Genomic DNA, 72,089 nt, shown 5'->3' with positions numbered 1-72,089 from the left:
ATACTTTCAGTTTTATACAGACAGTGGTGTAGATATTTCCATGTTTATAGAGATAGCGGTGTAGATATATCCACGTTTATACAGATAGCGGTGTAAATATTTCCATGTTTATACAGATAGTGGTGTAAATATATCCATGTTTGTACAGATAGCGGTGTAGATATTTCCATGTTTATAGAGATAGAGGTGGGGATATTTCCATGTTTATACAGAAAGCAGTGTAGATATTTCCATGTTCATGTAGATAGCGGTGTAGTTATTTCCATGTTTAAACAGATATCGGTGTAGATATTTCCATGTTTATACAGATAGCTCTGTAGATATTTCCTTGTTTATACAGATAACTGTGAAGGTATTTCCATGTTTACACAGACAGTGGTGTGGCTATTTCCATGTTTATACAGATAGCAGTGTAGATATTTCCATGTTTATAGAGATGGCTGTGTAGATATTTCCATGTTTATACAGATGGCTGTGTAGATATTTCCATGTTTATACAGATGACTGTGTAGATATTTCCATGTTTATACAGATGACTGTGTAGATATTTCCATGTTTATACTGATGTCTGTGTAGATATTTCCATGTTTATAGAGATAGCCATGAAGGTATTTCCATGTTTACACAGATAGGGGTGTAGACATTTCCATGTTTATAGAGGTAGTGGTGGAGATATTTCCATGTTTATGCAGATAGCGCTGTAGATATTTCCATGTTTATACAGATAGTGGTGTAGATATTTCCATGTTTATACAGATAGCAGTGTAGATGTTTCCATGTTTATTAAGATAGCGGTGTAGATATTTCCATGTTTATAGAGATAGCGATGTAGATATTTCCATGTTTATACTGATAGCGATGCAGATATTTCCATGTTTATACAGATAGCGATGTAGATATTTCCATGTTTATAGAGATCGTGGTGTCGATATTTCCATGTTTTTACAGACAGTGGTGTAGATTTTTCCATGTTTATACAGATAGCTGTGTAGATATTTCCATGGTTACAGCGATTGCTGTGTAGATATTTCCATGTTTATACAGATCGCTGTGTAGATATTTCCATGTTTACAACGATTGCTGTGTAGATATTTCCATATTTGCTCTGATTGCGGAGTAGATATTTTCATCCTTACACAGATAGCGGTGTAAATCTTTCATATTTACACAGATAGCTGTGTAGATATTTCCATGTTTTCACAGATAGTGTTATAGATATTTCCATGTTTATAGAGATACTGGTGGAGATATTTCCATGTTTATACAGATAGCGGTGGAGATATATCCATGTTTATACAGACTGCGCTGTATATATTTCCAGGTTTTACAGATAGCGATACAGATATTTCCGTTTTTATACAGATAGCGCTGGAGTTATTTCCATGTTTATAGAGATAGCGGTGTAGATATTTCCATATTTATACAGATAGCGGTGTAGATATTTCCATGTTTATTCAGATGTAGGTATAGATATTTCCCTGTTTATACAGATGGCGACGTACATATTTCCATGTTTATACAGACAGCGGTGTAGATATTTCCATGTTTATACAGATATCGGTGTAGATATTTCCATATTTATACAGATGGAGGTGTAGATATTTCCATGTTTATAGAGACGGCTGTGTAGATATTTCCATGATTATCCTGATGGCAGTGTGGATATTTCCATGTTTATACAGATAGTGGTGTAGATATATCCGTGTTTATACAGATGACTGTGAAGGTATTTCCGTGTTTATACAGATGGCGGTGTAGATAATTCCATGTTTATAGAGATAGGCAAGTAGATATTTCCAAGTTTATGCAGATAATGGTGTAGACATTTCCAAGTTTATAGAGATAGCGGTGTAGATATTTCCATATTTATGCAGATAGCGCTGTAGATATTTCCATGTTTACACAGAAAGCATTGTAGATATTTCCATGTTTATACAGATAGCGCTGTAGATATTTCCATGTTTATAGAGATAGCGGTGGGGATATTTCCATGTTTATACAGAAAGCAGTGTAGATATTTCCACGTTCATGTAGATAGCGGTGTAGATATTTCCATGTTTAAACAGACATCGGTGTAGATATTTCCATGTTTATACAGATATCGTTGGAGATATTTCAATGTTTATACAGATAGCTCTGTAGATATTTCCTTGTTTATACAGATAACGGTGAAGGTATTTCCATGTTTACACAGACATTGTTGTGGCTATTTCCATGTTTATACAGATAGCAGTGTAGATATTTCCATGTTTACAGAGATGGCTGTGTAGATATTTCCATGTTTATACAGATGGCTGTGTAGATACTTCCATGTTTATACAGATGACTGTGTAGATATTTCCATGTTTATACAGATGACTGTGTAGATATTTCCATGTTTATACTGATGTCTGTGTAGATATTTCCATGTTTATAGAGATAGCCATGAAGGTATTTCCATGTTTACACAGATAGTGGTGTAGACATTTCCATGTTTATAAAGATAGTGGTTTGTTATTTCCATGTTTATGTAGATAGCGGTGTAGATATTTCCATGTTTATACAGATAGCAGTGGAGATACTTCCACGTTTATACAGATAGCGTCATAAATATTTCCATGTTCATAGAGATAGCAGTGTAAATATCTCCATGTTTACACAGGTAACGATTTATATGTTTACACATTTACAGAGATAGCGGTGTAGATATTTCCATGTTTATACAGAAATTGGAGTAGATATTTCCACGTTTACAGAGATAGCAGTGTAGATATTTCCACGTTTATACAGATAGCGGTGTAGATATTCCCACGTTTATAGAGATAGCGGTGTAGATATTTCCAAGTTTATACATATAGCGGTGTAGATATTTCCATGTTTACAGAGACACCGGTGTAGATATTTCCACGTTTATAGAGATAGCGGTGTAGATATTTCCATGTTTATAGAGACAGCGGTGTAGATATTTCCACATTTATAGAGATAGCCGTGTGGAGATTTCCAAGTTTATGTAGACAACGGTGTAGATATTTGCATGTTTATAGATACAGCGGTGTAGATATTTCCATGTTTTAAGAGACAGCGGTGTAGATATTTCCATGTTTATACACATAGCATTGTAGATATTTCCATGTTTATAGAGACAGCGGTGTAGATATTTGCATGTTTATACAGATATTGCTGTAGATATTTCCATGTTTATACAGACAGCGGTGTAGATATTTCTATGTTTATAGAGATAGCAGTGTAGATATTTTCAGGTATATACAGACAGTGGGGTAGATATTTCCATGTTTATAGAGATAGCGGTGTAGATATACCCACGTTTATACAGATAGTGGTGTAAATATTTCCATGTTTATACAGATAGTGGTGCAAATATTTCCATGTTTATACAGATAGCGGTGTAGATATTTCCATGTTTATAGAGATAGCGGTGGGGATATTTCCATGTTTATACAGAAAGCGGTGTAGATATTTCCATGTTCATGTAGATAGCGGTGTAGATATTTCCATGTTTAAACAGTATATCGGTGTAGATATTTCCATGTTTATACAGATATCGTTGGAGATATTTCAATGTTTATACAGATAGCTCTGTAGATATTTCCTTGTTTATACAGATAACGGTGAAGGTATTTCCATGTTTACACAGACAGTGGTGTGGTTATTTCCATGTTTATACAGATAGCAATGTAGATATTTCCATGTTTATAGAGATGGCTGTGTAGATATTTCCATGTTTATACAGAAGGCTGTGTAGATATTTCCATGTTTATAGAGATAGCCATGAAGTTATTTCCATGTTTACACAGATAGGGGTGTAGACATTTCCATGTTTATAGAGATTGCGGTGGAGATATTTCCATGTTTATAGAGATAGCCATGAAGGTATTTCCATGTTTACACAGATAGGGGTGTAGACATTTCCATGTTTATAGAGATAGTGTTGGAGATATTTCCATGTTTATACAGATAGCGGTGGAGATATATCCATATTTATACAGACTGCGGTGTATATATTTCCAGGTTTTACAGATAGCGGTACAGATATTTCCATTTTTATACAGATAGCGGTGGAGATATTTCCATGTTTATAGAGATAGCGGTGTAGATATTTCCATATTTATACAGATAGCGGTGTAGATATTTCCATGTTTATTCAGATGTAGGTGTAGATATTTCCCTGTTTATACAGATGGCGGTGTAGGTATTTCCATGTTTATACAGATAGCAATGTAGATATTTCCATGTTTATACAGATAGCGGTGTAGATATTTCCTTGTTTACACAGAGAGCGGTGTAGCTATTTCCATCTTTGCACAGATTGCGGTGTAGATATTTCCAGGTTTACACAGATAGTCGTGTAGATATTTCCATCTTTGCACAGATTGCGGTGTAGATATTTCCATCTTTTCACAGATAGCGGTGTAGATATTTCCATGTTTATACAGATGGAGGTGTAGATATTTCCATGTTTATAGAGACGGCTGTGTAGATATTTCCATGATTATCCTAATGGCAGTGTAGATATTTCCATGTTTATACAGATAGTGGTGTAGATATTTCCGTGTTTATACAGATGACTGTGAAGGTATTTCCGTGTTTATACAGATGGCGGTATAGATAATTCCATGTTTATAGAGATAGCCAAGTAGATATTTCCAAGTTTATGCAGATAACGGTGTGGACATTTCCAAGTTTATAGAGATAGCGGTGTAGATATTTCCATATTTATGCAGATAGCACTGTAGATATTTCCATGTTTATACAGATAGCGGTGTAGATATTTCCATGTTTATACAGATATCGCTGTAGATATTTCCAAGTTTATAGAGATAACGGTGGGGATATTTCCATGTTTATACAGAAAGCAGTGTAGATATTTCCATGTTCATGTAGAGAGCGGTGTAGATATTTCCATGTTTAAACAGATAACGGTGTAGATATTTCCATATTTATACAGATATCGTTGGAGATATTTCAATGTTTATACAGATAGCTCTGTAGATATTTCCTTGTTTATACAGATAACGGTGAAGGTATTTCCATGTTTACACAGACAGTGGTGTGGCTATTTCCATGTTTATACAGATAGCAGTGTAGATATTTCCATGTTTATAGAGATGACTGTGTAGATATTTCCATGTTTATACAGACAGCGGTGTAGATATTTCTATGTTTATAGAGATAGCAGTGTAGATATTTTCAGGTATATACAGACAGTGGTGTAGATATTTCCATGTTTATAGAGATAGCGGTGTAGATATACCCACGTTTATACAGATAGTGGTGTAAATATTTCCATGTTTATACAGATAGTGGTGCAAATATTTCCATGTTTATACAGATAGCGCTGTAGATATTTCCATGTTTATAGTGATAGCGGTGGGGATATTTCCATGTTTATACAGAAAGCGGTGTAGATATTTCCATGTTCATGTAGATAGCGGTGTAGATATTTCCATGTTTAAACAGTATATCGGTGTAGATATTTCCATGTTTATACAGATATCGTTGGAGATATTTCAATGTTTATACAGATAGCTCTGTAGATATTTCCTTGTTTATACAGATAACGGTGAAGGTATTTCCATGTTTACACAGACAGTGGTGTGGTTATTTCCATGTTTATACAGATAGCAATGTAGATATTTCCATGTTTATAGAGATGGCTGTGTAGATATTTCCATGTTTATACAGATGGCTGTGTAGATATTTCCATGTTTATACAGATGACTGTGTAGATATTTCCATGTTTATACAGATGACTTTGTAGGTATTTCCATGTTTATACAGATGTCTGTGTAGATATTTCCATGTTTATAGAGATAGCCATGAAGTTATTTCCATGTTTACACAGATAGGGGTGTAGACATTTCCATGTTTATAGAGATTGCGGTGGAGATATTTCCATGTTTATAGAGATAGCCATGAAGGTATTTCCATGTTTACACAGATAGGGGTGTAGACATTTCCATGTTTATAGAGATAGTGTTGGAGATATTTCCATGTTTATACAGATAGCGGTGGAGATATATCCATATTTATACCGACTGCGGTGTATATATTTCCAGGTTTTACAGATAGCGGTACAGATATTTCCATGTTTATACAGATAGCGGTGGAGATATTTCCATGTTTATAGAGATAGCGGTGTAGATATTTCCATATTTATACAGATAGCGGTGTAGATATTTCCATGTTTATTCAGATGTAGGTGTAGATATTTCCCTGTTTATACAGATGGCGGCGTAGGTATTTCCATGTTTATACAGATAGCAATGTAGATATTTCCATGTTTATACAGATAGCGGTGTAGATATTTCCTTGTTTACACAGAGAGCGGTGTAGTTATTTCCATCTTTGCACAGATTGCGGTGTAGATATTTCCAGGTTTACACAGATAGTCGTGTAGATATTTCCATCTTTGCACAGATTGCGGTGTAGATATTTCCATCTTTTCACAGATAGCGGTGTAGATATTTCCATGTTTATACAGATGGAGGTGTAGATATTTCCATGTTTATAGAGACGGCTGTGTAGATATTTCCATGATTATCCTGATGGCAGTGTAGATATTTCCATGTTTATACAGATAGTGGTGTAGATATTTCCGTGTTTATACAGATGACTGTGAAGGTATTTCCGTGTTTATACAGATGGCGGTATAGATAATTCCATGTTTATAGAGATAGCCAAGTAGATATTTCCAAGTTTATGCAGATAACGGTGTGGACATTTCCAAGTTTATAGAGATAGCGGTGTAGATATTTCCATATTTATGCAGATAGCACTGTAGATATTTCCATGTTTATACAGATAGCGGTGTAGATATTTCCATGTTTATACAGATATCGCTGTAGATATTTCCAAGTTTATAGAGATAACGGTGGGGATATTTCCATGTTTATACAGAAAGCAGTGTAGATATTTCCATGTTCATGTAGAGAGCGGTGTAGATATTTCCATGTTTAAACAGATAACGGTGTAGATATTTCCATATTTATACAGATATCGTTGGAGATATTTCAATGTTTATACAGATAGCTCTGTAGATATTTCCTTGTTTATACAGATAACGGTGAAGGTATTTCCATGTTTACACAGACAGTGGTGTGGCTATTTCCATGTTTATACAGATAGCAGTGTAGATATTTCCATGTTTATAGAGATGACTGTGTAGATATTTCCATGTTTATACAGACAGCGGTGTAGATATTTCTATGTTTATAGAGATAGCAGTGTAGATATTTTCAGGTATATACAGACAGTGGTGTAGATATTTCCATGTTTATAGAGATAGCGGTGTAGATATACCCACGTTTATACAGATAGTGGTGTAAATATTTCCATGTTTATACAGATAGTGGTGCAAATATTTCCATGTTTATACAGATAGCACTGTAGATATTTCCATGTTTATAGTGATAGCGGTGGGGATATTTCCATGTTTATACAGAAAGCGGTGTAGATATTTCCATGTTCATGTAGATAGCGGTGTAGATATTTCCATCTTTAAACAGTATATCGGTGTAGATATTTCCATGTTTATACAGATATCGTTGGAGATATTTCAATGTTTATACAGATAGCTCTGTAGATATTTCCTTGTTTATACAGATAACGGTGAAGGTATTTCCATGTTTACACAGACAGTGGTGTGGTTATTTCCATGTTTATACAGATAGCAATGTAGATATTTCCATGTTTATAGAGATGGCTGTGTAGATATTTCCATGTTTATACAGATGGCTGTGTAGATATTTCCATGTTTATACAGATGACTGTGTAGATATTTCCATGTTTATACAGATGACTTTGTAGGTATTTCCATGTTTATACAGATGTCTGTGTAGATATTTCCATGTTTATAGAGATAGCCATGAAGTTATTTCCATGTTTACACAGATAGGGGTGTAGACATTTCCATGTTTATAGAGATTGCGGTGGAGATATTTCCATGTTTATAGAGATAGCCATGAAGGTATTTCCATGTTTACACAGATAGGGGTGTAGACATTTCCATGTTTATAGAGATAGTGTTGGAGATATTTCCATGTTTATACAGATAGCGGTGGAGATATATCCATATTTATACCGACTGCGGTGTATATATTTCCAGGTTTTACAGATAGCGGTACAGATATTTCCATGTTTATACAGATAGCGGTGGAGATATTTCCATGTTTATAGAGATAGCGGTGTAGATATTTCCATATTTATACAGATAGCGGTGTAGATATTTCCATGTTTATTCAGATGTAGGTGTAGATATTTCCCTGTTTATACAGATGGCGGCGTAGGTATTTCCATGTTTATACAGATAGCAATGTAGATATTTCCATGTTTATACAGATAGCGGTGTAGATATTTCCTTGTTTACACAGAGAGCGGTGTAGTTATTTCCATCTTTGCACAGATTGCGGTGTAGATATTTCCAGGTTTACACAGATAGTCGTGTAGATATTTCCATCTTTGCACAGATTGCGGTGTAGATATTTCCATCTTTTCACAGATAGCGGTGTAGATATTTCCATGTTTATACAGATGGAGGTGTAGATATTTCCATGTTTATAGAGACGGCTGTGTAGATATTTCCATGATTATCCTGATGGCAGTGTAGATATTTCCATGTTTATACAGATAGTGGTGTAGATATTTCCGTGTTTATACAGATGACTGTGAAGGTATTTCCGTGTTTATACAGATGGCGGTATAGATAATTCCATGTTTATAGAGATAGCCAAGTAGATATTTCCAAGTTTATGCAGATAACGGTGTGGACATTTCCAAGTTTATAGAGATAGCGGTGTAGATATTTCCATATTTATGCAGATAGCACTGTAGATATTTCCATGTTTATACAGATAGCGGTGTAGATATTTCCATGTTTATACAGATATCGCTGTAGATATTTCCAAGTTTATAGAGATAACGGTGGGGATATTTCCATGTTTATACAGAAAGCAGTGTAGATATTTCCATGTTCATGTAGAGAGCGGTGTAGATATTTCCATGTTTAAACAGATAACGGTGTAGATATTTCCATATTTATACAGATATCGTTGGAGATATTTCAATGTTTATACAGATAGCTCTGTAGATATTTCCTTGTTTATACAGATAACGGTGAAGGTATTTCCATGTTTACACAGACAGTGGTGTGGCTATTTCCATGTTTATACAGATAGCAGTGTAGATATTTCCATGTTTATAGAGATGACTGTGTAGATATTTCCATGTTTATACAGACAGCGGTGTAGATATTTCTATGTTTATAGAGATAGCAGTGTAGATATTTTCAGGTATATACAGACAGTGGTGTAGATATTTCCATGTTTATAGAGATAGCGGTGTAGATATACCCACGTTTATACAGATAGTGGTGTAAATATTTCCATGTTTATACAGATAGTGGTGCAAATATTTCCATGTTTATACAGATAGCGCTGTAGATATTTCCATGTTTATAGTGATAGCGGTGGGGATATTTCCATGTTTATACAGAAAGCGGTGTAGATATTTCCATGTTCATGTAGATAGCGGTGTAGATATTTCCATCTTTAAACAGTATATCGGTGTAGATATTTCCATGTTTATACAGATATCGTTGGAGATATTTCAATGTTTATACAGATAGCTCTGTAGATATTTCCTTGTTTATACAGATAACGGTGAAGGTATTTCCATGTTTACACAGACAGTGGTGTGGTTATTTCCATGTTTATACAGATAGCAATGTAGATATTTCCATGTTTATAGAGATGGCTGTGTAGATATTTCCATGTTTATACAGATGGCTGTGTAGATATTTCCATGTTTATACAGATGACTGTGTAGATATTTCCATGTTTATACAGATGACTTTGTAGGTATTTCCATGTTTATACAGATGTCTGTGTAGATATTTCCATGTTTATAGAGATAGCCATGAAGTTATTTCCATGTTTACACAGATAGGGGTGTAGACATTTCCATGTTTATAGAGATTGCGGTGGAGATATTTCCATGTTTATAGAGATAGCCATGAAGGTATTTCCATGTTTACACAGATAGGGGTGTAGACATTTCCATGTTTATAGAGATAGTGTTGGAGATATTTCCATGTTTATACAGATAGCGGTGGAGATATATCCATATTTATACCGACTGCGGTGTATATATTTCCAGGTTTTACAGATAGCGGTACAGATATTTCCATGTTTATACAGATAGCGGTGGAGATATTTCCATGTTTATAGAGATAGCGGTGTAGATATTTCCATATTTATACAGATAGCGTTGTAGATATTTCCATGTTTATTCAGATGTAGGTGTAGATATTTCCCTGTTTATACAGATGGCGGCGTAGGTATTTCCATGTTTATACAGATAGCAATGTAGATATTTCCATGTTTATACAGATAGCGGTGTAGATATTTCCTTGTTTACACAGAGAGCGGTGTAGCTATTTCCATCTTTGCACAGATTGCGGTGTAGATATTTCCAGGTTTACACAGATAGTCGTGTAGATATTTCCATCTTTGCACAGATTGCGGTGTAGATATTTCCATCTTTTCACAGATAGCGGTGTAGATATTTCCATGTTTATACAGATGGAGGTGTAGATATTTCCATGTTTATAGAGACGGCTGTGTAGATATTTCCATGATTATCCTGATGGCAGTGTAGATATTTCCATGTTTATACAGATAGTGGTGTAGATATTTCCGTGTTTATACAGATGACTGTGAAGGTATTTCCGTGTTTATACAGATGGCGGTATAGATAATTCCATGTTTATAGAGATAGCCAAGTAGATATTTCCAAGTTTATGCAGATAACGGTGTGGACATTTCCAAGTTTATAGAGATAGCGGTGTAGATATTTCCATATTTATGCAGATAGCACTGTAGATATTTCCATGTTTATACAGATAGCGGTGAAGATATTTCCATGTTTATACAGATATCGCTGTAGATATTTCCAAGTTTATAGAGATAACGGTGGGGATATTTCCATGTTTATACAGAAAGCAGTGTAGATATTTCCATGTTCATGTAGAGAGCGGTGTAGATATTTCCATGTTTAAACAGATAACGGTGTAGATATTTCCATATTTATACAGATATCGTTGGAGATATTTCAATGTTTATACAGATAGCTCTGTAGATATTTCCTTGTTTATACAGATAACGGTGAAGCTATTTCCATGTTTACACAGACAGTGGTGTGGCTATTTCCATGTTTATACAGATAGCAGTGTAGATATTTCCATGTTTATAGAGATGACTGTGTAGATATTTCCATGTTTATACAGATGGCTGTGTAGATATTTCCATGTTTATACAGATGACTGTGTAGATATTTCCATGTTTATACTGATGTCTGTGTAGATATTTCCATGTTTATAGAGATAGCCATGAAGGTATTTCTATGTTTACACAGATAGGGGTGTAGACATTTCCATGTTTACAGAGATAGTGGTGGAGATATTTCCATGTTTATACAGATAGCAGTGTAGATATTTCCATGTTTATAGAGATGACTGTGTAGATATTTCCATGTTTATACAGACAGCGGTGTAGATATTTCTATGTTTATAGAGATAGCAGTGTAGATATTTTCAGGTATATACAGACAGTGGTGTAGATATTTCCATGTTTATAGAGATAGCGGTGTAGATATACCCACGTTTATACAGATAGTGGTGTAAATATTTCCATGTTTATACAGATAGTGGTGCAAATATTTCCATGTTTATACAGATAGCGCTGTAGATATTTCCATGTTTATAGTGATAGCGGTGGGGATATTTCCATGTTTATACAGAAAGCGGTGTAGATATTTCCATGTTCATGTAGATAGCGGTGTAGATATTTCCATGTTTAAACAGTATATCGGTGTAGATATTTCCATGTTTATACAGATATCGTTGGAGATATTTCAATGTTTATACAGATAGCTCTGTAGATATTTCCTTGTTTATACAGATAACGGTGAAGGTATTTCCATGTTTACACAGACAGTGGTGTGGTTATTTCCATGTTTATACAGATAGCAATGTAGATATTTCCATGTTTATAGAGATGGCTGTGTAGATATTTCCATGTTTATACAGATGGCTGTGTAGATATTTCCATGTTTATACAGATGACTGTGTAGATATTTCCATGTTTATACAGATGACTTTGTAGGTATTTCCATGTTTATACAGATGTCTGTGTAGATATTTCCATGTTTATAGAGATAGCCATGAAGTTATTTCCATGTTTACACAGATAGGGGTGTAGACATTTCCATGTTTATAGAGATTGCGGTGGAGATATTTCCATGTTTATAGAGATAGCCATGAAGGTATTTCCATGTTTACACAGATAGGGGTGTAGACATTTCCATGTTTATAGAGATAGTGTTGGAGATATTTCCATGTTTATACAGATAGCGGTGGAGATATATCCATATTTATACCGACTGCGGTGTATATATTTCCAGGTTTTACAGATAGCGGTACAGATATTTCCATGTTTATACAGATAGCGGTGGAGATATTTCCATGTTTATAGAGATAGCGGTGTAGATATTTCCATATTTATACAGATAGCGTTGTAGATATTTCCATGTTTATTCAGATGTAGGTGTAGATATTTCCCTGTTTATACAGATGGCGGCGTAGGTATTTCCATGTTTATACAGATAGCAATGTAGATATTTCCATGTTTATACAGATAGCGGTGTAGATATTTCCTTGTTTACACAGAGAGCGGTGTAGCTATTTCCATCTTTGCACAGATTGCGGTGTAGATATTTCCAGGTTTACACAGATAGTCGTGTAGATATTTCCATCTTTGCACAGATTGCGGTGTAGATATTTCCATCTTTTCACAGATAGCGGTGTAGATATTTCCATGTTTATACAGATGGAGGTGTAGATATTTCCATGTTTATAGAGACGGCTGTGTAGATATTTCCATGATTATCCTGATGGCAGTGTAGATATTTCCATGTTTATACAGATAGTGGTGTAGATATTTCCGTGTTTATACAGATGACTGTGAAGGTATTTCCGTGTTTATACAGATGGCGGTATAGATAATTCCATGTTTATAGAGATAGCCAAGTAGATATTTCCAAGTTTATGCAGATAACGTTGTGGACATTTCCAAGTTTATAGAGATAGCGGTGTAGATATTTCCATATTTATGCAGATAGCACTGTAGATATTTCCATGTTTATACAGATAGCGGTGAAGATATTTCCATGTTTATACAGATATCGCTGTAGATATTTCCAAGTTTATAGAGATAACGGTGGGGATATTTCCATGTTTATACAGAAAGCAGTGTAGATATTTCCATGTTCATGTAGAGAGCGGTGTAGATATTTCCATGTTTAAACAGATAACGGTGTAGATATTTCCATATTTATACAGATATCGTTGGAGATATTTCAATGTTTATACAGATAGCTCTGTAGATATTTCCTTGTTTATACAGATAACGGTGAAGCTATTTCCATGTTTACACAGAGAGTGGTGTGGCTATTTCCATGTTTATACAGATAGCAGTGTAGATATTTCCATGTTTATAGAGATGACTGTGTAGATATTTCCATGTTTATACAGATGGCTGTGTAGATATTTCCATGTTTATACAGATGACTGTGTAGATATTTCCATGTTTATACTGATGTCTGTGTAGATATTTCCATGTTTATAGAGATAGCCATGAAGGTATTTCCATGTTTACACAGATAGGGGTGTAGACATTTCCATGTTTACAGAGATAGTGGTGGAGATATTTCCATGTTTATACAGATAGCGGTGGAGATATATCCATGTTTATACAGACTGCGTTGTAAATATTTCCAGGTTTTACAGATAGCAGTACAGATATTTCCATTTTTATACAGATAGCGGTGGAGATATTTCCATGTTTATAGAGATAGCAGTGTAGATATTTCCATATTTAAACAGATAGCGGTGTAGATATTTCCATGTTTATTCAGATGTAGGTGTAGATATTTCCCTGTTTATACAGATGTCGGCGTAGATTTTTCCATGTTTATACAGATAGCGGTGTAGATATTTCCATGTTTATACAGATAGCGGTGTAGGTATTTCCATGTTTACACAGAGTGCGGTGTAGCTATACCCATCTTTGCACAGATTGCGGTGTAGATATTTCCATGTTTATAAAGATAGCGGGTTGTTATTTCCATGTTTATACAGATAGCGGTGTAGATATTTCCATGTTTATACAGATAGCAGTGGAGATACTTCCACGTTTATACAGATAGCGTCATAAATATTTCCATGTTCATAGAGATAGCAGTGTAAATATCTCCATGTTTACACAGATAACGATTTATATGTTTACACATTTACAGAGATAGCGGTGTAGATATTTCCATGTTTATACAGAAATTGGAGTAGATATTTCCACGTTTACAGAGATAGCAGTGTAGATATTTCCACGTTTATACAGATAGCGGTGTAGATATTCCCACGTTTATAGAGATAGCGGTGTAGATATTTCCAAGTTTATACATATAGCGGTGTAGATATTTCCATGTTTACAGAGACACCGGTGTAGATATTTCCACGTTTATAGAGATAGCGGTGTAGATATTTCCATGTTTATAGAGACAGCGGTGTAGATATTTCCACATTTATAGAGATAGCCGTGTGGAGATTTCCAAGTTTATGTAGACAACGGTGTAGATATTTGCATGTTTATAGATACAGCGGTGTAGATATTTCCATGTTTTAAGAGACAGCGGTGTAGATATTTCCATGTTTATACACATAGCATTGTAGATATTTCCATGTTTATAGAGACAGCGGTGTAGATATTTGCATGTTTAAACAGATATTGCTGTAGATATTTCCATGTTTATACAGACAGCGGTGTAGATATTTCTATGTTTATAGAGATAGCAGTGTAGATATTTTCAGGTATATACAGACAGTGGTGTAGATATTTCCATGTTTATAGAGATAGCGGTGTAGATATACCCACGTTTATACAGATAGTGGTGTAAATATTTCCATGTTTATACAGATAGTGGTGCAAATATTTCCATGTTTATACAGATAGCGGTGTAGATATTTCCATGTTTATAGAGATAGCGGTGGGGATATTTCCATGTTTATACAGAAAGCGGTGTAGATATTTCCATGTTCATGTAGATAGCGGTGTAGATATTTCCATGTTTAAACAGTATATCGGTGTAGATATTTCCATGTTTATACAGATATCGTTGGAGATATTTCAATGTTTATGCAGATAGCTCTGTAAATATTTCCATGTTTATACAGATAACGGTGAAGGTATTTCCATGTTTACACAGACAGTGGTGTGGTTATTTCCATGTTTATACAGATAGCAATGTAGATATTTCCATGTTTATAGAGATGGCTGTGTAGATATTTCCATGTTTATACAGATGGCTGTGTAGATATTTCCATGCTTATACAGATGACTGTGTAGATATTTCCATGTTTATACAGATGACTCTGTAGTTATTTCCATGTTTATAGAGATGACTGTGTAGATATTTCCATGTTTATACAGATGGCTGTGTAGTTATTTCCATGTTTATACAGATGACTGTGTAGATATTTCCATGTTTATACTGATGTCTGTGTAGATATTTCCATGTTTATAGAGATAGCCATGAAGTTATTTCCATGTTTACACAGATAGGGGTGTAGACATTTCCATGTTTACAGAGATAGTGGTGGAGATATTTCCATGTTTATACAGATAGCGGTGGAGATATATCCATGTTTATACAGACTGCGTTGTAAATATTTCCAGGTTTTACAGATAGCGGTACAGATATTTCCATTTTTATACAGATAGCGGTGGAGATATTTCCATGTTTATAGAGATAGCAGTGTAGATATTTCCATATTTAAACAGATAGCGGTGTAGATATTTCCATGTTTATTCAGATGTAGGTGTAGATATTTCCCTGTTTATACAGATGTCGGCGTAGATATTTCCATGTTTATACAGATAGCGGTGTAGATATTTCCATGTTTATACAGATAGCGGTGTAGGTATTTCCATGTTTACACAGAGAGCGGTGTAGCTATTCCCATCTTTGCACAGATTGCGGTGTAGATATTTCCATGTTTATAAAGATAGCGGGTTGTTATTTCCATGTTTATACAGATAGCTTTGTAGGTATTTCCATGTTTATACAGATGTCTGTGTAGATATTTCCATGTTTATAGAGATAGCCATGAAGATATTTCCATGTTTACACAGATAGGGGTGTAGACATTTCCATGTTTATAGAGATAGTGGTGGAGATATTTCCATGTTTATACAGATAGCGGTGGAGATATATCGATGTTTATACAGACTGCGGTGTATATATTTCCAGGTTTTACAGATAGCGATACAGATATTTCCATTTTTATACAGATAGCGGTGGAGATATTTCCATGTTTATAGAGATAGCGGTGTAGATATTTCCATATTTATACAGATAGCGGTGTAGATATTTCCATATTTATTCAGATGTAGGTGTAGATATTTCCCTGTTTATACAGATGGCGGTGTAGATATTTCCATGTTTATACAGACAGCGGTGTAGATATTTCCATGTTTACACAGAGAGCCGTGTAGCTATTTCCATCTTTGCCCAGATTGCGGTGTAGATATTTCCAGGTTTACACAGATAGTCGTGTAGATATTTCCATCTTTGCACAGATTGCGGTGTAGATATTTCCATCTTTTCACAGATAGCGGTGTAGATATTTCGATGTTTATACAGATGCAGGTGTAGATATTTCCATGTTTACAGAGACGGCTGTGTAGATATTTCCATGATTATCCTGATGGCAGTGTAGATATTTCCATGTTTATACCGATAGTGCTGTAGATATTTCCGTGTTTATACAGATGAGTGTGAAGGTATTTCCATGTTTATACAGATGGCGGTGTAGATAATCCCATGTTTATAGAGATAGCCAAGTAGATATTTCCAAGTTTATGCAGATAACGGTGTAGACATTTCCAAATTTATAGAGATAGCGGTGTAGATATTTCCATATTTATGCAGATAGCGCTGTAGATATTTCCAAGTTTATACTGATAGCGGTGTAGATATTTCCATGTTTATACAGATAGCGGTGTAGATATTTCCATAATTGCACAGAGTGCGGTGTAGATATTTCCATCTTTACACGGATGGTGGTGTACAGATTTCCATGTTTACACAGATAGCTGTGTAGATATTTCCATGTTTTCACAGATAGTGTTGTAGATAATTCCATGTTTATACAGATAGCGGTGTTGGTATTTCCATGTTTATACAGATAGCGGTGTAGATATTTCCATGTTTATACAGATATCAGTGGAGATACTTCTGTGTTTATACAGATAGCTTTGTAAATATTTCCATGTTCATAGAGATAGCAGTGTAAATATTTCCATGTTTACACAGATAACGGTTTAAATGTTTACACATTTACAGAGATAGCGGTGTAGATATTTCCATGTTTATACGGAAATTGGAGTAGATATTTCCACGTTTACAGAGATAGCAGTGTAGATATTTCCACGTTTATACAGTTAGCGATGTAGATATTCCCGCATTTATACATATAGCGGTGTAAATATTTCCACGTTTATAGAGATAGCGGTGTAGATATTTCCATGTTTATACAGACAGCGGTGAAGATATTTCTACGTTTATACTCATAGCGGTGTATATATTTCCACGTTTATAGAGATAGCGGTGTAGATATTTCCAAGTTTATACATATAGCGGTGTAGATATTTCCATCTTTTCAGAGACACCGGTGTAGATATTTCCACGTTTATAGAGATAGCGGTGTAGATATTTCCATGTTTATAGAGACAGCGGTGTAGATATTTCCACATTTATAGAGAGAGCCGGGTAGAGATTTCCAAGTTTATGGAGACAATGGTGTAGATATTTGCATGTTTATAGATACAGCGGTGTAGATATTTCCATGATTTTAGAGACAGCGGTGTAGATATTTCCATGTTTATACACATAGCAGTGTAGATATTTCCATGTTTATAGAGACAGCGGTGTAGATATTTGCATGTTTATGCCGATATCGCTGTAGATATTTCCATGTTTATACAGACAGAGGTGTAGATATTTCTATGTTTATAGAGATAGCGGTGTAGATATTTTCAGGTTTATACAGACAGTGGTGAAGATATTTCCATGTTTATAGAGATAGCCGTGTAGATATATCCACGTTTATACAGATAGCGGTGTAAATATTTCCATGTTTATACAGATACTGGTGTAAATATTTCCATGTTTATACAGACAGCGGTGTAGATATTTCCATGTTTACTCAGAGAGCCGTGTAGCTATTTCCATCTTTGCGCAGATTGCGGTGTAGATATTTCCAGGTTTACACAGATAGTCGTGCAGATATTTCCATCTTTGCACAGATTGCGGTGTAGATATTTCCATCTTTTCACAGATAGCGGTGTAGATATTTCCATGTTTATACAGATGGAGGTGTAGATATTTCCATGTTTATAGAGACGGCTGTGTAGATATTTCCATGATTATCCTGATGGCAGTGTAGATATTTCCATGTTTATACAGATAGTGGTGTAGATATTTCCGTGTTTATACAGATGACTGTGCAGGTATTTCCGTGTTTATACAGATGGCGGTGTAGATAATTCCATGTTTATAGAGATAGCCAAGTAGATATTTCCAAGTTTATGCAGATAACGGTGTAGACATTTCCAAGTTTATAGAGATAGCGGTGTAGATATTTCCATATTTATGCAGATAGCGCTGTAGATATTTCCACGTTTATACAGATAGCGGTGTAGATATTTCCATGTTTATACAGATAGCGGTGTAGATATTTCCATAAGTGCACAGAGTGCGGTGTAGATATTTCCATCCTTACACGGATGGTGGTCTACAGATTTCCATGTTTACACAGATAGCTGTGTAGATATTTCCATGTTTTCACAGATAGTGTTGTAGATAATTCCATGTTCATACAGATAGAGGAGTAGATATTCCCATGTTTATAAAGATAGCGGTGCAGATATTTCCATGTTTATAGAGATAGCGGTGGAGATATTTCCAGGTTTATACAGATGGCGATGTAGATATTTCCATGTTTATACAGATAGCGGTGTAGATATTTCCATGTTTATACAGATAGCTGTGTAGATATTTCCTTGTTTACACAGATTGCGGTGTAGCTATTTCCATCTTTGCACAGATTGCGGTGTACATATTTGCAGGTTTACACAGATAGTCGTGTAGATATTTCCATCATTGCACAGATTGCGGTGTAGATATTTCCATCTTTTCACAGATAGTGGTGTAGATATTTCCATGTTTATACAGATGGAGGTGTAGATATTTCCATGTTTATAGAGACGGCTGTGTAGATATTTCCATGATTATCCTGATGGCAGTGTAGATATTTCCATGTTTATACAGATAGTGGTGTAGATATTTCCGTGTTTATACAGATGACTGTGAAGATATTTCCGTGTTTATACAGATGGCGGTGTAGATAATTCCATGTTTATAGAGATAGTAAAGTAGATACTTCCAAGTTTATGCAGATAACGGTGTAGACATTTCCAAGTTTATAGAGATAGCGGTGTAGATATTTCCATATTTATGCAGATAGCGCTGTAGATATTTCCATGTTTATACAGATAGCGGTGTAGATATTTCCATGTTTATACAGATAGCGGTGTAGATATTTCCATAATTGCACAGATTGTGGTGTAGATATTTCCATCATTACACGGATGGTGGTGTACAGATTTCCATGTTTATACAGATAGCTGTGTAGATATTTCCATGTTTACACAGATAGTGTTTTAGATAATTCCATGTTTATACAGATAGAGGTGTAGATATTCCCATGTTTATAAAGATAGCGGTGTAGATATTTCCATGTTTATAGAGATAGCGGTGGAGATATTTCCAGGTTTATAGAGATAGTGATGTAGATATTTCCATGTTTATACAGATAGCGGTGTAGATATTTCCATGTTTATACTGATGGTGGTGTAGATATTTCCATGTTTACACAGATAGCGGTGTAGATATTTCCATGTTTATACAGATAGAAGTGGAGTTACTTCCATGTTTATACAGATAGCGGTGTTGGTATTTCCATGTTTATACAGATAGCGGTGTAGATATTTCCATGTTTATACAGATTTCAGTGGAGATACTTCCGTGTTTATACAGATAGCGTTGTAAATATTTCCATGTTCATAGAGATAGCAGTGTAAATATTTCCATGTTTACACAGATAACGGTTTAAATGTTTACACATTTACAGAGATAGCGGTGTAGATATTTCCATGTTTATACGGAAATTGGAGTAGATATTTCCACGTTTACAGAGATAGCAGTGTAGATATTTCCACGTTTATACAGTTAGCGATGTAGATATTCCCGCGTTTATACATATAGCGGTGTAAATATTTCCATGTTTATAGAGATAGCGGTGTAGATATTTCCATGTTTATACAGACAGCGGTGAAGATATTTCTACGTTTATACTCATAGCGGTGTATATATTTCCACGTTTATAGAGATAGCGGTGTAGATATTTCCAAGTTTATACATATAGCGGTGTAGATATTTCCATCTTTTCAGAGACACCGGTGTAGATATTTCCACGTTTATAGAGATAGCGGTGTAGATATTTCCATGTTTATAGAGACAGCGGTGTAGATATTTCCACATTTATAGAGAGAGCCGGGTAGAGATTTCCAAGTTTATGGAGACAATGGTGTAGATATTTGCATGTTTATAGATACAGCGGTGTAGATATTTCCATGATTTTAGAGACAGCGGTGTAGATATTTCCATGTTTATACACATAGCAGTGTAGATATTTCCATGTTTATAGAGACAGCGGTGTAGATATTTGCATGTTTATGCAGATAGCGTTGTAGATATTTCCATAATTGCACAGAGAGCGGGGTAGATATTTCCATCTTTACACGGATGGTGGTGTACAGATTTCCATCTTTACACAGACAGCTGTGAAGATATTTCCATGTTTACACATATAGTGTTGTAGATAATTCCATGTTCATACAGATAGAGGTGTTGATATTCCCATGTTTATAAAGATAGCGCTGTAGATATTTCCATGATTATGGAGGTAGCGGTGGAGATATTTCCATGTTTATACATATAGTGATGTAGTTATTTCCATGTTTATACAGATAGCGGTGTAGATATTTCCATGTTTATACAGATAGCAGTGTAGATTTTTCCATGTTTATACAGATAGCGGTGTAGCTATTTCCATGTTTATACAGATAGCAGTGGAGATACTTCCATGTTTATACAGATAGCATTGTAGATATTTCCATGTTTATACAGATAGCGTTGTAGATATTTCCATGTTTATAGAGATAGCGGTGGGGATATTTCCATGTTTATACAGAAAGCAGTGTAGATATTTCCACGTTCATGTAGATAGCGGTGTAGATATTTCCATGTTTAAACAGATATCGGTGTAGATATTTCCATGTTTATACAGATATCGTTGGAGATATTTCAATGTTTATGCAGATAGCTCTGTAGATATTTCCTTGTTTATACAGATAACGGTGAAGTTATTTCCATGTTTACACAGACAGTTGTGTGGCTATTTCCATGTTTATACAGATAGCAGTGTAGATATTTCCATGTTTACAGAGATGGCTGTGTAGATATTTCCATGTTTATACAGATGGCTGTGTAGATACTTCCATGTTTATACAGATGACTGTGTAGATATTTCCATGTTTATACAGATGACTGTGTAGATATTTTCATGTTTATACTGATGTCTGTGTAGATATTTCCATGTTTATAGAGATAGCCATGAAGGTATTTCCATGTTTACACAGATAGGGATGTAGACATTTCCATGTTTATAGAGATAGTGGTGGAGATATTTCCATGTTCATACACATAGCGGTGGAGATATATCCATGTTTATACAGACTGCGGTGTATATATTTCCAGGTTTTACAGATAGCGGTACAGATATTTCCATTTTTATACAGATAGCGGTGGAGATATTTCCATGTTTATAGAGATAGCAGTGTAGACATTTCCATATTTATACAGATAGCGGTGGAGATATTTCCATGTTTATTCAGATGTAGGTGTAGGCATTTCCCTGTTTATACAGATGTCGGCGTAGGTATTTCCATGTTTATACAGATAGCGGTGTAGATATTTCCATGTTTATACAGATAGCGGTGTAGGTATTTCCATGTTTATACAGATAGCGGTGTAGGTATTTCCATGTTTACACAGAGAGCGGTGTAGCTATTTTCATCTTTGCACAGATTGCGGTGTAGATATTTCCAGATTTACACAGATAGTCGTGTAGATATTTCCATCTTTGCACAGATTGCGGTGTAGATATTTCCATCTTTTCACAGATAGCGGTGTAGATATTTCCATGTTTATACAGATGGAGGTGTAGATATTTCCATGTTTATAGAGACGGCTGTGTAGATATTTCCATGATTATCCTGATGGCAGTGTAGATATTTCCATGTTTATACAGATAGTGGTGTAGATATTTCCGTGTTTATACAGATGACTGTGAAGGTATTTCCGTGTTTATACAGATGGCGGTGTAGATAATTCCATGTTTATAGAGATAGCCAAGTAGGTATTTCCAAGTTTATGCAGATAACGGTGTAGACATTTCCAAGTTTACAGAGATAGCGGTGTAGATATTTCCATATTTATACAGATAGCGGTGTAGATATTTCCATGTTTATTCAGATGTAGGTGTAGATATTTCCCTGTTTATACAGATGGCTGCGTAGATATTTCCATGTTTATACAGATAGCGGTGTAGATATTTCCATGTTTATACAGATAGCGGTGTAGGTATTTCCATGTTTACACAGAGAGCGGTGTAGCTATTCCCATCTTTGCACAGATTGCGGTGTAGATATTTCCAGGTTTACACAGATAGTCGTGTAGATATTTCCATCTTTGCACAGATTGCGGTGTAGATATTTCCATCTTTTCACAGATAGCGGTGTAGATATTTCCATGTTTATACAGATGGAGGTGTAGATATTTCCATGTTTATAGAGACAGCGGTGTAGATATTTCCACATTTATAGAGATAGCCGTGTAGAGATTTCCAAGTTTATGTAGACAACGGTGTAGATATTTGCATGTTTATAGATACAGCGGTGTAGATATTTCCATGTTTTTAGAGACAGCGGTGTAGATATTTCCATGTTTATACACATAGCAGTGTAGATATTTCCATGTTTATAGAGACAGCGGTGTAGATATTTGCATGTTTATTCAGATATTACTGTAGATATTTCCATGTTTATAGAGACAGCGGTGTAGATATTTCTATGTTTAAAGAGATAGCGGTGTAGATACTTTCAGGTTTATACAGACAGTGGTGTAGATATTTCCATGTTTATAGAGATAGTGGTGTATATATATCTACGTTTATACAGATAGCGGTGTAAATATTTCCATGTTTATACAGATAGTGGTGTAAATATTTCCATGTTTATACAGATAGCGGTGTAGATATTTCCATGTTTATAGAGATAGCGGTGGGGATATTTCCATGTTTATACAGAAAGCAGTGTAGATATTTCCATGTTCATGTAGATAGCGGTGTAGATATTTCCATGTTTAAACAGATATCGGTGTAGATATTTCCGTGTTTATACAGATATCGTTGGAGATATTTCAATGTTTATACAGATAGCTCTGTATATATTTCCTTGTTTATACAGATAACGGTGAAGTTATTTCCATGTTTACACAGACAGTGGTGTGGCTATTTCCATGTTTATACAGATATCAGTGTAGATATTTCCATGTTTATAGAGATGGCTGTGTAGATATTTCCATGTTTATACAGATGGCTGTGTAGATATTTCCATGTTTATACAGATGACTGTGTAGATATTTCCATGTTTATACAGATGACTGTGTACATATTTCCATGTTTATACTGATGTCTGTGTAGATATTTCCATGTTTATAGAGATAGCCATGAAGGTATTTCCATGTTTACACAGATAGGGGTGTAGACATTTCCATGTTTATAGAGATAGTGGTGGAGATATTTCCATGTTTATACAGATAGCGGTGGAGATGTATCCATGTTTATACAGACTGCGGTGTATATATTTCCAGGTTTTACAGATAGCGGTACAGATATTTCCATTTTTATACAGATAGCGGTGGAGATATTTCCACGTTTATAGAGATAGCAGTGTAGATATTTCCATATTTATACAGATAGCAGTGTAGATATTTCCATGTTTATTCAGATGTAGCTGTAGATATTTCCCTGTTTATACAGATGGCGGCGTAGATATTTCCATGTTTATACAGATAGCAGTGTAGATATTTCCATGTTTATACAGATAGCGGTGTAGGTATTTCCATGTTTACACAGAGAGTGGTGTAGCTATTTCCATCTTTGCACAGATTGCGGTGTAGATATTTCCAGGTTTACTCAGATAGTCGTGTAGATATTTCCATCTTTGCACAGATTGCGGTGTAGTTATTTCCATCTTTTCACAGATAGCGGTGTAGATATGTCCATGTTTATTCAGATGGAGGTGTAGATATTTCCATGTTTATAGAGACGGCTGTGTAGTTATTTCCATGATTATCCTGATGGCAGTGTAGCTATTTCCATGTTTATAGAGACAGTGGTGTAGATATTTCCGTGTTTATACAGATGACTGTGAAGTTATTTCCGTGTTTATGCAGATGGCGATATAGATAATTCCATGTTTATAGAGATAGCCAAGTAGATATTTCCAAGTTTATGCAGATAATGGTGTAGACATTTCCAAGTTTATAGAGATAGCGGTGTAGATATTTCCATATTTATGCAGATAGCGCTGTAGATATTTCCATGTTTATACAGAAAGCATTGTAGATATTTCCATGTTTATACAGATAGCGCTGTAGATATTTCCATGTTTATAGAGATAGCGGTGGGGATATTTCCATGTTTATACAGAAAGCAGTGTAGATATTTCCACGTTCATGTAGATAGCGGTGTAGATATTTCCATGTTTAAACAGATATCGGTGTAGATATTTCCATGTTTATACAGATATTGTTGGAGATATTTCAATGTTTATACAGATAGCTCTGTAGATATTTCCTTGTTTATACAGATAACGGTGAAGTTATTTCCATGTTTACACAGACAGTGGTGTGGCTATTTCCATGTTTATACAGATAGCAGTGTAGATATTTCCATGTTTACAGAGATGGCTGTGTAGATATTTCCATGTTTATACAGATGGCTGTGTAGATACTTCCGTGTTTATACAGATGACTGTGTAGATATTTCCATGTTTATACAGATGACTGTGTAGATATTTTCATGTTTATACTGATGTCTGTGTAGATATTTCCATGTTTATAGAGATAGCCATGAAGGTATTTCCATGTTTACACAGATAGTGGTGTAGACATTTCCATGTTTATAGAGATAGTGGTGGAGATATTTCCATGTTCATACAGATAGCGGTGGAGATATACCCATGTTTATACAGACTGCGGTGTATATATTTCCAGGTTTTACAGATAGCGGTACAGATATTTCCATTTTTATACAGATAGCGGTGGAGATATTTCCATGTTTATAGAGATAGCAGTGTAGACATTTCCATATTTATACAGATAGCGGTGTAGATATTTCCATGTTTATTCAGATGTAGTTGTAGATATTTCCCTGTTTATACAGATGGAGGCGTAGATATTTCCAAGTTTATACAGATAGCGGTGTAGATATTTCCATGTTTATACAGATAGCGGTGTAGGTATTTCCATGTTTACACAGAGAGCGGTGTAGCTATTTTCATCTTTGCACAGATTGCGGTGTAGATATTTCCAGGTTTACACAGATAGTCGTGTAGATATTTCCATCTTTGCACAGATTGCGGTGTAGATGTTTCCATCTTTTCACAGATAGCGGTGTAGATATTTCCATGTTTATACAGATGGAGGTGTAGATATTTCCATGTTTATAGAGACGGCTGTGTAGATATTTCCATGATTATCCTGATGGCAGTGTAGATATTTCCATGTTATACAGATAGTGGTGTAGATATTTCCGTGTTTATACAGAGGACTGTGAAGGTATTTCCGTGTTTATACAGATGGCGGTATAGATAATTCCATGTTTATAGAGATAGCCAAGTAGATATTTCCAAGTTTATGCAGATAACGGTGTGGACATTTCCAAGTTTATAGAGATAGCGGTGTAGATATTTCCATATTTATGCAGATAGCACTGTAGATATTTCCATGTTTATACAGATAGCGGTGTAGATATTTCCATGTTTATACAGATATCGCTGTAGATATTTCCAAGTTTATAGAGATAACGGTGGGCATATTTCCATGTTTATACAGAAAGCAGTGTAGATATTTCCATGTTCATGCAGAGAGCGGTGTAGATATTTCCATGTTTAAACAGATAACGGTGTAGATATTTCCATGTTTATACAGATATCGTTGGAGATATTTCAATGTTTATACAGATAGCTCTGTAGATATTTCCTTGTTTATACAGATAATGGTGAAGGTATTTCCATGTTTACACAGACAGTGGTGTGGCTATTTCCATGTTTATACAGATAGCAGTGTAGATATTTCCATGTTTATAGAGATGACTGTGTAGATATTTCCATGTTTATACAGATGGCTGTGTAGATATTTCCATGTTTATACAGATGACTGTGTAGATATTTCCATGTTTATACTGATGTCTGTGTAGATATTTCCATGTTTATAGAGATAGCCATGAAGGTATTTCCATGTTTACACAGATAGGGGTGTAGACATTTCCATGTTTACAGAGATAGTGGTGGAGATATTTCCATGTTCATACAGATAGCGGTGGAGATATATCCATGTTTATACAGACTGCGTTGTAAATATTTCCAGGTTTTACAGATAGCGGTACAGATATTTCCATTTTTATACAGATAGCGGTGGAGATATTTCCATGTTTATAGAGATAGCAGTGTAGATATTTCCATATTTATACAGATAGCGGTGTAGATATTTCCATGTTTATTCAGATGTAGGTGTAGATATTTCCCTATTTATACAGATGTCGGCGTAGATATTTCCATGTTTATACAGATAGCGGTGTAGATATTTCCATGTTTATACAGATAGCGGTGTAGGTATTTCCATGTTTACACAGAGAGCGGTGTAGCTATTCCCATCTTTGCACAGATTGCGGTGTAGATATTTCCAGGTTTACACAGATAGTCGTGTAGATATTTCCATCTTTGCACAGATTGCAGTGTAGATATTTCCATCTTTTCACAGATAGCAGTGTAGATATTTCCATGTTTATACAGATGGAGGTGTAGATATTTCCATGTTTATAGAGACGGCTGTGTAGATATTTCCATGATTATCCTGATGGCAGTGTAGATATTTCCATGTTTATAGAGACAGCGGTGTAGATATTTCCACATTTATAGTGATAGCCTTGTAGAGATTTCCAAGTTTATGTAGACAACGGTGTAGATATTTGCATGTTTATAGATACAGCGGTGTAGCTATTTCCATGTTTTTAGAGACAGCGGTATAGATATTTCCATGTTTATACACATAGCAGTGTAGATATTTCCATGTCTATAGAGACAGCGGTGTAGATATTTGCATGTTTATACAGATATTTCTGTAGATATTTCCATGTTTACACAGACAGCGGTGTAGATATTTCTATGTTTATAGAGATAGCGGTGTAGATACTTTCAGGTTTATACAGACAGTGGTGTAGATATTTCCATGTTTATAGAGATAGCGGTGTAGATATATCCACGTTTATACAGATAGCGGTGTAAATATTTCCATGTTTATACAGATAGTGGTGTAAATATATCCATGTTTATACAGATAGCGGTGTAGATATTTCCATGTTTATAGAGATAGAGGTGGGGATATTTCCATGTTTATACAGAAAGCAGTGTAGATATTTCCATGTTCATGTAGATAGCGGTGTAGTTATTTCCATGTTTAAACAGATATCGGTGTAGATATTTCCATGTTTATACAGATAGCTCTGTAGATATTTCCTTGTTTATACAGATAACTGTGAAGGTATTTCCATGTTTACACAGACAGTGGTGTGGCTATTTCCATGTTTATACAGATAGCAGTGTAGATATTTCCATGTTTATAGAGATGGCTGTGTAGATATTTCCATGTTTATACAGATGGCTGTGTAGATATTTCCATGTTTATACAGATGACTGTGTAGATATTTCCATGTTTATACAGATGACTGTGTAGATATTTCCATGTTTATACTGATGTCTGTGTAGATATTTCCATGTTTATAGAGATAGCCATGAAGGTATTTCCATGTTTACACAGATAGGGGTGTAGACATTTCCATGTTTATAGAGGTAGTGGTGGAGATATTTCCATGTTTATGCAGATAGCGCTGTAGATATTTCCATGTTTATACAGATAGTGGTGTAGATATTTCCATGTTTATACAGATAGCAGTGTAGATGTTTCCATGTTTATTAAGATAGCGGTGTAGATATTTCCATGTTTATAGAGATAGCGATGTAGATATTTCCATGTTTATACTGATAGCGATGCAGATATTTCCATGTTTATACAGATAGCGATGTAGATATTTCCATGTTTATAGAGATCGTGGTGTCGATATTTCCATGTTTTTACAGACAGTGGTGTAGATTTTTCCATGTTTATACAGATAGCTGTGTAGATATTTCCATGGTTACAGCGATTGCTGTGTAGATATTTCCATGTTTATACAGATCGCTGTGTAGATTTTTCCATGTTTACAACGATTGCTGTGTAGATATTTCCATATTTGCTCTGATTGCGGAGTAGATATTTTCATCCTTACACAGATAGCGGTGTAAATCTTTCATATTTACACAGATAGCTGTGTAGATATTTCCATGTTTTCACAGATAGTGTTATAGATATTTCCATGTTTATAGAGATAGTGGTGGAGATATTTCCATGTTTATACAGATAGCGGTGGAGATATATCCATGTTTATACAGACTGCACTGTATATATTTCCAGGTTTTACAGATAGCGATACAGATATTTCCGTTTTTATACAGATAGCGCTGGAGTTATTTCCATGTTTATAGAGATAGCGGTGTAGATATTTCCATATTTATACAGATAGCGGTGTAGATATTTCCATGTTTATTCAGATGTAGGTATAGATATTTCCCTGTTTATACAGATGGCGACGTACATATTTCCATGTTTATACAGACAGCGGTGTAGATATTTCCATGTTTATACAGATATCGGTGTAGATATTTCCATATTTATACAGATGGAGGTGTAGATATTTCCATGTTTATAGAGACGGCTGTGTAGATATTTCCATGATTATCCTGATGGCAGTGTGGATATTTCCATGTTTATACAGATAGTGGTGTAGATATATCCGTGTTTATACAGATGACTGTGAAGGTATTTCCGTGTTTATACAGATGGCGGTGTAGATAATTCCATGTTTATAGAGATAGGCAAGTAGATATTTCCAAGTTTATGCAGATAATGGTGTAGACATTTCCAAGTTTATAGAGATAGCGGTGTAGATATTTCCATATTTATGCAGATAGCGCTGTAGATATTTCCATGTTTACACAGAAAGCATTGTAGATATTTCCATGTTTATACAGATAGCGCTGTAGATATTTCCATGTTTATAGAGATAGCGGTGGGGATATTTCCATGTTTATACAGAAAGCAGTGTAGATATTTCCACGTTCATGTAGATAGCGGTGTAGATATTTCCATGTTTAAACAGACATCGGTGTAGATATTTCCATGTTTATACAGATATCGTTGGAGATATTTCAATGTTTATACAGATAGCTCTGTAGATATTTCCTTGTTTATACAGATAACGGTGAAGGTATTTCCATGTTTACACAGACATTGTTGTGGCTATTTCCATGTTTATACAGATAGCAGTGTAGATATTTCCATGTTTACAGAGATGGCTGTGTAGATATTTCCATGTTTATACAGATGGCTGTGTAGATACTTCCATGTTTATACAGATGACTGTGTAGATATTTCCATGTTTATACAGATGGAGGTGTAGATATTTCCATGTTTATAGAGACGGCTGTGTAGATATTTCCATGATTATCCTGATGGCAGTGTGGATATTTCCATGTTTATACAGATAGTGGTGTAGATATATCCGTGTTTATACAGATGACTGTGAAGGTATTTCCGTGTTTATACAGATGGCGGTGTAGATAATTCCATGTTTATAGAGATAGCCAAGTAGGTATTTCCAAGTTTATGCAGATAACGGTGTAGACATTTCCAAGTTTACAGAGATAGCGGTGTAGATATTTCCATATTTATACAGATAGCGGTGTAGATATTTCCATGTTTGTTCAGATGTAGGTGTAGATATTTCCCTGTTTATACAGATGGCTGCGTAGATATTTCCATGTTTATACAGATAGCGGTGTAGATATTTCCATGTTTATACAGATAGCGGTGTAGGTATTTCCATGTTTACACAGAGAGCGGTGTAGCTATTCCCATCTTTGCACAGATTGCGGTGTAGATATTTCCAGGTTTACACAGATAGTCGTGTAGATATTTCCATCTTTGCACAGATTGCGGTGTAGATATTTCCATCTTTTCACAGATAGCGGTGTAGATATTTCCATGTTTATACAGATGGAGGTGTAGATATTTCCATGTTTATAGAGACAGCGGTGTAGATATTTCCACATTTATAGAGATAGCCGTGTAGAGATTTCCAAGTTTATGTAGACAACGGTGTAGATATTTGCATGTTTATAGATACAGCGGTGTAGATATTTCCATGTTTTTAGAGACAGCGGTGTAGATATTTCCATGTTTATACACATAGCAGTGTAGATATTTCCATGTTTATAGAGACAGCGGTGTAGATATTTGCATGTTTATTCAGATATTACTGTAGATATTTCCATGTTTATAGAGACAGCGGTGTAGATATTTCTATGTTTAAAGAGATAGCGGTGTAGATACTTTCAGGTTTATACAGACAGTGGTGTAGATATTTCCATGTTTATAGAGATAGTGGTGTATATATATCTACGTTTATACAGATAGCGGTGTAAATATTTCCATGTTTATACAGATAGTGGTGTAAATATTTCCATGTTTATACAGATAGCGGTGTAGATATTTCCATGTTTATAGAGATAGCGGTGGGGATATTTCCATGTTTATACAGAAAGCAGTGTAGATATTTCCATGTTCATGTAGATAGCGGTGTAGATATTTCCATGTTTAAACAGATATCGGTGTAGATATTTCCGTGTTTATACAGATATCGTTGGAGATATTTCAATGTTTATACAGATAGCTCTGTATATATTTCCTTGTTTATACAGATAACGGTGAAGTTATTTCCATGTTTACACAGACAGTGGTGTGGCTATTTCCATGTTTATACAGATATCAGTGTAGATATTTCCATGTTTATAGAGATGGCTGTGTAGATATTTCCATGTTTATACAGATGGCTGTGTAGATATTTCCATGTTTATACAGATGACTGTGTAGATATTTCCATGTTTATACAGATGACTGTGTACATATTTCCATGTTTATACTGATGTCTGTGTAGATATTTCCATGTTTATAGAGATAGCCATGAAGGTATTTCCATGTTTACACAGATAGGGGTGTAGACATTTCCATGTTTATAGAGATAGTGGTGGAGATATTTCCATGTTTATACAGATAGCGGTGGAGATGTATCCATGTTTATACAGACTGCGGTGTATATATTTCCAGGTTTTACAGATAGCGGTACAGATATTTCCATTTTTATACAGATAGCGGTGGAGATATTTCCACGTTTATAGAGATAGCAGTGTAGATATTTCCATATTTATACAGATAGCAGTGTAGATATTTCCATGTTTCTTCAGATGTAGCTGTAGATATTTCCCTGTTTATACAGATGGCGGCGTAGATATTTCCATGTTTATACAGATAGCAGTGTAGATATTTCCATGTTTATACAGATAGCGGTGTAGGTATTTCCATGTTTACACAGAGAGTGGTGTAGCTATTTCCATCTTTGCACAGATTGCGGTGTAGATATTTCCAGGTTTACTCAGATAGTCGTGTAGATATTTCCATCTTTGCACAGATTGCGGTGTAGTTATTTCCATCTTTTCACAGATAGCGGTGTAGATATGTCCATGTTTATTCAGATGGAGGTGTAGATATTTCCATGTTTATAGAGACGGCTGTGTAGTTATTTCCATGATTATCCTGATGGCAGTGTAGCTATTTCCATGTTTATAGAGACAGTGGTGTAGATATTTCCGTGTTTATACAGATGACTGTGAAGTTATTTCCGTGTTTATGCAGATGGCGATATAGATAATTCCATGTTTATAGAGATAGCCAAGTAGATATTTCCAAGTTTATGCAGATAATGGTGTAGACATTTCCAAGTTTATAGAGATAGCGGTGTAGATATTTCCATATTTATGCAGATAGCGCTGTAGATATTTCCATGTTTATACAGAAAGCATTGTAGATATTTCCATGTTTATACAGATAGCGCTGTAGATATTTCCATGTTTATAGAGATAGCGGTGGGGATATTTCCATGTTTATACAGAAAGCAGTGTAGATATTTCCACGTTCATGTAGATAGCGGTGTAGATATTTCCATGTTTATACAGATATCGTTGGAGATATTTCAATGTTTATACAGATAGCTCTGTAGATATTTCCTTGTTTATACAGATAACGGTGAAGTTATTTCCATGTTTACACAGACAGTGGTGTGGCTATTTCCATGTTTATACAGATAGCAGTGTAGATATTTCCATGTTTACAGAGATGGCTGTGTAGATATTTCCATGTTTATACAGATGGCTGTGTAGATACTTCCATGTTTATACAGATGACTGTGTAGATATTTCCATGTTTATACAGATGACTGTGTAGATATTTTCATGTTTATACTGATGTCTGTGTAGATATTTCCATGTTTATAGAGATAGCCATGAAGGTATTTCCATGTTTACACAGATAGTGGTGTAGACATTTCCATGTTTATAGAGATAGTGGTGGAGATATTTCCATGTTCATACAGATAGCGGTGGAGATATACCCATGTTTATACAGACTGCGGTGTATATATTTCCAGGTTTTACAGATAGCGGTACAGATATTTCCATTTTTATACAGATAGCGGTGGAGATATTTCCATGTTTATAGAGATAGCAGTGTAGACATTTCCATATTTATACAGATAGCGGTGTAGATATTTCCATGTTTATTCAGATGTAGTTGTAGATATTTCCCTGTTTATACAGATGGAGGCGTAGATATTTCCAAGTTTATACAGATAGCGGTGTAGATATTTCCATGTTTATACAGATAGCGGTGTAGGTATTTCCATGTTTACACAGAGAGCGGTGTAGCTATTTTCATCTTTGCACAGATTGCGGTGTAGATATTTCCAGGTTTACACAGATAGTCGTGTAGATATTTCCATCTTTGCACAGATTGCGGTGTAGATGTTTCCATCTTTTCACAGATAGCGGTGTAGATATTTCCATGTTTATACAGATGGAGGTGTAGATATTTCCATGTTTATAGAGACGGCTGTGTAGATATTTCCATGATTATCCTGATGGCAGTGTAGATATTTCCATGTTTATACAGATAGTGGTGTAGATATTTCCGTGTTTATACAGAGGACTGTGAAGGTATTTCCGTGTTTATACAGATGGCGGTATAGATAATTCCATGTTTATAGAGATAGCCAAGTAGATATTTCCAAGTTTATGCAGATAACGGTGTGGACATTTCCAAGTTTATAGAGATAGCGGTGTAGATATTTCCATATTTATGCAGATAGCACTGTAGATATTTCCATGTTTATACAGATAGCGGTGTAGATATTTGCATGTTTATACAGATATCGCTGTAGATATTTCCAAGTTTATAGAGATAACGGTGAGGATATTTCCATGTTTATACAGAAAGCAGTGTAGATATTTCCATGTTCATGTAGAGAGCGGTGTAGATATTTCCATGTTTAAACAGATAACGGTGTAGATATTTCCATGTTTATACAGATATCGTTGGAGATATTTCAATGTTTATACAGATAGCTCTGTAGATATTTCCTTGTTTATACAGATAACGGTGAAGGTATTTCCATGTTTACACAGACAGTGGTGTGGCTATTTCCATGTTTATACAGATAGCAGTGTAGATATTTCCATGTTTATTGAGATGACTGTGTAGATATTTCCATGTTTATACAGATGGCTGTGTAGATATTTCCATGTTTATACAGATGACTGTGTAGATATTTCCATGTTTATACTGATGTCTGTGTAGATATTTCCATGTTTATAGAGATAGCCATGAAGGTATTTCCATGTTTACACAGATAGGGGTGTAGACATTTCCATGTTTACAGAGATAGTGGTGGAGATATTTCCATGTTTATACAGATAGCGGTGGAGATATATCCATGTTTATACAGACTGCGTTGTAAATATTTCCAGGTTTTACAGATAGCGGTACAGATATTTCCATTTTTATACAGATAGCGGTGGAGATATTTCCATGTTTATAGAGATAGCAGTGTAGATATTTCCATATTTATACAGATAGCGGTGTAGATATTTCCATGTTTATTCAGATGTAGGTGTAGATATTTCCCTATTTATACAGATGTCGGCGTAGATATTTCCATGTTTATACAGATAGCGGTGTAGATATTTCCATGTTTATACAGATAGCGGTGTAGGTATTTCCATGTTTACACAGAGAGCGGTGTAGCTATTCCCATCTTTGCACAGATTGCGGTGTAGATATTTCCAGGTTTACACAGATAGTCGTGTAGATATTTCCATCTTTGCACAGATTGCAGTGTAGATATTTCCATCTTTTCACAGATAGCAGTGTAGATATTTCCATGTTTATACAGATGGAGGTGTAGATATTTCCATGTTTATAGAGACGGCTGTGTAGATATTTCCATGATTATCCTGATGGCAGTGTAGATATTTCCATGTTTATAGAGACAGCGGTGTAGATATTTCCACATTTATAGTGATAGCCTTGTAGAGATTTCCAAGTTTATGTAGACAACGGTGTAGATATTTGCATGTTTATAGATACAGCGGTGTAGCTATTTCCATGTTTTTAGAGACAGCGGTATAGATATTTCCATGTTTATACACATAGCAGTGTAGATATTTCCATGTCTATAGAGACAGCGGTGTAGATATTTGCATGTTTATACAGATATTTCTGTAGATATTTCCATGTTTACACAGACAGCGGTGTAGATATTTCTATGTTTATAGAGATAGCGGTGTAGATACTTTCAGGTTTATACAGACAGTGGTGTAGATATTTCCATGTTTATAGAGATAGCGGTGTAGATATATCCACGTTTATACAGATAGCGGTGTAAATATTTCCATGTTTATACAGATAGTGGTGTAAATATATCCATGTTTGTACAGATAGCGGTGTAGATATTTCCATGTTTATAGAGATAGAGGTGGGGATATTTCCATGTTTATACAGAAAGCAGTGTAGATATTTCCATGTTCATGTAGATAGCGGTGTAGTTATTTCCATGTTTAAACAGATATCGGTGTAGATATTTCCATGTTTATACAGATAGCTCTGTAGATATTTCCTTGTTTATACAGATAACTGTGAAGGTATTTCCATGTTTACACAGACAGTGGTGTGGCTATTTCCATGTTTATACAGATAGCAGTGTAGATATTTCCATGTTTATAGAGATGGCTGTGTAGATATTTCCATGTTTATACAGATGGCTGTGTAGATATTTCCATGTTTATACAGATGACTGTGTAGATATTTCCATGTTTATACAGATGACTGTGTAGATATTTCCATGTTTATACTGATGTCTGTGTAGATATTTCCATGTTTATAGAGATAGCCATGAAGGTATTTCCATGTTTACACAGATAGGGGTGTAGACATTTCCATGTTTATAGAGGTAGTGGTGGAGATATTTCCATGTTTATGCAGATAGCGCTGTAGATATTTCCATGTTTATACAGATAGTGGTGTAGATATTTCCATGTTTATACAGATAGCAGTGTAGATGTTTCCATGTTTATTAAGATAGCGGTGTAGATATTTCCATGTTTATAGAGATAGCGATGTAGATATTTCCATGTTTATACTGATAGCGATGCAGATATTTCCATGTTTATACAGATAGCGGTGTAGATATTCCCACGTTTATAGAGATAGCGGTGTAGATATTTCCAAGTTTATACATATAGCGGTGTAGATATTTCCATGTTTACAGAGACACCGGTGTAGATATTTCCACGTTTATAGAGATAGCGGTGTAGATATTTCCATGTTTATAGAGACAGCGGTGTAGATATTTCCACATTTATAGAGATAGCCGTGTGGAGATTTCCAAGTTTATGTAGACAACGGTGTAGATATTTGCATGTTTATAGATACAGCGGTGTAGATATTTCCATGTTTTAAGAGACAGCGGTGTAGATATTTCCATGTTTATACACATAGCATTGTAGATATTTCCATGTTTATAGAGACAGCGGTGTAGATATTTGCATGTTTATACAGATATTGCTGTAGATATTTCCATGTTTATACAGACAGCGGTGTAGATATTTCTATGTTTATAGAGATAGCAGTGTAGATATTTTCAGGTATATACAGACAGTGGGGTAGATATTTCCATGTTTTTAGAGATAGCGGTGTCGATATACCCACGTTTATACAGATAGTGGTGTAAATATTTCCATGTTTATACAGATAGTGGTGCAAATATTTCCATGTTTATACAGATAGCGGTGTAGATATTTCCATGTTTATAGAGATAGCGGTGGGGATATTTCCATGTTTATACAGAAAGCGGTGTAGATATTTCCATGTTCATGTAGATAGCGGTGTAGATATTTCCATGTTTAAACAGTATATCGGTGTAGATATTTCCATGTTTATACAGATATCGTTGGAGATATTTCAATGTTTATACAGATAGCTCTGTAGATATTTCCTTGTTTATACAGATAACGGTGAAGGTATTTCCATGTTTACACAGACAGTGGTGTGGTTATTTCCATGTTTATACAGATAGCAATGTAGATATTTCCATGTTTATAGAGATGGCTGTGTAGATATTTCCATGTTTATACAGAAGGCTGTGTAGATATTTCCATGTTTATAGAGATAGCCATGAAGTTATTTCCATGTTTACACAGATAGGGGTGTAGACATTTCCATGTTTATAGAGATTGCGGTGGAGATATTTCCATGTTTATAGAGATAGCCATGAAGGTATTTCCATGTTTACACAGATAGGGGTGTAGACATTTCCATGTTTATAGAGATAGTGTTGGAGATATTTCCATGTTTATACAGATGGCGGCCTAGAAATTCCCATGGACATGCAGATGGCGGTGTAGATATTTCCATGTTTATACAGATAGCGGTGTAGATATTTCCATGTTTACACAGATGGTGGTGTAGATATTTCCATGTTTATACAGTTGGCGGTGTAGATATTTCCATGTTTTTACAGATGGCAGTGTAGATATTTCAATGTTTATAGTGATGGCGCTGTCGATATTTCCATGTTTATACAGATAACGGTGGAGATATTTCCATGTTTATACAGAGAGCAGTGGAGATATTTCCATGTTTATACACATAGCGGTGTACATATTACCATGTTTATAGAGACAGCGGTGTAGGTATTTCCATGTTTATACAGATAGCGGTGCAGATATTTCCATGTTTACACAGATGCCTATGCAGATATTTCCATATTTATACAGAGGGCTTTGTAGATATTTCTATGTTTATACAGATGGCAGTGTAGATATTTAAATGTTCCTACACATGACTGTGTAGGTATTTCCATGTTCATACAGATGTCTTTGTAGATATTTCCATGTTTATAGAGATAGCGGTGCAGATATTTCCATGTTTATACAGATAGCGGTGTATATATTTCCATGTTTATACAGATCATGGTGTAGATATTTCCATGTTTATACAGATCGTGTTGCAGATATTTCCATGTTTATACAGATCGCTGTGTAGATATTTCCATGTTTATACAGATCGCGGTGTAGATATTTCCATGTTTATACAGATTGCGGTGTAGATATTTCCATGTTTATACAGATATCGGTGTATATATTTCCATGTTTACACAGATTGCGGTGTAGATATTTCCATCTTTCTACAGATGGCATTGTAGATATTTCCATGTTTATACAGATGGCGGTGTAGATATTTCCATGTTTATATAGATGGTGGTGTAGATATTTCCATGTTTATACAGATAGAGGTGTAGATATTTCCATGTTTACAGAGATAGCGGTGTAGGTATTTCCATGTTTATAGACATAGCGGTGTAGATATTTCCATGTTTATATAGATGGCGTTGTAGATATTTCCATGTTTATACCGATAGCGGTGTTGGTATTTCCATGTTTATACAGATAGCGATGTAGATATTTACATGTTTATACAGCTCGCGGTGCAGATATTTATATCTTTATCCTGATGGAATTGTAGATATTTCCTTGTTCACACAGATGGCGGTGTAGATGTTTCCATGTTTATACAGATGGCGGAGTAGTTAGTTCCATATTTATGGAGATGGCACTGTAGATATTTTCATGTTTATAGAGATGGCGGTGTAGATATTTCCATGTTTATAGAGATAGCAGTGAAGATATTTAAATGCTTATACAGATGGCTGTTTAGATATTTCCATGTGTATACAGATGGCATTGTAGATATTTCCATGTTTACACAGATGACTGTATAGGTATTTCCATGTTTTTACAGATGGCAGTGCAGATATTTCCATGTTTATAGAGATAGCGCTGTAGATATTTCCATGTTTGTACAGATGGCTGTGTTGATATTTCCATCTATACACAGATGGCCGTGTAGATATTTCCATGTTTATACAGATGGCGGCGTAGAAATTCCCATGGACATGCAGATGGCGGTGTAGATATTTCCATGTTTATACAGATAGCGGTGTAGATATTTCCATGTTTACACAGATGGTGGTGTAGATATTTCTGTGTTTATTCACATGGCGGAGTAGATACTTCCATCTTTATGGAGATGGCAGTGTAGATATTTTCATGTTTATAGAGATGGCGGTGTAGATATTTCCATATTTATAGAGATAGCGGTGTAGATATTTCCATTTTCTACAGATTGCAGTGTAGATATTTCCATGTTTATACAGATGGCAGTGTAGTTATTTCCATATTTATAGAGATGTTTGTGTAGATATTTCCATGTGTATACAGATGGTATTGTAGTTATTTCCATGTTTATACAGATGGTGGTGTAGATATTTCCATGTTTATACAGTTGGCGGTGTAGATATTTCCATGTTTTTACAGATGGCAGTGTAGATATTTCAATGTTTATAGTGATGGCGCTGTCGATATTTCCATGTTTATACAGATAACGGTGGAGATATTTCCATGTTTATACAGAGAGCAGTGGAGATATTTCCATGTTTATACACATAGCGGTGTACATATTACCATGTTTATAGAGACAGCGGTGTTGGTATTTCCATGTTTATACAGATAGCGGTGCAGATATTTCCATGTTTACACAGATGCCTATGCAGATATTTCCATATTTATTCAGAGGGCTTTGTAGATATTTCTATGTTTATACAGATGGCACTGTAGATATTTAAATGTTCCTACACATGACTGTGTAGGTATTTCCATGTTCATACAGATGTCTTTGTAGATATTTCCATGTTTATAGAGATAGCGGTGCAGATATTTCCATGTTTATACAGATAGCGGTGTATATATTTCCATGTTTATACAGATCATGGTGTAGATATTTCCATGTTTATACAGATCGTGTTGCAGATATTTCCATGTTTATACAGATCGCTGTGTAGATATTTCCATGTTTATACAGATCGCGGTGTAGATATTTCCATGTTTATATAGATTGCGGTGTAGATATTTCCATGTTTATACAGATATCGGTGTATATATTTCCATGTTTACACAGATTGCGGTGTAGATATTTCCATCTTTCTACAGATGGCATTGTACATATTTCCATGTTTATACAGATGGCGGTGTAGATATTTCCATGTTTATATAGATGGTGGTGTAGATATTTCCATGTTTATACAGATAGAGGTGTAGATATTTCCATGTTTACAGAGATAGCGGTGTAGGTATTTCCATGTTTATAGACATAGCGGTGTAGATATTTCCATGTTTATATAGATGGCGTTGTAGATATTTCCATGTTTATACCGATAGCGGTGTTGGTATTTCCATGTTTGTACAGATAGCGATGTAGGTATTTACATGTTTATACAGCTCGCGGTGCAGATATTTATATCTTTATCCTGATGGAATTGTAGATATTTCCTTGTTCACACAGATGGCGGTGTAGATGTTTCCATGTTTATACAGATGGCGGAGTAGTTAGTTCCATATTTATGGAGATGGCACTGTAGATATTTTCATGTTTATAGAGATGGCGGTGTAGATATTTCCATGTTTATAGAGATAGCAGTGAAGATATTTACATGCTTATACAGATGGCTGTTTAGATATATCCATGTGTATACAGATGGCATTGTAGATATTTCCATGTTTATACAGATGACTGTATAGGTATTTCCATGTTTTTACAGATGGCAGTGCAGATACTTCCATGTTTATAGAGATAGCGGTGTAGATATTTCCATGTTTGTACAGATGGCTGTGTTGATATTTCCATCTATACACAGATGGCCGTGTAGATATTTCCATGTTTATACAGATGGCGGCCTAGAAATTCCCATGGACATGCAGATGGCGGTGTAGATATTTCCATGTTTATACAGATAGCGGTGTAGATATTTCCATGTTTACACAGATGGTGGTGTAGATATTTCCATGTTTATACAGTTGGCGGTGTAGATATTTCCATGTTTTTACAGATGGCAGTGTAGATATTTCAATGTTTATAGTGATGGCGCTGTCGATATTTCCATGTTTATACAGATAACGGTGGAGATATTTCCATGTTTATACAGAGAGCAGTGGAGATATTTCCATGTTTATACACATAGCGGTGTACATATTACCATGTTTATAGAGACAGCGGTGTAGGTATTTCCATGTTTATACAGATAGCGGTGCAGATATTTCCATGTTTACACAGATGCCTATGCAGATATTTCCATATTTATACAGAGGGCTTTGTAGATATTTCTATGTTTATACAGATGGCAGTGTAGATATTTAAATGTTCCTACACATGACTGTGTAGGTATTTCCATGTTCATACAGATGTCTTTGTAGATATTTCCATGTTTATAGAGATAGCGGTGCAGATATTTCCATGTTTATACAGATAGCGGTGTATATATTTCCATGTTTATACAGATCATGGTGTAGATATTTCCATGTTTATACAGATCGTGTTGCAGATATTTCCATGTTTATACAGATCGCTGTGTAGATATTTCCATGTTTATACAGATCGCGGTGTAGATATTTCCATGTTTATACAGATTGCGGTGTAGATATTTCCATGTTTATACAGATATCGGTGTATATATTTCCATGTTTACACAGATTGCGGTGTAGATATTTCCATCTTTCTACAGATGGCATTGTAGATATTTCCATGTTTATACAGATGGCGGTGTAGATATTTCCATGTTTATATAGATGGTGGTGTAGATATTTCCATGTTTATACAGATAGAGGTGTAGATATTTCCATGTTTACAGAGATAGCGGTGTAGGTATTTCCATGTTTATAGACATAGCGGTGTAGATATTTCCATGTTTATATAGATGGCGTTGTAGATTTTTCCATGTTTATACCGATAGCGGTGTTGGTATTTCCATGTTTATACAGATAGCGATGTAGATATTTACATGTTTATACAGCTCGCGGTGCAGATATTTATATCTTTATCCTGATGGAATTGTAGATATTTCCTTGTTCACACAGATGGCGGTGTAGATGTTTCCATGTTTATACAGATGGCGGAGTAGTTAGTTCCATATTTATGGAGATGGCACTGTAGATATTTTCATGTTTATAGAGATGGCGGTGTAGATATTTCCATGTTTATAGAGATAGCAGTGAAGATATTTAAATGCTTATACAGATGGCTGTTTAGATATTTCCATGTGTATACAGATGGCATTGTAGATATTTCCATGTTTACACAGATGACTGTATAGGTATTTCCATGTTTTTACAGATGGCAGTGCAGATATTTCCATGTTTATAGAGATAGCGCTGTAGATATTTCCATGTTTGTACAGATGGCTGTGTTGATATTTCCATCTATACACAGATGGCCGTGTAGATATTTCCATGTTTATACAGATGGCGGCGTAGAAATTCCCATGGACATGCAGATGGCGGTGTAGATATTTCCATGTTTATACAGATAGCGGTGTAGATATTTCCATGTTTACACAGATGGTGGTGTAGATATTTCCGTGTTTATTCACATGGCGGAGTAGATACTTCCATCTTTATGGAGATGGCAGTGTAGATATTTTCATGTTTATAGAGATGGCGGTGTAGATATTTCCATATTTATAGAGATAGCGGTGTAGATATTTCCATTTTCTACAGATTGCAGTGTAGATATTTCCATGTTTATACAGATGGCAGTGTAGTTATTTCCATATTTATAGAGATGTTTGTGTAGATATTTCCATGTGTATACAGATGGTATTGTAGTTATTTCCATGTTTATACAGATGGTGGTGTAGATATTTCCATGTTTATACAGTTGGCGGTGTAGATATTTCCATGTTTTTACAGATGGCAGTGTAGATATTTCAATGTTTATAGTCATGGCGCTGTCGATATTTCCATGTTTATACAGATAACGGTGGAGATATTTCCATGTTTATACAGAGAGCAGTGGAGATATTTCCATGTTTATACACATAGCGGTGTACATATTACCATGTTTATAGAGACAGCGGTGTAGGTATTTCCATGTTTATACAGATAGCGGTGCAGATATTTCCATGTTTACACAGATGCCTATGCAGATATTTCCATATTTATACAGAGGGCTTTGTAGATATTTCTATGTTTATACAGATGGCAGTGTAGATATTTAAATGTTCCTACACATGACTGTGTAGGTATTTCCATGTTCATACAGATGTCTTTGTAGATATTTCCATGTTTATAGAGATAGCGGTGCAGATATTTCCATGTTTATACAGATAGCGGTGTATATATTTCCATGTTTATACAGATCATGGTGTAGATATTTCCATGTTTATACAGATCGTGTTGCAGATATTTCCATGTTTATACAGATCGCTGTGTAGATATTTCCATGTTTATACAGATCGCGGTGTAGATATTTCCATGTTTATACAGATTGCGGTGTAGATATTTCCATGTTTATACAGATATCGGTGTATATATTTCCATGTTTACACAGATTGCGGTGTAGATATTTCCATCTTTCTACAGATGGCATTGTAGATATTTCCATGTTTATACAGATGGCGGTGTAGATATTTCCATGTTTATATAGATGGTGGTGTAGATATTTCCATGTTTATACAGATAGAGGTGTAGATATTTCCATGTTTACAGAGATAGCGGTGTAGGTATTTCCATGTTTATAGACATAGCGGTGTAGATATTTCCATGTTTATATAGATGGCGTTGTAGATTTTTCCATGTTTATACCGATAGCGGTGTTGGTATTTCCATGTTTATACAGATAGCGATGTAGATATTTACATGTTTATACAGCTCGCGGTGCAGATATTTATATCTTTATCCTGATGGAATTGTAGATATTTCCTTGTTCACACAGATGGCGGTGTAGATGTTTCCATGTTTATACAGATGGCGGAGTAGTTAGTTCCATATTTATGGAGATGGCACTGTAGATATTTTCATGTTTATAGAGATGGCGGTGTAGATATTTCCATGTTTATAGAGATAGCAGTGAAGATATTTAAATGCTTATACAGATGGCTGTTTAGATATTTCCATGTGTATACAGATGGCATTGTAGATATTTCCATGTTTACACAGATGACTGTATAGGTATTTCCATGTTTTTACAGATGGCAGTGCAGATATTTCCATGTTTATAGAGATAGCGCTGTAGATATTTCCATGTTTGTACAGATGGCTGTGTTGATATTTCCATCTATACACAGATGGCCGTGTAGATATTTCCATGTTTATACAGATGGCGGCGTAGAAATTCCCATGGACATGCAGATGGCGGTGTAGATATTTCCATGTTTATACAGATAGCGGTGTAGATATTTCCATGTTTACACAGATGGTGGTGTAGATATTTCCGTGTTTATTCACATGGCGGAGTAGATACTTCCATCTTTATGGAGATGGCAGTGTAGATATTTTCATGTTTATAGAGATGGCGGTGTAGATATTTCCATATTTATAGAGATAGCAGTGTAGATATTTCCATTTTCTACAGATTGCAGTGTAGATATTTCCATGTTTATACAGATGGCAGTGTAGTTATTTCCATATTTATAGAGATGTTTGTGTAGATATTTCCATGTGTATACAGATGGTATTGTAGTTATTTCCATGTTTATACAGATGGTGGTGTAGATATTTCCATGTTTATACAGTTGGCGGTGTAGATATTTCCATGTTTTTACAGATGGCAGTGTAGATATTTCAATGTTTATAGTCATGGCGCTGTCGATATTTCCATGTTTATACAGATAACGGTGGAGATATTTCCATGTTTATACAGAGAGCAGTGGAGATATTTCCATGTTTATACACATAGCGGTGTACATATTACCATGTTTATAGAGACAGCGGTGTAGGTATTTCCATGTTTATACAGATAGCGGTGCAGATATTTCCATGTTTACACAGATGCCTATGCAGATATTTCCATATTTATACAGAGGGCTTTGTAGATATTTCTATGTTTATACAGATGGCAGTGTAGATATTTAAATGTTCCTACACATGACTGTGTAGGTATTTCCATGTTCATACAGATGTCTTTGTAGATATTTCCATGTTTATAGAGATAGCGGTGCAGATATTTCCATGTTTATACAGATAGCGGTGTATATATTTCCATGTTTATACAGATCATGGTGTAGATATTTCCATGTTTATACAGATCGTGTTGCAGATATTTCCATGTTTATACAGATCGCTGTGTAGATATTTCCATGTTTATACAGATCGCGGTGTAGATATTTCCATGTTTATACAGATTGCGGTGTAGATATTTCCATGTTTATACAGATATCGGTGTATATATTTCCATGTTTACACAGATTGCGGTGTAGATATTTCCATCTTTCTACAGATGGCATTGTAGATATTTCCATGTTTATACAGATGGCGGTGTAGATATTTCCATGTTTATATAGATGGTGGTGTAGATATTTCCATGTTTATACAGATAGAGGTGTAGATATTTCCATGTTTACAGAGATAGCGGTGTAGGTATTTCCATGTTTATAGACATAGCGGTGTAGATATTTCCATGTTTATATAGATGGCGTTGTAGATATTTCCACGTTTATACCGATAGCGGTTTTGGTATTTCCATGTTTATACAGATAGCGATGTAGATATTTACATGTTTATACAGCTCGCGGTGCAGATATTTATATCTTTATCCTGATGGAATTGTAGATATTTCCTTGTTCACACAGATGGCGGTGTAGATGTTTCCATGTTTATACAGATGGCGGAGTAGTTAGTTCCATATTTATGGAGATGGCACTGTAGATATTTTCATGTTTATAGAGATGGCGGGGTAGATATTTCCATGTTTATAGAGATAGCAGTGAAGATATTTACATGCTTATACAGATGGCTGTTTAGATATATCCATGTGTATACAGATGGCATTGTAGATATTTCCATGTTTATACAGATGACTGTATAGGTATTTCCATGTTTTTACAGATGCCAGTGCAGATACTTCCATGTTTATAGAGATAGCGGTGTAGATATTTCCATGTTTGTACAGATGGCTGTGTTGATATTTCCATCTATACACAGATGGCCGTGTAGATATTTCCATGTTTACACAGATGGCGGCCTAGAAATTCCCATGGACATGCAGATGGCGGTGTAGATATTTCCATGTTTATACAGATAGCGGTGTAGATATTTCCATGTTTACACAGATGGTGGTGTAGATATTTCCGTGTTTATACACATGGCGGAGTAGATACTTCCATCTTTATGGAGATGGCAGTGTAGATATTTTCATGTTTATAGAGATGGCGGTGTAGATATTTCCATATTTATAGAGATAGCGGTGTAGATATTTCCATCTTTCTACAGATGGCAGTGTAAATATTTCCATGTTGATACAGATGGCAGTGTAGTTATTTCCATATTTATACAGATGTCTGTGTAGTTATTTCCATGTGTATACAGAAGGTATTGTAGTTATTTCCATGTTTATACAGATGGTGGTGTAGGTATTTCCATGTTTATACAGTTGGCGGTGTAGATATTTCCATGTTTTTACAGATGGCAGTGTAGATATTTCAATGTTTATAGTGATGGCGCTGTCGATATTTCCATGTTTATACAGATAACGGTGGAGATATTTCCATGTTTATACAGAGAGCAGTGGAGATATTTCCATGTTTATACACATAGCGGTGTACATATTACCATGTTTATAGAGACAGCGGTGTAGGTATTTCCATGTTTATACAGATAGCGGTGCAGATATTTCCATGTTTACACAGATGCCTATGCAGATATTTCCATATTTATACAGAGGGCTTTGTAGATATTTCTATGTTTATACAGATGGCAGTTTAGATATTTAAATGTTCCTACACATGAATGTGTAGGTATTTCCATGTTCATACAGATGTCTTTGTAGATATTTCCATGTTTATAGAGATAGCGGTGCAGATATTTCCATGTTTATACAGATAGCGGTGTATATATTTCCATGTTTATATAGATAATGGTGTAGATATTTCCATGTTTATACAGATCGTGTTGCAGATATTTCCATGTTTATACAGATCGCTGTGTAGATATTTCCATGTTTATACAGATCGCGGTGTAGATATTTCCATGTTTATACAGATTGCGGTGTAGATATTTCCATGTTTATACAGATATCGGTGTATTTATTTCCATGTTTACACAGATTGCGGTGTAGATATTTCCATCTTTCTACAGATGGCATTGTAGATATTTCCATGTTTATACAGATGGCGGTGTAGATATTTCCATGTTTATATAGATGGTGGTGTAGATATTTCCATGTTTATACAGATAGAGGTGTAGATATTTCCATGTTTACAGAGATAGCGGTGTAGGTATTTCCATGTTTATAGACATAGCGGTGTAGATATTTCCATGTTTATATAGATGGCGTTGTAGTTATTTCCATGTTTATACCGATAGCGGTGTTGGTATTTCCATGTTTATACAGATAGCGATGTAGATATTTACATGTTTATACAGCTCGCGGTGCAGATATTTATATCTTTATCCTGATGGAATTGTAGATATTTCCTTGTTCACACAGATGGCGGTGTAGATGTTTCCATGTTTATACAGATGGCGGAGTAGTTAGTTCCATATTTATGGAGATGGCACTGTAGATATTTTCATGTTTATAGAGATGGCGGTGTAGATATTTCCATGTTTATAGAGATAGCAGTGAAGATATTTACATGCTTATACAGATGGCTGTTTAGATATTTCCATGTGTATACAGATGGCATTGTAGATATTTCCATGTTTACACAGATGACTGTATAGGTATTTCCATGTTTTTACAGATGGCAGTGCAGATATTTCCATGTTTATAGAGATAGCGCTGTAGATATTTCCATGTTTGTACAGATGGCTGTGTTGATATTTCCATCTATACACAGATGGCCGTGTAGATATTTCCATGTTTATACAGATGGCGGCGTAGAAATTCCCATGGACATGCAGATGGCGGTGTAGATATTTCCATGTTTATACAGATAGCGGTGTAGATATTTCCATGTTTACACAGATGGTGGTGTAGATATTTCCGTGTTTATTCACATGGCGGAGTAGATACTTCCATCTTTATGGAGATGGCAGTGTAGATATTTTCATGTTTATAGAGATGGCGGTGTAGATATTTCCATATTTATAGAGATAGCGGTGTAGATATTTCCATTTTCTACAGATGGCAGTGTAGATATTTCCATGTTTATACAGATGGCAGTGTAGTTATTCCATATTTATACAGATGTCTGTGTAGATATTTCCATGTGTATACAGATGGTATTGTAGTTATTTCCATGTTTATACAGATGGTGGTGTAGATATTTCCATGTTTATACAGTTGGCGGTGTAGATATTTCCATGTTTTTACAGATGGCAGTGTAGATATTTCAATGTTTATAGTGATGGCGCTGTCGATATTTCCATGTTTATACAGATAACGGTGGAGATATTTCCATGTTTATACAGAGAGCAGTGGAGATATTTCCATGTTTATACACATAGCGGTGTACATATTACCATGTTTATAGAGACAGCGGTGTAGGTATTTCCATGTTTATACAGATAGCGGTGCAGATATTTCCATGTTTACACAGATGCCTATGGAGATATTTCCATATTTATACAGAGGGCTTTGTAGATATTTCTATGTTTATACAGATGGCAGTGTAGATATTTAAATGTTCCTACACATGACTGTGTAGGTATTTCCATGTTCATACTGATGTCTTTGTAGATATTTCCATGTTTATAGAGATAGCGGTGCAGATATTTCCATGTTTATACAGATAGCGGTGTATATATTTCCATGTTTATACAGATCATGGTGTAGATATTTCCATGTTTATACAGACCGCAGTGTAGATATTTCCATGTTTGTACAGATGGCCGTGTTGATGTTTCCATCTATACACATATTGCCGTGTAGGTATTTCCATGTGTATTCAGATGGCACTGAAGATATTTCCATGTTTATACTGATGGTGGTGTAGATATTTCCATGTTTACACAGATGACTGTATAGGTATTTCCATGTTAGTACAGATGGCGGTGTAGATATTTCCATGTTTATAGAGATAGCTGTGTAGATATTTCCATGTTTATACAGATAGCGGTGTAGATATTTCCTTGTCTATACAGATCGCGATGTAGATATTTCCATGTTTATACAGATCGCGGTGTAGATATTTCCATGTTTATACACATCGCGGTGTAGATATTTCCATGTCTTTACAGATAGCGGTGTAGATATTTCCATGTGTTTACAGATAGCAGTGTTGATAGTTCCATGTTTACACAGATTGCGGTGTAGATATTTCCATCTTTCTACAGATGGCATTGTAGATATTTCCATGTTTATACAGATGGCGGTGTAGATATTTACATGTTTATATAGATGGTGGTGTAGATATTACCATGTTTATACAGGTAGCGGTTTAGATATTTCCATGTTTATACAGATTTTGGTGAAGTTATTTCCATGTTTATACAGATCGTGGTGTAGATATTTCCATGTTTATACAGATCGCGGTGTAGATATTTCCATGTTTATACAGATAGCGGTGTAGATATTTCCATGTTTATACAGATAGCGGTGTAGATGTTTCCATATTTATACAGATAATGGTGTAGAAATTTCCATGTTTATACAGATAGCGGTGTAAATATTTCCATGTTTATACAGATCATGGTGTAGATATTTCCTTGTTTATAGAGATAGTGGTGTAGATATCTGCATGTTTATACAGATAGCGGTGTAGATACTTCCATGTTTATACAGACTGCGTTGTAGACATTTCCATGGTTATATAGATAGCGGTGCAGATATTTCCATGTTTGTACAGATGGCGGTGTTGATATTTCCATCTATACACAGATGACCGTGTAGATATTTCCATGTTTATACAGATGGCGGCGTAGAAATTCCCATGGACATGCAGATGGCGGTGTAGATATTTCCATGTTTATACAGATGGTAGTGTAGTTATTTCCATATTTATACAGATGTCTGTGTAGGTATTTCCATGTGTATACAGATGGTAATGTAGTTATTTCCATGTTTATACAGTTGGCGGTGTAGATATTTCCATGTTTTTACAGATGGCAGTGTAGATATTTCAATGTTTATAGTGATGGCGCTGTCGATATTTCCATGTTTATAGAGATAACGGTGGAGGTATTTCCATGTTTATACAGAGAGCAGTGGAGATATTTCCATGTTTATACACATAGCGGTGTACATATTACCATGTTTATAGAGACAGCGGTGTAGGTATTTCCATGTTTATACAGATAGCGGTGCAGATATTTCCATGTTTACACAGATGCCTATGCAGATATTTCCATATTTATACAGAGGGCTTTGTAGATATTTCTATGTTTATACAGATGGCAGTGTAGATATTTAAATGTTCCTACACATGACTGTGTAGGTATTTCCATGTTCATACAGTTGTCTTTGTAGATATTTCCATGTTTATAGAGATAGCGGTGCAGATATTTCCATGTTTATACAGATAGCGGTGTATATATTTCCATGTTTATACAGATCATGGTGTAGATATTTCCATGTTTATACAGATCGCTTTGCAGATATTTCCATCTTTCTACAGATCGCTGTGTAGATATTTCCATGTTTATTCAGATCGCGGTGTAGATATTTCCATGTTTATACAGATTGCGGTGTAGATATTTCCATGTTTATACAGATATCGGTGTAGATATTTCCATGTTTACACAGATTGCGGTGTAGATATTTCCATCTTTCTACAGATGGCATTGTAGATATTTCCATGTTTATACAGATGGCGGTGTAGATATTTCCATGTTTATATAGATTATGGTGTAGATATTTCCATGTTTATACAGATAGAGGTGTAGATATTTCCATGTTTACAGAGATAGCGGTGTGGGTATTTCCATGTTTATAGACATAGCGGTGTAGATATTTCCATGTTTATATAGATGGCGTTGTAGATATTTCCATGTTTATACCGATAGCGGTGTTGGTATTTCCATGTTTATACAGATAGCGATGTAGATATTTACATGTTTATACAGCTCGCGGTGCAGATATTTATATCTTTATCCTGATCGAATTGTAGATATTTCCTTGTTCACACAGATGGCGGTGAGGATGTTTCCATGTTTATACAGATGGCGGAGTAGTTAGTTCCATATTTATGGAGATGGCAGTGTAGATATTTTCATGTTCATAGAGATGGCGGTTTAGATATTTCCATGTTTATAGAGATAGCAGTGAAGATATTTACATGCTTATACAGATGGCTGTTTAGATATTTCCATGTGTATACAGATGGCATTGTAGATATTTCCATGTTTATACAGATGACTGTATAGGTATTTCCATGTTTTTACAGATGGCAGTGCAGATATTTCCATGTTTATAGAGATAGCGGTGTAGATATTTCCATGTTTGTACAGATGGCTGTGTTGATATTTCCATCTATACACAGATGGCCGTGTAGATATTTCCATGTTTATACAGACGACGGCGTAGAAATTCCCATGGACATGCAGATGGCGGTGTAGATATTTCCATGTTTATACAGATAGCGGTGTAGATATTTCCATGTTTACACAGATGGTGGTGTAGATATTTCCGTGTTTATACACATGGCGGAGTAGATACTTCCATCTTTATGGAGATGGCAGTGTAGATATTTTCATGTTTATAGAGATGGCGGTGTAGATATTTCCATATTTATAGAGATAGCGGTGTAGATATTTCCATCTTTCTACAGATGGCAGTGTAGATATTTCCATGTTTATACAGATGGCAGTGTAGTTATTTCCATATTTATACAGATGTCTGTGTAGATATTTCCATGTGTATACAGATGGTATTGTAGTTATTTCCATGTTTATACAGTTGGCGGTGTAGATATTTCCATGTTTTTACAGATGGCAGTGTAGATATTTCAATGTTTATAGTGATGGCGCTGTCGATATTTCCATGTTTATAGAGATAACGGTGGAGGTATTTCCATGTTTATACAGAGAGCAGTGGAGATATTTCCATGTTTATACACATAGCGGTGTACATATTACCATGTTTATAGAGACAGCGGTGTAGGTATTTCCATGTTTATACAGATAGCGGTGCAGATATTTCCATGTTTACACAGATGCCTATGCAGATATTTCCATATTTATACAGAGGGCTTTGTAGATATTTCTATGTTTATACAGATGGCAGTGTAGATATTTAAATGTTCCTACACATGACTGTGTAGGTATTTCCATGTTCATACAGTTGTCTTTGTAGATATTTCCATGTTTATAGAGATAGCGGTGCAGATATTTCCATGTTTATACAGATAGCGGTGTATATATTTCCATGTTTATACAGATCATGGTGTAGATATTTCCATGTTTATACAGATCGCTTTGCAGATATTTCCATCTTTCTACAGATCGCTGTGTAGATATTTCCATGTTTATTCAGATCGCGGTGTAGATATTTCCATGTTTATACAGATTGCGGTGTAGATATTTCCATGTTTATACAGATATCGGTGTAGATATTTCCATGTTTACACAGATTGCGGTGTAGATATTTCCATCTTTCTACAGATGGCATTGTAGATATTTCCATGTTTATACAGATGGCGGTGTAGATATTTCCATGTTTATATAGATTATGGTGTAGATATTTCCATGTTTATACAGATAGAGGTGTAGATATTTCCATGTTTACAGAGATAGCGGTGTAGGTATTTCCATGTTTATAGACATAGCGGTGTAGATATTTCCATGTTTATATAGATGGCGTTGTAGATATTTCCATGTTTATACCGATAGCGGTGTTGGTATTTCCATGTTTATACAGATAGCGATGTAGATATTTACATGTTTATACAGCTCGCGGTGCAGATATTTATATCTTTATCCTGATCGAATTGTAGATATTTCCTTGTTCACACAGATGGCGGTGAGGATGTTTCCATGTTTATACAGATGGCGGAGTAGTTAGTTCCATATTTATGGAGATGGCAGTGTAGATATTTTCATGTTCATAGAGATGGCGGTTTAGATATTTCCATGTTTATAGAGATAGCAGTGAAGATATTTACATGCTTATACAGATGGCTGTTTAGATATTTCCATGTGTATACAGATGGCATTGTAGATATTTCCATGTTTATACAGATGACTGTATAGGTATTTCCATGTTTTTACAGATGGCAGTGCAGATATTTCCATGTTTATAGAGATAGCGGTGTAGATATTTCCATGTTTGTACAGATGGCTGTGTTGATATTTCCATCTATACACAGATGGCCGTGTAGATATTTCCATGTTTATACAGATGGCGGCGTAGAAATTCCCATGGACATGCAGATGGCGGTGTAGATATTTCCATGTTTATACAGATAGCGGTGTAGATATTTCCATGTTTACACAGATGGTGGTGTAGATATTTCCGTGTTTATACACATGGCGGAGTAGATACTTCCATCTTTATGGAGATGGCAGTGTAGATATTTTCATGTTTATAGAGATGGCGGTGTAGATATTTCCATATTTATAGAGATAGCGGTGTAGATATTTCCATCTTTCTACAGATGGCAGTGTAGATATTTCCATGTTTATACAGATGGCAGTGTAGTTATTTCCATATTTATACAGATGTCTGTGTAGATATTTCCATGTGTATACAGATGGTATTGTAGTTATTTCCATTTTTATACAGATGGTGGTGTAGATATTTCCATGTTTATACAGTTGGCGGTGTAGATATTTCCATGTTTTTACAGATGGCAGTGTAGATATTTCAATGTTTATAGTGATGGCGCTGTCGATATTTCCATGTTTATACAGATAACGGTGGAGATATTTCCATGTTTATACAGAGAGCAGTGGAGATATTTCCATGTTTATACACATAGCGGTGTACATATTACCATGTTTATAGAGACAGCGGTGTTGGTATTTCCATGTTTATACAGATAGCGGTGCAGATATTTCCATGTTTACACAGATGCCTATGCAGATATTTCCATATTTATACAGAGGGATTTGTAGATATTTCTATGTTTATACTGATGGCAGTGTAGATATTTAAATGTTCCTACACATGACTGTGTAGGTATTTCCATGTTCATACAGATGTCTTTGTAGATATTTCCATGTTTATAGAGATAGCGGTGCAGATATTTCCATGTTTATACAGATAGCGGTGTATATATTTCCATCTTTATACAGATCATGGTGTAGATATTTCCATGTTTATACAGATCGCGTTGCAGATATTTCCATGTTTATACAGATCGCTGTGTAGATATTTCCATGTTTATACAGATCGCGGTGTAGATATTTCCATGTTTATACAGATTGCGGTGTAGATATTTCCATGTTTATACAGATATCGGTGTATATAATTCCATGTTTACACAGATTGCGGTGTAGATATTTCCATCTTTCTACAGATGGCATTGTAGATATTTCCATGTTTATACAGATAGAGGTGTAGATATTTCCATGTTTACAGAGATAGCGGTGTAGGTATTTCCATGTTTATAGACATAGCGGTGTAGATATTTCCATGTTTATATAGATGGCGTTGTAGATATTTCCATGTTTATACCGATAGCGGTGTTGGTATTTCCATGTTTATACAGATAGCGATGTAGATATTTACATGTTTATACAGCTCGCGGTGCAGATATTTATATCTTTATCCTGATGGAATTGTAGATATTTCCTTGTTCACACAGATGGCGGTGTAGATGTTTCCATGTTTATACAGATGGCGGAGAAGTTAGTTCCATATTTATGGAGATGGCACTGTAGATATTTTCATGTTTATAGAGATGGCGGTGTAGATATTTCCATGTTTATAGAGATAGCAGTGAAGATATTTACATGCTTATACAGATGGCTGTTTAGATATATCCATGTGTATACAGATGGCATTGTAGATATTTCCATGTTTATACAGATGACTGTATAGGTATTTCCATGTTTTTACAGATGGCAGTGCAGATACTTCCATGTTTATAGAGATAGCGGTGTAGATATTTCCATGTTTGTACAGATGGCTGTGTTGATATTTCCATCTATACACAGATGGCCGTGTAGATATTTCCATGTTTATACAGATGGCGGCATAGAAATTCCCATGGACATGCAGATGGCGGTGTAGATATTTCCATGTTTATACAGATAGCGGTGTAGATATTTCCATGTTTACACAGATGGTGGTGTAGATATTTCCGTGTTTATACACATGGCGGAGTAGATACTTCCATCTTTATGGAGATGGCAGTGTAGATATTTTCATGTTTATAGAGATGGCGGTGTAGATATTTCCATATTTATAGAGATAGCGGTGTAGATATTTCCATCTTTCTACAGATGGCAGTGTAGATATTTCCATGTTGATACAGATGGCAGTGTAGTTATTTCCATATTTATACAGATGTCTGTGTAGATATTTCCATGTGTATACAGAAGGTATTGTAGTTATTTCCATGTTTATACAGATGGTGGTGTAGATATTTCCATGTTTATACAGATAGCGGTGTAGATATTTCCATGTTTACACAGATGGTGGTGTAGATATTACCGTGTTTATTCTCATGGCGGAGTAGATACTTCCATCTTTATGGAGATGGCAGTGTAGATATTTTCATGTTTATAGAGATGGCGGTGTAGATATTTCCATATTTATAGAGATAGCGGTGTAGATATTTCCATTTTCTACAGATGGCAGTGTAGATATTTCCATGTTTATACAGATGGTATTGTAGTTATTTCTATGTTTATACAGATGGTGGTGTAGATATTTCCATGTTTATACAGTTGGCAGTGTAGATATTTCCATGTTTTTACAGATGGCAGTGTAGATATTTCAATGTTTATAGTGATGGCGCTGTCGATATTTCCATGTTTATACAGATAACGGTGGAGATATTTCCATGTTTATACAGAGAGCAGTGGAGATATTTCCATGTTTATACACATAGCGGTGTACATATTACCATGTTTATAGAGACAGCGGTGTAGGTATTTCCATGTTTATACAGATAGCGTTGCAGATATTTCCATGTTTACACAGATGCCTATGCAGATATTTCCATATTTATTCAGAGGGCTTTGTAGATATTTCTATGTTTATACAGATGGCAGTGTAGATATTTAAATGTTCCTACACATGACTGTGTAGGTATTTCCATGTTCATACAGATGTCTTTGTAGATATTTCCATGTTTATAGAGATAGCGGTGCAGATATTTCCATGTTTATACAGATAGCGGTGTATATATTTCCATGTTTATACAGATCATGGTGTAGATATTTCCATGTTTATACAGATCGTGTTGCAGATATTTCCATGTTTATACAGATCGCTGTGTAGATATTTCCATGTTTATACAGATCGCGGTGTAGATATTTCCATGTTTATACAGATTGCGGTGTAGATATTTCCATGTTTATACAGATATCGGTGTATATATTTCCATGTTTACACAGATTGCGGTGTAGATATTTCCATCTTTCTACAGATGGCATTGTAGATATTTCCATGTTTATACAGATGGCGGTGTAGATATTTCCATGTTTATATAGATGGTGGTGTAGATATTTCCATGTTTATACAGATAGAGGTGTAGATATTTCCATGTTTACAGAGATAGCGGTGTAGGTATTTCCATGTTTATAGACATAGCGGTGTAGATATTTCCATGTTTATATAGATGGCGTTGTAGATATTTCCATGTTTATACCGATAGCGGTGTTGGTATTTCCATGTTTATACAGATAGCGATATAGATATTTACATGTTTATACAGCTCGCGGTGCAGATATTTATATCTTTATCCTGATGGAATTGTAGATATTTCCTTGTTCACACAGATGGCGGTGTAGATGTTTCCATGTTTATACAGATGGCGGAGTAGTTAGTTCCATATTTATGGAGATGGCACTGTAGATATTTTCAAGTTTATAGAGATGGCGGTGTAGATATTTCCATGTTTATAGAGATAGCAGTGAAGATATTTACATGCTTATACAGATGGCTGTTTAGATATTTCCATGTGTATACAGATGGCATTGTAGATATTTCCATGTTTACACAGATGACTGTATAGGTATTTCCATGTTTTTACAGATGGCAGTGCAGATATTTCCATGTTTATAGAGATAGCGCTGTAGATATTTCCATGTTTGTACAGATGGCTGTGTTGATATTTCCATCTATACACAGATGGCCGTGTAGATATTTCCATGTTTATACAGATGGCGGCGTAGAAATTCCCATGGACATGCAGATGGCGGTGTAGATATTTCCATGTTTATACAGATAGCGGTGTAGATATTTCCATGTTTACACAGATGGTGGTGTAGATATTTCCGTGTTTATTCACATGGCGGAGTAGATACTTCCATCTTTATGGAGATGGCAGTGTAGATATTTTCATGTTTATAGAGATGGCGGTGTAGATATTTCCATATTTATAGAGATAGCGGTGTAGATATTTCCATTTTCTACAGATGGCAGTGTAGATATTTCCATGTTTATACAGATGGCAGTGTAGTTATTTCCATATTTATACAGATGTCTGTGTAGATATTTCCATGTGTATACAGATGGTATTGTAGTTATTTCCATGTTTATACAGATTGTGGTGTAGATATTTCCATGTTTATACAGTTGGCGGTGTAGATATTTCCATGTTTTTACAGATGGCAGTGTAGATATTTCAATGTTTATAGTGATGGCGCTGTCGATATTTCCATGTTTATACAGATAACGGTGGAGATATTTCCATGTTTCTACAGAGAGCAGTGGAGATATTTCCATGTTTATACACATAGCGGTGTACATATTACCATGTTTATAGAGACAGCGGTGTAGGTATTTCCATGTTTATACAGATAGCGGTGCAGATATTTCCATGTTTACACAGATGCCTATACAGATATTTCCATATTTATACAGAGGGCTTTGTAGATATTTCTATGTTTATACAGATGGCAGTGTAGATATTTAAATGTTCCTACACATGACTGTGTAGGTATTTCCATGTTCATACAGATGTCTTTGTAGATATTTCCATGTTTATAGAGATAGCGGTGCAGATATTTCCATGTTTATACAGATAGCGGTGTATATATTTCCAAGTTTATACAGATCAAGGTGTTGATATTTCCATGTTTATACAGATACCGGTGTAGATATTTCCATGTTTATACAGACCGCAGTGTAGATATTTCCACGTTTATAGAGATAGCAGTGTAGATATTTCCATGTTTGTACAGATGGCAGTGTTGATGTTTCCGTCTATACACAGATTGCCGTGTAGGTATTTCCATGTGTATACAGATGGCATTGAAGACATTTCCATGTTTATACAGATGGTGGTGTAGATATTTCCATGTTTACACAGATGACTGTATAGGTATTTCCATGTTTATACAAATGGCGGTGTAGATATTTCCATGTTTATAGAGATAGCGGTGTAGATATTTCCATATTTATACAGATAACGGTGTAGAAATTTCCATGTTTATACAGATAGCGGTGGAAATTTTTCTATGTTTATACAGATCACGGTGTAGATATTTCCATGTTTATAGAGATAGCGGTGAAGATATTTCCATGTTTATACAGATAGCGGTGCAGATATTTCTATGTTTATACAGACCGCGGTGTAGAAATTTCCATGTTTATACAGATAGCGGTGCAGATATTTCCATGTTTGTACAGATGGCAGTGTTAATATTTCCATCTATACACAGATGACGGTGTAGATATTTCCATGTTTATACAGATGGCGGCACAGATATTTCCATGGATATGTAGATGGCGGTGTAGATATTTCCATGTTTCTACAGATGGCGGCGTAGATATTTCCATGGACATGCAGATGGCAGTGTAGATATTTCCATGTTTAAACAGATAGCGGTGTAGATATTTCCATGTTTACACAGATAGTGGTGTAGATATTTCCGTGTTTATACACATGGCAGAGTAGATACTTCCATCTTTATGGAGATGGCAGTGTAGATATTTTCATGTTTATAGAGATGGCGTTGTAGATATTTCCATATTTATAGAGATAGCGGTGTAGATATTTCCATCTTTCTACAGATGGCAGTGTAGACATTTCCATGTTTATACAGATGGCGGTGTAGATATTTCCATATTTATACAGATGTCTGTGTAGATATTTCCATGTGTATACAGATGGTATTGTAGTTATTTCCATGTTTATACTGATGGTGGTGAAGATATTTCCATGTTTATTCAGATGACTGTGTAGATATTTCCATGTTTTTACAGATGGCAGTGTAGATATTTCAATGTTTATAGAGATGGCGCTGTAGATATTTCCATGTTTATACAGATAACGGTGGAGATATTTCCATGTTTATACAGAGATCATTGGAGATATTTCCATGTTTATACACATAGCGGTGTACATATTTCCATGTTAATAGAGACAGCGGTGTAGGTATTTCCATGTTTATACAGATAGCGGTGCAGATATTTCCATGTATACACAGATGCCTATGCAGATATTTCCATATTTATACAGAGGGCTGTGTAGATATTTCTATGTTTATACAGAAGGCAGTGTAGATATTTAAATGTTCCTACACATGACTGTGTAGGTATTTCCATGTTTATACAGATGTCTTTGTAGATATTTCCATGTTTATAGAGATAGCGGTGCAGATATTTCCATGTTTATACAGATAGCGGTGTATATATTTCCATGTTTATACAGATCAAGGTGTAGATATTTCTATGTTTATACAGAAGGCAGTGTAGATATTTAAATGTTTCTACACATGACTGTGTAGGTATTTCCATGTTTATACAGATGTCTTTGTAGATATTTCCATGTTTATAGAGATAGCGGTGCAAATATTTCAATGTTTATACAGATAGCGGTGTATATATTTCCATGTTTATACAGATCAAGGTGTAGATATTTCCATGTTGATACAGATACCGTTGTAGATATTTCCATGTTTATACAGACCGCAGTGTAGATATTTCCATCTTTATAGAGATAGCAGTGTAGATATTTCCATGTTTGTACAGATGGCGGTGTTGATGTTTCCATCTATACACAGATTGCCGTGTAGGTATTTCCAAGTGTATACAGATGGCGTTGAAGACATTTCCATGTTTATACAGATGGTGGTGTAGATATTTCCATGTTTACACAGATGACTGTATAGCTATTTCCATGTTATTCAGATGGCGGTGTAGATATTTCCATGTTTATAGAGATAGCGGTGTAGATATTTCCATATTTATACAGATAACGATGTAGAAATTTCCATGTTTATACAGATAGCGGTGTACATATTTCCATGTTTATACAGATCACGGTGTAGGTATTTCCATGTTTATAGAGATAGCGGTGTAGATATTTCCATGTTTATACAGATAGCGGTGTAGATATTTCTATGTTTATACAGACCGCGGTGCAGATATTTCCATGTTTATACAGATAGCGGTGCAGATATTTCCAAGTTTGTACAGACGGCGGTGTTGATAATTCCATGTATACACAGATGACCGTGTAGATATTTCCATGTTTATACAGATGGCGGCACAGATATTTCCATGGATATGTAGATGGCGGTGTAGATATTTCCATGTTTATACAGATAGCGGTGTAGTTATTTCCATGTTTATATAGATATCGGTGTAGATATTTCCATGTATATACACATGGCTGTGTAGATATTTCCATGTTTATACAGATGGCGGTGTAGATATTTCCATGTTTATACAGATAACTTTGTAAGTATTTCCATGTTTATACAGATGGCGGTGTAGATATTTCGATGTTTATAGAGATAGCAGTGGAGATATTTCCATGTTTATACAGATAGCGGTGTAGATATTTCCATGTTTATGCTGATCGTGGTGTAGATATTTCAATGTTTATAGAGATGGCGCTGTAGATATTTCCATATTCATAGAGATAGCGATGTTGATTTTTCCATGTTTATAGAGATGGCAGTGTAGATATTTCCATGTTTATACAGATCACGGTGTAGATATTTCCTTGTTTATACAAATAGCGCTGTAGTTATTTCCATGTTTATACAGATAGCGGTGTAGATGTTTCCATGTATACACAGATGGCTGTGTAGATATTTCCATGTTTATACAGATGGATGTGTAGCTATTTCCATGTTTATACAGATGACTTTGTAGGTATTTCCATGTTTATACAGATGGTGGTGTAGATATTTCCATGTTAATAGAGGTAGCTGTGTAGATATTTCCATGTTTATACAGATAGCGGTGTAGATATTTCCATGTTTTTACAGATCGCGGTGTAGATATTTCCATGTTTATACAGATAGCGGTGTAGATATTTCCATGTTTTTACAGATAGCGGTGTAGATATTTCCATGTTTACACAGATTGCGGTGAAGATATTAGCATCTTTCTACAGATCGCATTGTAGATATTTCCATGTTTATACAGATGGCGGTGTAGATATTTCCATGATTATATAGATGGCGGTGTAGATATTACCATGTTTATACAGGTAGCAATTTAGATATTTCCATGTTTATACAGATTGTGGTGAAGATATTTCCATGTTTATTCAGATCGCGGTCTAGATATTTCCATGTTTATACAGATCGCAGTGTAGATATTTCCATGTTTATACAGATAGCGGTGTAGATATTTCCATGTTTATACAGATAGCGGTGTACATATTTCCATCTTTATACAGATAACGGTGTAGAAATTTCCATGTTTTTACAGATCGCAGTGTAGTTATTTCCATATTTATACAGATCGCGGTGTAGATATTTCCATGTTTATACAGATAGCGGTGTAGATATTTCCATGTTTTTACAGATCGCGGTGTAGTTATTTCCATATTTATACAGATCGCGGTGTAGATATTTCCATGTTTATACAGATGGCGGTGTAGATATTTCGATGTTTATAGAGATAGCAGTGAAGATATTTCCGTGTTTATACAGATAGCGGTGTAGATGTTTCCATGTTTATACTGATCGTGGTGTAGATATTTCCATGTTTATAGAGATGGCGGTGTAGATATTTCCATGTTCATAGAGATAGCGGTGTTGATTTTTCCATGTTTATAGAGATAGCGGTGTGGATATTTCCATGTTTATACAGATAGGGGTGTACATATTTCCATGTTTATAGAGATGGCGGTGTAGATATTTCCATGTTTATACAGATCACGGTGTAGATATTTGCTTGTTTATACAAATAGCGGTTTAATTATTTCCATGTTTATACAGATAGTGGTGTAGATACTTCCATGTATATACAGATGGCTGTGTAGATATTTCCATGTTTATACCGATGGCTGTGTAGATATTTTCATGTTTATACAGATGACTTTGTAGCTATTTCCATGTTTATACTGATGGCGGTGTAGATATTTCCTTATTAATAAAGATGACGGTGTAGATATTTCCATCTTTCTGCAGATGGCAGTGTAGGTATTTCCATGTTTATACAGATGGCCGTGTAGTTATTTCCATATTTATACAGATGACTGTGTAGATATTTCCATGTGTATACAGATGGTGTTGTAGTTATTTCCATGTATATACAGACGGTGGTGTAGATATTTCCATGTTTATACAGTTGGCGGTGTAGATATTTCTATGTTTTTACAGATGGCAGTGTAGATATTTCAATGTTTATAGAGATGGCGCTGTAGACATTTCCATGTTTACAGATAAAGGTGGAAATATTTCCATGTTTATACAGAGAGCAGTGGAGATATTTCCATGTTTATACACATAGCGGTGTACATATTTCCATGTTTATAGAGACAGCGGAGTAGGTATTTCCATGTTTATACAGATGGCAGTGTAGTTATTTCAATGTTTATAGAGATGGCGCTGTAGACATTTCCATCTTTACAGATAAAGGTGGAGATATTTCCATGTTTATACAGAGAGCAGTGGAGATATTTCCATGTTTATACACATAGTGGTGTACATATTTCCATGTTTATAGAGACAGCGGAGTAGGTATTTCCATGTTTATACAGATAGCGGTGCAGATATTTCCATGTTTACACAGATTCCTATGCAGATATTTCCATATTTATACGGAGGGCTTTGTAGATATTTCCATGTGTATACAGATGGCGGTGTAGATATTTCCATGTTTATACAGGTAGCGGTGTAGAAATTCCCATGTTTATACAGATAGCTTTGTAGATATTTCCATCTTTCTACACATGTCAGTGTAGATATTTCCAAATTTATACAGATGTCTGTGTAGATATTTCATTGTTTATGCAAATGGCGGTGTAGATATTTCCATATTTATAGAGATGGCAGTGTAATTATTTCTATGTTTAAAGAGATAGCGGTGTAAATATTTCCATGTTTATAGAAATGGTGGTTGTAAGTATTTTCATGTTTATAGAGATAGCGGTGTAGATATTTCCATGTTTCTACAGATGACTGTGTAGATATTTCCATGTTTGTACAGATGGCAGTGTAGATATTTTCATGTTTATAGAGATAGCCGTGTAGATATTTTCATGTTTACACAGATTGCGGTGGAGGTATGTCCATGTTTATACAGATAGAAATGGAGATATTTCCACGTTAATACACATAGCGGTGTTGATATTTCCTTGTTTATACAGATAGCGGTGTAGATATTTCCATGTTTATACAGATGGCTGTGCCGATATTTCCATGTTTATACAGAGTTCTCTCTAGGTATTTCCATATTTATATAGATGACAGTGTAGATATTTCCCGGTTTATACAGATGACTGTGTAGGTATTTCCATGTTAATACAGATGGCGGTGTAGATATTTCCATGTTTATAGAGATATCGGTGTAGATATTTCCATGTTTGTAGAGATAGCGGTTTAAATATTTCCATCTTTATACAGATAGTGGTGTAGATATTTCCATGTTTATACAGATGGCGGTGTAGATACAGCCATGTTTCTGAAGATGGCAGTGTAGATACTTTCATGTTGACATAGATGGCGGTGTAAATATTTCCATGTATACAGAGATAGCGGTATAGATATTTCCATATTTATAGTGCAAGTGGTGTAGGTATTTCCATGTTTATAGAGATAGCGGTGTAGACATTTCCATATTTATACACGTAGCGGTGTAGGTATTTCCATGTTTATGCAGATGGCAGTGTAGATATTTCCATATTTCTAAAGATGGCGGTGTAGATATTTCCTTGTTTATACAGATAGCGGTGTAGATATTTCCATGTTTACACGGATAGCGGTGGAGTTATTTCCCTGTTTATACTGATAGCGATGTAGATATTTCCATGTTTATACAGATAGCGGTGTAGATATTTCCATGTTCATAGAGATAGCGGTGTAGACATTTCCATGTTTATACAGATGGCTGTGTAGATATTTCCATGTGTATACTGATGGCGGTGTAGATATTTCCATGTTTATACATATAGCGGTGTAGATATTTGCATGTTTACAGATATAGCGGTAAAGATATTTCCATCTTTGCACAGATTGCGGTGTAGACATTGCAAACTTTACACAGATAGCGGTGTAGATATTTCCAAGTTTACACAGATAACTGTGTCGATATTTCCATGTTTACAGAGATATCATTGTAGATATTTCCATGTTTATACAGATAGCGGTGTAGTTATTTACATGTTGAAACAGATAGCGGTGTAGATATTTTCAGGGTTATACAGATAGTGGTGTAGATATTTCCACGTTTTACAGATAGCTGTGTAGATATTTCCCTGTTTACACAGATAGCGTTGTAAATATTTTCATGTTTACACAGATAGCGTTGTAGATATTTCCATGCTTACACAGATTGCGGTGTAGATATTTCCAAGTTTACACAGATAGCTGTATAGATATTTCCATGTTTACACAGATAGCGTTATAGATATTTCATTGTTTACAGAGATAGCGGTGTAGGTATTTCCATGTTTTTAAAGACACCGGTGTAGGTATTTCCGTGTTTATAAAGATAGCGGTGGAAATATTTCCATGTTTATACAGATAGCGGTGTAAAAATTTCCATGTTTATACAGATAGCGGTGTATTTATTTCCATGTTTATACAGACAGCGGTGTAGATATTTCCATGTTTGCAGACACTGCGGTGTAGATATTTCCATGTTTGCACAGATTGCTGTGAAGATATTTCCATGTTTATACAGATAGCAGTGTAGTTATTTCCATTTTGATACAGATAGCGGTGTAGATATTTCCATGTTTATACAGGTAGCGGTGTAGAAATTCCCAAGTTTATACAGATTGCTTTGTAGATATTTCCATCTTTCTACACATGTCTGTGTAGATATTTCCAAGTTTATACAGATGTCTGTGTAGATATTTCCATGTTTATGCAGATGGCGGTGTAGATATTTCCATGTTTATAGAGATAGCGGTGTAGTTATTTCTATGTTTATAGAGATAGCGGTGTAAATATTTCCATGTTTATAGAGATGGTGGTGTAAGTATTTTCATGTTTATAGAGATAGCGGTGTAGATATTTCCATGTTTATACAGATAGCGGTGTTGCTACTTCCATGTTTATACAGATAGCGGTGTAGGTATTTCCATGTTTATACAGCTCGTGGTGTAGATATTTCCATGCTTATACAGAGAGTGGTGTAGATATTACCATGTTTACACAGATAGCGGTGTAGATATTTCTACGTTTTCACAGATGGCGGTGTAGATATTTCCATGTTTATACAGATAGCGGTGTAGATATTTCCATCCTTCCACAGATGGCAGTGTAGATATTTCTATGTTTATACAGACGGCGGCATAGATATTTCCATGTTTACACAGATGGCGGTGTAGATATTTCCATGTTTATAGAGATAGTGGTGTACATATTTCCATGTTTTTAGAGATGGCGGTGCAGGTATTTCTATGTTTATAGATATAGTGGTGTAGATAATTCCATGTTTTTAGAGATGGCAGTGCAGATATTTCCATGTTTATAGAGATAGTGGTGTCGATATTTCCATGTTTATACAGATAGTGGTTTAGATATTTCCATGTTTACACAGACGGTGGTGTAGATAGTTCCATGTTTATGGAGATGGCGGTGTAGATATTTTCATGTTTTTAAATATGTCAGTGTAGATATTTCCAGGTTTATACAGATGGCGGTGTAGGTATTTCCATGTTTATAGAGATAGCTGTGTAATTATTTCCATCTGTATAGAGATAGCGGTGTAGTTATTTCCATGTTTATGCAGATGGCTGTGTACATATTTCCATGTTTATACAGATGGCAATCTAGATATTTCCATGTTTATAGAGATGGTGGTGCAGATATTTCATGTTTATACAGATTACTGTGTAGGTATTTCCATGTTTATACAGATGGCAGCATAGATATTTCATGTTTATAGAGAAAGCGGTGTATATATTTCCATATTGATAGAGATAGCAGTGTAGATATTTCCATGTTTATTCAGAGGGCGGTGTATATATTTCCATGTTTAAACACATAGCGGTGTATTTATTTCCATGTTTATACAGAGAGACTTGTAGATATTTCCATGTTTATACAGATCATGGTGTAGATATTTCCACGTTTATACAGATAGTGGTGTTGTTATTTCCCTGTTTATACAGATAGCAGTGCAGACATTTCCATGTTTATACCTCACGGGATGCAGATATTTCCATCTTTATTCAGACGGCAGTGTAGATATTTCCATGTTTACACAGATGGCGGTGTAGATATTTCCATCTTTATAGAAATGGCAGTGTAGATATTTCCATGTTTATAGAGTTATTGGTGTATATATTTCCATGTTAATACAGATTACAGTGTAGGTGTTTCCATGTGTATAGAGATAGCGGTGAAGATGTTTCCATGTTTATACTGATGGCTCTGTAGACATTTCCGTGTGTATACAGACGGCAGTGTAGATATTTCCATGTTTATAGAGAAGGTGGAGTACATATTTCCGTGTATATACAGATGATTGTGTAGATATTTCCATGTTTATACAGATGGCAGTGTAGTTTTTTCCATGTTTATAGAGATGGTGGTGTAGATATTTCCATGTATATACAGTTGAGTGTGTAGATATTTCCATTTTTATACAGATAGCGGTGTAGTTATTTCCATATTTAAACAGATAGCGGTGGTGATATTTCCATGTTTACACAGAGAGCGATTTAGATATTTCCATGTTTATAAAGATTGCATTGTAGGTATTTCCATGTTTTTAGAAGTAGCGGTGTAGATATTTCCATGTTTATACAGATGGCTGTGTAGTTATTTCCATGTGTATACATCGCAGTGTAGATATTTCCATGTTTATGGAGATGGAGGTGTAGATATTTCGATGTTTATACATATAGCGATGTAGATATTTCCATGTTTACAGATACAGCGGATAAAGATATTTCCATCTTTGCACAGATTGCGGTGTAGACATTGCAAACTTTACACAGATAGCGGTGTAGATATTTCCAAGTTTACACAGATAACTTTGTCCATATTTCCATGTTTACAGAGATATCATTGTAGATATTTCCATGTTTATACAGATAGCGGTGTAGTTATTTACATGTTGAAAGAGATAGCTGTGTAGATATTTTCAGGGTTATACAGATAGTGGTGTAGATATTTCCACGTTTTACAGATAGCTGTGTAGATATTTCCCTGTTTACACAGATAGCGTTGTAAATATTTCCATGTTTACACAGATAGCATTGTAGATATTTCCATGCTTACACAGATTGCGGTGTAGATATTTCCAAGTTTACACATATAGCTGTATAGATATTTCCATGTTTACACAGATAGCGTTATAGATATTTCATTGTTTACAGAGATAGCGGTGTAGGTATTTCCATGTTTTTAAAGACACCGGTGTAGGTATTTCCGTGTTTATAAAGATAGCGGTGGAAATATTTCCATGTTTATACAGATAGCGGTGTAGAAATTTCCATGTTTATACAGATAGCGGTGTATTTATTTACATGTTTATACAGACAGCGGTGTAGATATTTCCATGTTTGTAGACACTGCGGTGTAGATATTTCCATCTTTGCACAGATTGCTGTGAAGATATTTCCATGTTTATACAGATAGCGGTGTAGTTATTTCCATGTTGATACAGATAGCGGTGTAGATATTTCCATGTTTATACAGGTAGCGGTGTAGAAATTCCCTTGTTTATACAGATTGCTTTGTAGATATTTCCATCTTTCTACACATGTCAGTGTAGATATTTCCAAGTTTATACAGATGTCTGTGTAGATATTTCCATGTTTATGCAGATGGCGGTGTAGAAATTTCCATGTTTATAGAGATGGCGGTGTAGTTATTTCTATGTTTATAGAGATAGCGGTGTAAATATTTCCATGTTTATAGAGATGGTGGTGTAAGTATTTTCATGTTTATAGAGATAGCGGTGTAGATATTTCCATGTTTCTACAGATGACTGTGTAGATATTTCCATGTTTGTACAGATGGCAGTGTAGATATTTTCATGTTTATAGAGATAGCCGTGTAGATATTTTCATGTTTACACAGATTGCGGTGGAGGTATGTCCATGTTTATACAGATAGAAATGGAGATATTTCCACGTTAATACACATAGCGGTGTTGATATTTCCTTGTTTATACAGATAGCGGTGTAGATATTTCCATGTTTATACAGATGGCTGTGCCGATATTTCCATGTTTATACAGAGTTCTCTCTAGGTATTTCCATATTTATATAGATGACAGTGTAGATATTTCCCGGTTTATACAGATGACTGTGTAGGTATTTCCATGTTAATACAGATGGCGGTGTAGATATTTCCATGTTTATAGAGATATCGGTGTAGATATTTCCATGTTTGTAGAGATAGTGGTTTAAATATTTCCATCTTTATACAGATAGTGGTGTAGATATTTCCATGTTTATACAGATGGCGGTGTAGATACAGCCATGTTTCTGAAGATGGCAGTGTAGATATTTTCATGTTGACATAGATGGCGGTGTAAATATTTCCATGTATACAGAGATAGCGGTATAGATATTTCCATATTTATAGTGCAAGTGGTGTAGGTATTTCCATGTTTATAGAGATAGCGGTGTAGACATTTCCATATTTATACACGTAGCGGTGTAGGTATTTCCATGTTTATGCAGATGGCAGTGTAGATATTTCCATATTTCTAAAGATGGCGGTGTAGATATTTCCTTGTTTATACAGATAGCGGTGTAGATATTTCCATGTTTACACAGATAGCGGTGGAGTTATTTCCCTGTTTATACTGATAGCGATGTAGATATTTCCATGTTTATACAGATAGCGGTGTAGATATTTCCATGTTCATAGAGATAGCGGTGTAGACATTTCCATGTTTATACAGATGGCTGTGTAGATATTTCCATGTGTATACAGATGGCGGTGTAGATATTTCCATGTTTATACATATAGCGGTGTAGATATTTGCATGTTTACAGATATAGCGGTAAAGATATTTCCATCTTTGCACAGATTGCGGTGTAGACATTGCAAACTTTACACAGATAGCGGTGTAGATATTTCCAAGTTTACACAGATAACTGTGTCGATATTTCCATGTTTACAGAGATATCATTGTAGATATTTCCATGTTTATACAGATAGCGGTGTAGTTATTTACATGTTGAAACAGATAGCGGTGTAGATATTTTCAGGGTTATACAGATAGTGGTGTAGATATTTCCACGTTTTACAGATAGCTGTGTAGATATTTCCCTGTTTACACAGATAGCGTTGTAAATATTTTCATGTTTACACAGATAGCGTTGTAGATATTTCCATGCTTACACAGATTGCGGTGTAGATATTTCCAAGTTTACACAGATAGCTGTATAGATATTTCCATGTTTACACAGATAGCGTTATAGATATTTCATTGTTTACAGAGATAGCGGTGTAGGTATTTCCATGTTTTTAAAGACACCGGTGTAGGTATTTCCGTGTTTATAAAGATAGCGGTGGAAATATTTCCATGTTTATACAGATAGCGGTGTAAAAATTTCCATGTTTATACAGATAGCGGTGTATTTATTTCCATGTTTATACAGACAGCGGTGTAGATATTTCCATGTTTGCAGACACTGCGGTGTAGATATTTCCATGTTTGCACAGATTGCTGTGAAGATATTTCCATGTTTATACAGATAGCAGTGTAGTTATTTCCATTTTGATACAGATAGCGGTGTAGATATTTCCATGTTTATACAGGTAGCGGTGTAGAAATTCCCAAGTTTATACAGATTGCTTTGTAGATATTTCCATCTTTCTACACATGTCTGTGTAGATATTTCCAAGTTTATACAGATGTCTGTGTAGATATTTCCATGTTTATGCAGATGGCGGTGTAGATATTTCCATGTTTATAGAGATAGCGGTGTAGTTATTTCTATGTTTATAGAGATAGCGGTGTAAATATTTCCATGTTTATAGAGATGGTGGTGTAAGTATTTTCATGTTTATAGAGATAGCGGTGTAGATATTTCCATGTTTATACAGATAGCGGTGTTGCTACTTCCATGTTTATACAGATAGCGGTGTAGGTATTTCCATGTTTATACAGCTCGTGGTGTAGATATTTCCATGCTTATACAGAGAGTGGTGTAGATATTACCATGTTTACACAGATAGCGGTGTAGATATTTCTACGTTTTCACAGATGGCGGTGTAGATATTTCCATGTTTATACAGATAGCGGTGTAGATATTTCCATCCTTCCACAGATGGCAGTGTAGATATTTCTATGTTTATACAGACGGCGGCATAGATATTTCCATGTTTACACAGATGGCGGTGTAGATATTTCCATGTTTATAGAGATAGTGGTGTACATATTTCCATGTTTTTAGAGATGGCGGTGCAGGTATTTCTATGTTTATAGATATAGTGGTGTAGATAATTCCATGTTTTTAGAGATGGCAGTGCAGATATTTCCATGTTTATAGAGATAGTGGTGTCGATATTTCCATGTTTATACAGATAGTGGTTTAGATATTTCCATGTTTACACAGACGGTGGTGTAGATAGTTCCATGTTTATGGAGATGGCGGTGTAGATATTTTCATGTTTTTAAATATGTCAGTGTAGATATTTCCAGGTTTATACAGATGGCGGTGTAGGTATTTCCATGTTTATAGAGATAGCTGTGTAATTATTTCCATCTGTATAGAGATAGCGGTGTAGTTATTTCCATGTTTATGCAGATGGCTGTGTACATATTTCCATGTTTATACAGATGGCAATCTAGATATTTCCATGTTTATAGAGATGGTGGTGCAGATATTTCATGTTTATACAGATTACTGTGTAGGTATTTCCATGTTTATACAGATGGCAGCATAGATATTTCATGTTTATAGAGAAAGCGGTGTATATATTTCCATATTGATAGAGATAGCAGTGTAGATATTTCCATGTTTATTCAGAGGGCGGTGTATATATTTCCATGTTTAAACACATAGCGGTGTATTTATTTCCATGTTTATACAGAGAGACTTGTAGATATTTCCATGTTTATACAGATCATGGTGTAGATATTTCCACGTTTATACAGATAGTGGTGTTGTTATTTCCCTGTTTATACAGATAGCAGTGCAGACATTTCCATGTTTATACCTCACGGGATGCAGATATTTCCATCTTTATTCAGACGGCAGTGTAGATATTTCCATGTTTACACAGATGGCGGTGTAGATATTTCCATCTTTATAGAAATGGCAGTGTAGATATTTCCATGTTTATAGAGTTATTGGTGTATATATTTCCATGTTAATACAGATTACAGTGTAGGTGTTTCCATGTGTATAGAGATAGCGGTGAAGATGTTTCCATGTTTATACTGATGGCTCTGTAGACATTTCCGTGTGTATACAGACGGCAGTGTAGATATTTCCATGTTTATAGAGAAGGTGGAGTACATATTTCCGTGTATATACAGATGATTGT

This window comes from Pan paniscus, chromosome 7 (assembly GCF_029289425.2).
Source record: "Pan paniscus chromosome 7, NHGRI_mPanPan1-v2.0_pri, whole genome shotgun sequence".
Taxonomy (NCBI): domain Eukaryota; kingdom Metazoa; phylum Chordata; class Mammalia; order Primates; family Hominidae; genus Pan; species Pan paniscus.
The sequence above is the reverse complement of the archived record's forward strand: the minus strand, read 5'-3'. Positions refer to the sequence as shown.